Here is a 72089-nt window from a genome sequence, read left to right on the forward strand (position 1 = left end):
TCAAAATTGGGCATTGAGGTCTCCTTCTAAGCAGATTTCATCATATCTAGAGTTGTTATTGTTTGCCCTAACCAAGGTTTCAATATCAAATTTTTCCTCGAAATTTTTATTTTTTTAAAGGGTCGAAATAAAATTTAAGTTTCAAATGGAAATAGGTAGAATTTCCATAATATCCATCAAAATTTATGAAATTTCATCAAAATTTTCATGAAAATTTTCATCAAAATATCCACATCAAATCCTTAACAATTTGTTTAAAAAATCTATACTGGAAATTTTGGAATTATCTATGAAAATTTTTAAATTTTTTATAAAAAAATTCAAAAATATTATTGATGTTTAGTAAATTATTTTACCAAATTATCTTTAGTGATATTTTTTTTTTAAGCTTTTGATTGTCTTTAAGGATTTAATGATATAAATAAAACGGAGTGAACTGAATTCGATAACCTTGATAAGTTCTATTCATTGATAAAATATATATATATATATATATATATATATTCCTATTGTATATTTTATATAAGATAGATTTATTAGAGTTCCATAATTACAATTTAATAATTGATTATATAAGAATAAAAAATAATATCATAAAATAATAATATGGAAATACAATATTATGTAGAATTGATATTGATAGCATTTAAATTAATAACATTAAGCAAATAAAAATAAAAAAAATGATAGAATAGATTACACTTAACATTAAGGGCAATTATATTTAATACAAGATCCTTATAGTTGACATATTAATAATTACATGAAAAATTATTAAGGAGATATATATTTTAATAATTACTTTTCACATTTCATATCTTAAAAGGAGAATGAGAAATATATCAATAATTTTTAATTATCTAAGAGTTCTATAAGTATTGAGATGATAATTATGAAATATAATATAATCGTAATAATTGTTTTATTTTAATTAATAAATAAATAATTTATCAAATATATATATATATATATATATTTATCTATTTTTATCAATAATAGTTTATTTATAATTATTACCACTTACTATAAATTAATTTGATTGAGAGAAATATAATATCTATTCAATATTTGTACAATTTTTATAATCAATTTGGTAATTGATTGTTTAAATAAACTAGTGTTAAAGTTTCAATAAAAATTTTAATTTTTTAAAATAAATTTCTATCATTTTTTGTGAATTTTTATCGATATTCAATATTTATAATATTTTCATGAAAATTTTTATTTTTTAAACTTTCAATATTTCCACAAATACCAAAATTTTAAACCTTGGCACTAGCCATCCTCCATCTTCCATATTAATTATTTGCCATAGCCTCCAACATATAAATCGGAGTAGTTATTGCCACTCTAGTTGCTACATAGTATAAGGAGAGGTACGTTAGTTTATGCAATTGATTTTAATTGATTTTAGTTATTTTTTATTTATTAATTATCTATTTGCTAGAAAAAATCACTCAATTAACCTTCTCTTCTAGTTTGATTCAATTAATTTGATTTTATTTTTTACATGGGTCTTTTTGGTTTTTGATTTTATTTTATTTTATTTTATTTTATTTTGGCTTGATTATGTTTTGCAACATTGAATGTGAATTTGTTAATTTTGCAAATTTCAAATAAGAATATTTACTACCAATTTATTAGTGTAACTGAAGAAAGAGTTTATGATGGTTATCACATAGAGTGAGAGAAAGGGGAGCACATCAAAATCATTGGTGGGATTTTAGAAAGTTGTTAGAATGGAAAGAGGGGAAATAGATTTCTTTTTTCCTCGTACCATGTGAAAGATTAATTTTTCAATGTAAAATTAGTACTCTTGTAGATGAATTATGGATTATATATATATATATATATTTTTTTTTTTTTTGGTGCGTGTAATTAATTTTTACAATTTTTTTTTATGTAAAATTAGAATTTATAAATTTATTCTAGATTATTTTTGTAAAATTTAGAATTTTTATATTTAATGTACAATTTTATTTTTTTTCATTATTAAAATTTATCTCTTTCATTAATCAATATATATATATATATTCTTTCATTTGTATTAACTCTATAGAATCTCGGTTGCTGGAAACTCTAAAAAATATGGTTGTGTTTTTTTTTTTTTTTTTTTTGTTTTTTGTTTTGTTTTGTTCTGTTTTGTTTTGGGGAATATAGAAAGGAGAAAGAGAAATTATGTCAACTATGTAAAATTTATGTCAATAAATTTATTCTATTTTTACATTATCCTATGGCACGTTTGGTTTATGAAATAAATATAAGAATAGAATATTTATTCTATAGATTTGTTTTTTTCTATATTTGGTAAGTTTTTTAATTTGGCAATACATATTTCATAGAAATAGATATACTAAATTGAAAGAATAGCAATTCCTTTTTAAAACCTTAGAATTCATATTCTTATGTTTTAATCCAGATAAATTTTAAAATATACTTACTATATTTAGATTTACATTAATTATCACATACTAAAAATATATAAATAATATAAAATTTAACTTTTAATTAATTTTTACCAAATTTGAATATTTTTGGAAAAAAATATTTATAAAAGCTAAATCTAAAGAATTCGGAATGAATCAAATCTCCCCAAGTAGTTTTCAAACCTACAACCAGTCAGTTAACAGCCGACCGCTCTACCACTGAGCTACTGAAGAACAACAAGAGATTAGCTCTCATAGAGTTCATTTCTCATTCTCAACCCATGACCAATATGAGCTCAAAGTTTTCTTTGTAACTTCCAGAACTTTTTCGCAGTGGCTCCATTCCATGCCTCATTTCATAGGGAACCCAAAAGTGGCTCTATTTCATTATATTCCATCCATATCTCAATTCCATTCATTTAATATCCCTTTGGTGTTATTGAGATAAGAGATATCGTTTCTAGTCTATCTCTTGCTATTTCTAGATTTTAAGTCAATATTTTTGCCAAACATATAAAAAGTGATTATCATTCATTTTTCCATTTTCTATTCCTATTAATAACTATTCATATTTTTAAAGGAATGATTATTCTATATATAAACATAGCCTTAATTTTCTTCTAATTAAAATGTATAAATTTATTTTCTTTTTTACATTATCTAAATTTTTAACCTTTTTTTTTATCTTAATCAAACAATTAGAAGCTTACGATTTTTTTTAGATAAAAAAATAAAAATAAAACATAAAAAGTTACAAATTTATATACATATTTTAAGTGTAAATATATATTTCCATTTATACAGATTATTGATTTGTCATAATTTTTTTAGGCATATCTCATTATTTGTTATTGATATGAACCTAGGTCGACTCGTGCCTAAACCCAAATTATATTAGTCCAGATCGAGAAATTAAGTTCAAATTCTTATGGTCACCTCAACCCTTAATCAACTTGTGATTAGAAACCTTGGTATATGGTGAAGATACCATAATAGGTGATAGATGTCCTAGTGATAAGTCAAACTAAAACACTCACTCTCTAATGGTGTTTTAGGTGTTCAAAGAGAACAAAGAGAATTATTTCTCACAAGTAATTTTCTGTAAAATATGTAGGCTGATTTTTCATTAAAAATAAGCCTTTAAATAGGCTTTGAATGAATAAAATAAAACCCTAAAAGGGTTAGAAAATTTCAGCCAACATAGAATCAAATTAGAAAATTGCCTAATTTCACACCATTTCCTAATCTAATTTGTATTAATTAATTCCATAATTTTGAAAAAAGAATTAATTAATTTACAATTAAAATAATAAAATTCTAACTTTCCTAAGTTAATTTTTTCAGCAAATAAACAAATAAAAACCAAAATAAAAGATAGTTTCCTAAAACAAAAAGTCAAAATCAAATTGGGAAACTAGTTGACTAGTTTGACTACTAAGTTAACTTTGACCATTTTCCAGCTTGTAAAGGCTCCAAATCAGATCCAATGTGCCATGTAGGATGCCAAATAGGATTAATTATGTTCCCCACATATTTCCCTTGATTGGAACAAAGAGAAAATGCCAAATTACCAAAATACAGCAAAGCCAGTGGCAAATACAGCAATTTCGGCCCAAAATTTCTTCCATGCGCAAATGGCCTTCTTAGATGCTTTTGCTTCTACCTTGACTTGGTTCCATCACCTCTTAGTCATATCAGTTGAGTTCAAGAAGTGTTGAACCCATTCCTTACTGCCTAGAGTCCTTAATTGCACTAAAACAACTATCCAAGTCTGTATCGACCTCCACCACTTGGATGCTTAAAACGGGCTTTGAATCTTTGGGTATAGACAAGGCCTTTTGAGAATTGATAACTCCTTATATGAAGACAGCCAGGTTTTTCTTAAATCTTTTAGTTTGAGCCCTAGTGATTGGTCCGGTCTTCAACTTTATCGAATTTGTACCCTATCGGATTGTTGGTTGTGCGGGTACGGGTGGATTCTCATAAGTTATTTTTCTTTTAATCAAACAAATTTAGGGTATGTGTAACTATTAATTTCTTTAATAAAAGTTAACGGTTTATTTCAAAAAGAAAAAAAAATGAAGTTGTAACAAATCAATTTTATCTGCTTTGAATGAAAGTGAGATGATACTAAATTTAAAGAATAAGAATTTGATTCATGATCTGGTACAATGATCTACAATACAAATAAAGCTATTAAGTGTAAGTAAATAAATTCAGGATAAACATAGATTTAAAGTAAACATGCATTCAATTGAAGCTATGGAAATATTAAGAATAAAAAACAAATCAAATTGAATTCTTCCTTCAATTGTTATTTCTTTGCTTTTCATGTACTTCCTGACACGTATTTGTAAGCCAAGCATTTCTACTATTTTTTAAAAATTAGAAACATAAAATGTTCAGGTGCCTTATACCGACTATAACATATGAAATCTAGATCAGTTAGGTATATTTAGTACGTTTTCGACTTTTTAAAAAAAAAAATAAATAAATTACTTTGTTTCAAATAATAATAACAATAATAATAAGTTTACCTGAAAGACAACTTTTTAAGTTAATGCACCCAAAACTAATGAATATAAATTCAAGTACTAAGGATACATTTTGTTTATAAATTAAATGGTGAAATAAAATATTTATTTCTAAAATTGTGGTACTCCTTTATTTTTGTTCGATTTTTAAAATTCCGTTTAATTATTCCTACAAAATCTTAATTGTTCAAAATAAAAAGTTACTACTTTTTTTAAAAACTTCAAAATCTGTTCCCTATAACAAATAAAGAAAAACCTTACTTCATGTTTTTTTTTTTTTTACACTTCGCTTTTCTTTTATGCTTAACATTATTAATTTTTTCTTCCACCATATTTTTACTTTCTTTTTTCTTATTGCTATCAAACCAAAGGATAAGAAAAGCTATTCAATTCTATTCTTTTTTATCTTAGAAATTATTAATCCTTAACTCTTAGGGATAACCATTTTTCTAACTAAACGTACCCTAAATGTTAATTTGATTATTCATCCAATCTAACAAGGAGTTTACAAGATGCCAATAATACTTTTCGAGGACAAAAAATAATGGATAATTAGTTTCATTTTTTCTATATGAAAGGAAGTGCCCGCTATTTCACATCGCAAGGGAGAATAAATATACAATTTGTTTTAACTGCAATCTAAGGAATTAGTGTTTCACTTTGAAACAATTGTTGCATATTTGAACTAGATCGTGTTGCTTTTTATGCGATCCAATATTGAAAATTATTTTATTCCCAAGACCTTAGCTTTCTATAACAACTCATGAGTAAGGTTACTTGAATGCAAAACCTTAGCACTTCAACAACACAAAAAAGTATCATTTGTTAAAATTTTAATGACACGTTAAGATAGTTAAGTATATAGACATTTCATTGTTTAGTTATCAACCTCAACATGATATGGAAAATCAAATTGTATATATTATATCTAGCTAATTATGATATCAAGGTCCACTACACAAATAAATTCTTGCATGCAAGTCTACTTATCAGACAACAATCATCTACAGAAGAAATAAGTTTCTCTTACTAAAGAGATTGAATACAATTTACTCAAAAACTATTGAATAATGTCTATTAGCTACTAGTTTGTTTAAGTCATCTTGCATGGACAAAAAGAAAAAGATAAACATAAACGAATTCTAAACATACAATACCAGTAGTTGTTGGACCGTTTATGCATAATGGTATATATACCATGTATAATTTATTCTGGAAAGCATGTGTGATGATATTATGCTATCTGTAAATTTGCGTTAGTTCAAACACTTTTACAAAATGAGTGCACTTGGCGTAACATATACTCTATAATAAAGAAATGATGAATCTTTTTTAGTTATGTTCTTAGTTCTAGGAATATAGTTTAACAAAAAATTTATTAAGATTTGTAAATTCTAAACAATATTTTGTACTAACCTTTACAACGAGGAATAATTATGTAATTTCATATTTTTTATCTAATGATATAAATATGACTGATCATGTCTATGCTAATGCATGGTTTCTTATTTTTTTAAATATTCTTTTTATCTTTCTATTTCAAAAACAATGTTCCTGTCCAACAACTATATTTTAAACCAATATAATATGAAATCATTTTAAAACCGTAAAGATATTTCAAATTGAAATATAACATTTTATAAAATAAGAGTTAAATTATCATTTCTTTTGAAAGCTTAAGCTAATAGAAGATAGATTGTCTTATTTATTTATTTATTTATTTTTTAATACTATCTTTTCACTTGTATACTGAGCTTTTTTGGGCTAATTTTGGATACTTGAATGTCTGATTTTTTAAAATTTTTTTTTTTTTTTAAAATTTTGGATGGGGATAAACTGTATCCCCTTCCTTTTAGGTTTAGAAAAATTAAAAATAACCCTCTTAATTTTGGAAAATTGCAAGCACCTCCCTTACCGTTTAATTTCGTCCAACAAGATACTTTCTACAAATGAAAATACAATAATGCCCTTACCATTTTTTTTTTTTTAAAAAATCTATATGGAACCCACGTATATAATAATTATTTTATGTTTTTGTTCTTATGTGCTCAATTCATGCATTAATGTGTTAAAATCTCAACACCGAACAAACCAATTATGCTTTGAGAAAATCCCATTTCCACATGTGAATGGAAATTTTATAACACCCATCTCAAATTAGTGATCCCCCACACAGATTTTTGATTGCAAAAAATAAAAAATAAAATAAAAAAATAAATTTACAAAAAATAGAAAATCTATAATTCTAGGTTGAATTGATGATATTCAGAAATTTGAACATTATGCAAGTTCATCATCAATATCACAATTAAACAATCGTTGATTTTGTTTTAACACACGAGAAAAATAAAAATGAGGAGAGATGAGATCCCCAAACATTGTGTCTATAAATAATTTTTGCATTTGTGTATAGGTTTACTTTGGAAATGTCTTTGTTCTTGAATCCATGACATCTAAAGCAAACGATAGGAACAGTGACCTCTTATTATTCTTACCCTTCATCTTCTGTATAAGAGCAGACCCACAAAACCCAGAAAAAGAAAATGAGAACTAAGCAAGTCCAAGAGATAGAATAAAGATATGGTGGTAATTGATGGGTTTCAAGCTTGGATTTTGTGCTTGGCCCGTTGGGTGGCAAAGATGGTCAGCCTCTCACATCAAGGGTGTTCATAGAACCCATGCCTGGCTTGGCAATTTAGGGAGAGGGTTTGGAGTGTGTGATTTTAAGTTGCATTTTTTTTTTTTTATCTTTTATTTACATGAACTTTTAAATATCAACAAGAGCAATATTTTTTTTTTCTTTTTTCCTCTAAGGATTTAACCCCAAAAAAAAAAATTTATTTTATATATATGTAATAAATTTATAAATTTTTTATCCAATATTTTTTGTTTAGTTTACACTTTTATTTTTAATTCAATTTTTTTTTAATTTCGAATATATTAATTTTTGTTTCTTTATTAGTTGTATTAAATAATTATGCTTGTTAGCAATTATACATAAAAGTTAAGGAAGAATAAAAACATATATAGATAAAAAAAATTAATAGAAAAAAACTCTAATATAAAGAGAAGTAAATAAGAAAAAAAATATAATAAAATTATAAAAAGTAAGATATATAGCAATGATACTCTAGGTATGCATCTTAAAAACAGTTTTTAAGCATTGAATGGACAATTATACACTTATATTGTTATATTTAACAGTCAAAATAATCTCATCATTTTCAAAATTATATATATATATATATATATATTAAATATGAGAGATGGTGGATAAAATACTTCCAATTTTCAATAATCGATCATGCTACATCGCATAGTGGTCAATCATTCCGGTTTCGGTCGGTTCAAGGGCCCCAGATTTTTCAATTGGCTATAAATGGTCAAATCTGAAAAATAAAAAAAAATTAAAAAAAGGGTGTTCGCTTTCGGTGCTTTGCGGGAGTGGGGTTGAACTTGGAACCCTAGGCAGAAGGAGCTCTTTCGGTCTGCCACAAAACCAACTGAAAGAGCTCCGCCCAAACAAGGTTTTTGTCTTTTCGCTGTCCCAAAAAAGAAAAAAGAAAATTCTTGAAACTTCTACTATGTCCGGCCTCCACCGGTCTTCAAGTGCTTCGCTCAAGAATGGCCTTCCTCCTCAAGAACTCCTTGACGATCTCTGCAGGTTTTACTTCTAACCATGCTTCTACTATCATTCGCTCTCTTACTAGTATCGTTTGGTTTGTGAGAAAGTGTGGGAAAATATATTACTAAACATTAGGGTATTTTTTTTAGGATGAGTTCTGGGGAAATTGGACTTAAAATTGACAACATTTTTATGCTGGGAATTTGGAGTTTGTGTCGGATTTTGAGTTTTGAGAGAACTTAGTAGAGGAGAGGGGAAAAAAAAAAAAATTAAAATTTTGCATCTTCTAACATTAGGTTTATTATTATTATTGTTATTGGCTATCTGAGAGTTGCAATAGAGTGTAGAACGCTGATTAAATTGTATAATATGGTGGAGTAGTTCTATGGGGAAATGAAGTTTCAGCAGGCTAGTTGATTGGGTAAAAATTGCATGAATCACCTTGAATTACTTTGGGAAGATGGAAACTTTCAAGACATTTTCATGTGGTGCCCAATTCCAATGTAGCAAGGACGATCTTTAAGACTCATCGAATCTTTGTTTCATATTTTGTCAGCTTCTGTGAAATGGGAATCTAGGATCAACTTAAATATGACTTATGCGTTTCATATTAAAATAAAAAAATTAAAGAAAAAATTATTACAAAAAAAAAGTATCATTTTCTTGTAATCCGGACAAGCGTGCTTTGATGATGCCGTGGGTTTGCAAAATTTATTGATAACATAGTAGGTTATGTTGTTCCTTTTGTCCAGGCCTGGATCTGATTTCAGATCCATGAGTTTTGGCACATGGACTGCACTTTTCTAAATAAGTTGATGACATAAATAGATAAAAATTTCCTATACATCGGTAACTCAAAAACAGGAAACTGGGAGATTTTTTTATTCCTTATGAATTGCATATAAGATGATTGGAAATTTTTAGAATCTGGTTAATGTTTTGTTTTCTCTTAATTTTTCTCTTATTTGTGTAATTATTTCTTTAACATGAAATAGGAGATCAAATTGATGGTTGTTTGTTCTTCCTTCCCTTTGTTCTATTTCTTGAAATTTGTTTTTACTGTTTTCATGGATTACATTTGTATGCAGTCGGTTTGTTTTAAATGTGCCAAAAGAAGACCTACAGTCCTTCGAGAGGATTTTATTTCTTGTGGAGTACGCACATTGGTTTTATGAAGACAACTCGGTGGAGAACAATCCATCACTGAAGTCATTTACTCTAAAGGAGTTCACTTCTTTACGTATCCTATGTCGTATCTTCCCAATCCCATCTTGGTTGTCCATTTTCCTTTATATATAATCATGGAGACAGTTTATATATATTTAATCTCTCTCTCTCTCTCTCTCTCTCTCTCTCTCTCTCTCTCTCGATGGAAGACATCTATTTGTATTTTGGCATCATATGTTATGTTGTGTGGAAATGAGCCAGCTGACTGTTTATAGTTCCTTGCTTATTTCTTATTTGTTTTAATTGTTGCATAGAAGTGATTTAATCTGTTTGGTGTTCCAATGTTCATCCTTCACCTTTATTCTTTAGCTGGAAATTAAAATGCACACCTGCTACATTACGTGATTAATGAAAAATTCTTTCCTTGATAGAAGTGTCTTAGAAGCCTGATATCTTGATTGGACTTTTTAGTTTTGCTTCCAATATACCATATGAAATGCTGTTCCATCATAAGAATTTAAATATGTGCATCTGTTATTGAATGCACCATTGTTGATATACTATGATCGGGTAATCATATTGCAATTGTGGTGGTCTCAATTCGTCTGACACCCTAATCTGTCTTATTTATAAGTTGAAAAGAAATTGGATGGTTGATAAATATTTTGTTAACTATGACAACAAAATTTGGACTCATCATACCTTACTGGACTTAATTTCTCCAGAGCTGTAACAGTACATGGTATGTTGGTAATTGAATACTGCATGTTTTCGTATATTTATTTCATTTCTCAAAGAATTTTAAGAAATGAGAGCTGCTACATCTTAATAAATAACTTCTTAACTTAAGCCAATAGTTGACACATTGACAATAAAACATGGACACTTACACAGATGAGATACATAATTGGACACCTATGTTTATAGCCTGATTTAGTTTAAAATATATGTACATGCAACATTTTTAGGATGTCAATATGGAGTTAAAATTGATGTTTTTCCATGCTTCTCATCCTTTCGTTTGTTTGTCCCCATTGCAATATATCCTTGTTTCCTTTAATGTAATCAGTTTTTAACAGTTGTGATGTTCTAAAGCCATATGTAGCCCACATAGATGACATATTTAAGGACTTCACATCCTACAAGGTCAGAGTTCCTGTTACTGGGGCAATCATTTTGGATGAGACCTATGAACGGGTGAGATTGTGAACGAAGTTAAGATATTAGATTTTGATTCTTCTTTTTGCTAAGAAATATCTTATGGAAGATATTCCTTTCAATTCATAAGCAATTTGATCTGCCTGCATTTGTCAGTTAAATTTGGCAACTAATTGATGGTTTAATCGTGCTAGCATGATATTTCGCCCAAAAAAAAAAAGAAAAAAAAGAAGAAGAAAAGTTATGATAGCTTGATCTTGTAGTTGAGTGAACATGTATGTTAGTTTAATCCAAGCTACCAGTTAACTATCACAACTTTCTTGGTGCATTTAGGATGTTCTTGGCCTCATAATGTCTATCCATGATTCATCGTCAGCATTAGTAGTTAACTCCTCTGCATAATGTTCCCAAAAAATAATTCAAAATGTAGTATTTGGTGATTTTTTTTTTCTTTTGTTTAAACAGAATTGCCTATAGAGAAAGGAATTGGAAATCACTAAAAATAATAGGTAGAAAGTGGATTCTTTTGGCAATTTCTTAATGAAAAAAGAAATGTTCTTAAAAATTCTCACGGGAACTCATAACTGCAGTTTCATAAATTATGTATTCCTATCTTTTTATAAATGGATGTCTATAAATATGTACAAGACACAGCTGCATAAGTTAATGTTTGTAATTTCTTTTTTGAACATCTTTATGCCTTCATTACTTTTCTTGTGCTGGTCTTGCAACCATGTTACTTAATGCAAGTGGATGTAAGTTTTTAATCATGTAATACCTTATGGCAGTTTTTAGATGTTAGATGTTGTAGTAAATATCATATTCGTCTTATCAAATGTAAATGTGATGCTCTTTTTTAGACATGCTAATCTGCATTTGATTTTTGGTTTGTCCAATTGATAGTGCTTGCTAGTGAAGGGATGGAAAGGGTCAAGTTGGAGTTTTCCGCGCGGGAAAAAGAACAAAGATGAGGAAGACCATACGTGTGCCATCAGAGAAGTAAGATTTGTTTGTACAGAGTATTTCATTTTCTTTTTTTGTCTGATTCTCATATGTCCTAATATTTGTGATGACTTCAAATTGTGGACAGTATATTTCCAATGTTGTATTTGCATTCGTATGACAGACAACCATGTTCTTTTTCTTGTAAGAATGATCCTCTCCACCTTCATGATGAACTTAAGATGTAGATCTGAACCAGTTAATTGGATGGTTATATAAATAGTTTTATTACCTTAGTTTATATTTGATTGCAAGAAGAATGTACAACTTACCAAGCAAATGCAATGTTGGTTGCAAGAGAATGTTCAAGTTACCAAGCAAATGCAATGGAATTGAAACCTTTAAATTCCTAGGCAGGTGACTGTATGCAATTGGACCTATATATCCAGCCTTGCATTTTTGCGTTCATGTTCAATACAAGATATGTTCTTTTTTCTTGTAAGAATGATCCTTTTCACTTTTGTTGGACATGAAAGAAATGTAGAATATGGTTAATTTACCTGCAATGCTATCTATCAGGAAGGTAATAATCTCTTTATATAATTATTTTCCCTATTATGTATTGAAAAAACACAAGTTGATGATAATATTGATTACTGCAACTGTGGTAGAGTTGGTGGAAGCTCGTCAAGATAACAAAAATAAAGTCATGGCCTCATTTGGATGTTTCTTTTCAAATGTTTTTTGTTTGCCTTAATATTCATCAAAATTGAGCAAAGTTGTTGGATGGCAATTAATATTACCTGATGAAAGTGAAAAATTTTCCCTTTTGATTAGAGAGGATGCAAATTGTTTATACTTTATTGATAACCTAGGCTTCTTCTCTCAAGTGTAACCTAGGCTTCTTCTTTCAAGTGTAACCAACCTTTTATTTCTGTTTTGTGAAGACAGGTCCTGGAGGAAACAGGATTTGATGTTACAAAGCTTCTTAACAAAGATGAATACATTGAACTTGTATTTGGACAGCAGAGAGTGAGGCTCTATATAATCGCAGGTGTGAAGGATGATACTGCCTTTGCACCACTCACCAAAAAAGAGATCAGTGTATGTGATCCTATTTTGTTTTGTTTATTTATTTATTTTTTATAAGTTCATTTATTTAGTTTGTTCTTTTTAGAACTTTTTATTTCTTGTTATGATGTATTATTATCTCTGAATCAACAGACAATTCTTTGAATTGCTTGTTTTTCTGCTTTATGATCTATTAGGAAGATATGTCTTTATCATTGCTGGGCAGAATGTTAAACCCCTGTTTGTGACACTGAAAGCTAAATGCTGAGAACTGGCATTTTGTAATGTTTGCAGGAAATTGCATGGCATCGGCTAGATGATCTTCAGGCAGCAAGTGGTGATGTAATATCTCGTGGGATCACTGGCCTCAAACTTTACATGGTGGCCCCCTTTATGGCGTAAGTTTTTTTAAGCATAAGTGTTAATAATTCATTGAAGTGCTACAATGCTTGTGGTTGATGTTTAATTCGATTGTTATCTTCATGCAGAACATTAAGAGCATGGATTTCATCACATCCTCCTTCAATGGCTCCTAGACATGATTTGCCTCTCAAAGGTGAGGACCTTTCAGCTTTAAGTTCTGTTGGGCAAGTAATGTTAGGTTTATATTAAAGTTGTGGGATGGAAGAGTGGCTATGTTAGAAGACTAGAGCAACCAAATTACATTAATAGTTTGAATGGCATGGCAATGGATATCTTGGCATTGTCATCTTTTTAAAGTGTCCTAGAATGATACCATATGCAGTTATAAAAGTTGCGGAGAAAAGCTCTGTCTTGGTGAACAAATATGTTTTTTTTATCTTTGAGCAGGTTCACATGCGAATCTGTTATCTACTTAAAAAACAGGAAGATAACATATTTTTGGTGGAAAGTCCTGTAGAATTCTGAGCCCCATTTCACCCCTCTTGGATTGTCAAAAGCAATGTTTTTGTTATGCCTTACTGAAAATTGGAAAATAACAAAAGAGTTTCTCTTCTTGAGTGTACCGGCTACCAGCTAAGGATAGTATTTGATTGATTTAGTCCTGATTTGTATAGCTAAATGACCTGAAAAGGGCTGAGTATATAATCTAAACGGTGAGCAAGTCTGTGTATCTGTTCTGGTTATTGAATAATTATGTTGACATTGATTGCATTTGTTATATCTCAAATTTAAGAGACCAAGAGCTAATTTTGCTCTCTCTTGTGAACAAGGTGGTGTGCAGAGGAATTGATGTTGTCTGTTTATGTACTGTTTATTAATGTCTAACACCTTCCAACTGTAAATAATTGTACATGTCTAGAATTAGAGCTCTCTATTTGATTGCTGAATGTTCTGTTGTGCATTCTCATAACAATAGAAAATTTTCTATTTATCGTTGTTTATGCCTAGGTTTTGTTCCGATCTTGTTTGCTGCTAATGAGCTTTGTTTTCATTTTGCCAGGGATGTCCGTGTGGAAAGCAAAAACCAGTTCAACAGGGACTAACACAATGATAACGGAGAGCCAGTCGAATAAACCTGAACCTGATGTTCTCGTTGATGTGGGACCCGGCAAGAGCTTCAGAAACTTTAGGTTTGATACCGCATCGGTATTACAGGCAATGGATGCTGGTTTTTCTGCTTGAATGCAAATACTTAGGTTGCTTCTTTGTAAAGTGTCCATGTTCAAATACTGGGTTGGTTAGCCCCATCTCACTTGTATTACTAATTGGCATTGCATAACTTTGTTGCTGTATCTCTTGTATATGGTGTAAGAATTCAGGTTTGGGTTTTATGTATATTCTGTACAGAAGCCCTCTTGTTGCAGACATACACATCTGTTTGTTCGTTCATATCACGTAGTTGTCAGACGGACTTGGAAAAGTACCATCGTTACGAGTCTCAATATCTTGTGCTAATCTTAGTTAGTGCAGTTGGGATGGCACAGTTGGAAGAACATTTAGAGAAATGGGTTCAAACCATGCCAGATCCGGTAGGGCAGTAGGACTTGGATAGACAAGAGTTCTTGATTAAAAAAATGTAGAAATTTGGATATGTTGATCTTCCGTCAGATGGGGACGTTTTGTTGCTTTTAGTTTCGTCTTTCTGTAAGAAAAGGCATTGGACCGTTATAATAAATAGAATGTTCACCAAGGCTTTGTTTATGAAATAGCAGTCCCTTTCTGTGTTTCGTTTTGCCCTTTCAAGTTTCAATAATTTGTGTTCATCATATGTGTTTTATTGTTTGCTGGTTTTATTTTTATTCCGGCTTAGCATTGTAACTCTTGAGTCCCAAAAATGTTTTGCGCCATTAAAGTTCGATGTTTTATCTCTTGTTTGGTAACGTTTTGATTGATTTTATTTTTCAAATTCTCTCTCCCAAATCAAGGGGGGGGGGGGGGGGGGGGGGGGGGGTGGGGGGGGAAACGAAAAAAAAAAAAAATCATATATATACGTCTGAAATGACCAAAAAATAAAAAATAAAAAACAGTTATATGAATGAAATGAGAGCAAAGGCATTGAATGATGAGATTGGGCGTTTAGTAGCAAATTTCAGGCACATCCAAGTGACAAAATGAAGTCTGGCCCCATTTGATTTGAAGGGTATTTGAGTAATTTTGTTACTTTTAGGTGTATTACTATATGTAGTCCCACAAATAATAATAATAATAATAATAATAATAGTAATGATAATAATAATAATAATAATAATAATAATAATAATCATAGCCATGGCCTCACTAACTCACGCTACTCATCACTAATTTGTGCTACTGGCTGGGTATTGCATTTTAAGATTTATATTTTCTAAAACTTTTGGATATACTATTCCCAATACCAACATCCTGCTTAGGATTTTTTTTTTTTCTTACCAAAAAACCAAAAGAAAAAAAAAAGAAAAAGAAAAATGCATCGTGCTCGCTAGAATTATCAGAAAAAAAGAAAAATCCTCAGGGAGCCATGACCCCCTCAACTATCGCTACTCATTATCCCTGCTTGAAATACATCGAACAACTTGAGATTGCATTTTAGATTTTATAATCTATATATACATATATCTATATATATATATATATATATGGCTTTTTAGAGGGTATCCCTGCTTGAAATACATCGGACAACTGGGGATTGCATTTTAAGATTTTATATTTTATATATATATATAAATTTTTAGAGGGTTGATTAAATTTTTTTTTTTTTTTGTTGATTAAGTAGTACAATTTTTCGAAAATAGCATAAAATAATAATCTACATACTGTTTACTCATTGGAAGGGAAAAAAAAAATTAAATGGAAAAAGTAATAAAGTAGTTGTGGATGTGGTAGTCTTGTACAACTTTTTGTTTTTATTTTATACTTTTTTTTTTTTTTAAACTCAACCACTGAAGCTAAATAGTAAAAATTAATACGCTTAAAATTAATTGGGGAATCATTTACATATGACGTATAATATAAAAAAATTGGAGAGTTCTATAAATGAGCATGAAAGGGGTAATATATGTAAATTAGACAATCATTAGGAATAAATTACAAATATGCTAATTACCTATATTGCCCCTACTGATTCTTAGGCAGAAAACAAGTTTCCTAATTTCGTTCCCACCCATACTCTTTTCTCTTACCACTCTCTTCTATAAAATACCAACTGCCATATTTACTTCCGATCAACTGTGATCACTTTTTTTTTTTTGGTTCAATTTTTTTAACTTTCTCACTTTCACTTGTTTTTTCGTTTTCTTGGCAACCAAACAGGACTGTTTGATCATCAAGTTATTGATTTACACATTGTTTTTCTTTGTCTTGAATAATCCACTCTCATATTTTCTTCCGATCGACTGCGATCACTTGTTTACTTGTTTTTTTTTTAACTTTCTCGCTTTCACTTTTTCTTTCGTTTTCTTGACAACCAAACAAGAAAAAGAAAAAAACTGATCGATCAACAAGTTACTGATTCTCTATCTTGAAAAACCAAAAAAAAAAAAAAGAAAAAAAAGATGGAGATCAAACGAGCATAAATCAGGTGTTGGGAAAAATTACCATGAATATATGTAAATACATGTGGACAATTTAATATAAACTAAATAAAATAAAGTTAAATAAAAAATAATAATTAAAGCATTTTAAAACCTATAGGTCCTTGAATTGATCTGCTTTCTAGAAGGTTGATCGAGGGCTGTGTGATACTACAGTGTCCTTAAGACATTTTACACCCACCGATACAGGAGTTTTGTGGTGAACGTCTCTCAGGATACAACGGTTACAAAACCTTTTAGATTCAGCACCCTCGAAGTTTTTCTCTTCGAACTATTTGTGTACCTTCACTTTACCACTGTTACTATTTTCTCTCTGGTTTTTTTTTTTTTTTTTTCCTGTTAAACTCAAAAACCTTTTTTTTCTCTATATTTTCTGAAAAAACTGCTAGAACGTTGAAAAAAACGTGTGCCACACTAACTCTTAACACACAAAAACTCTTTTCCTTAAAACTCTCAACTTCCCACGTTTGAAAATATTTCTTTTATTTTATTCAAAAATATTGTTTTTCCAAATAGGTAGAGAAACAAAACCAAAGCCCAAAAACCTTTTAAGGCCCAAATAATTCATATTTTGGTTTTTTGGTCCAAAATCTAACAATCCCCCACATGAATAATTTGACTAAATAAAGCATGACTCTGATGGTAAAGCTTTGCAGTTGGAACCTGCATAGGATAGGTAGATGTTACTCTTTGAACCTTCCCTTATGAGACTACATCTTCTTTACTGATTTATAGTGGATGCGATATCTTTGAACCATTTCGTCCTTTGTGTAAATAACATCATAGCCCACACATGATTCCTTCTTGGTACACTTCAGTTCTCACTGTTGTGTTCATTTTGGCCCTGAACACCTCTCTGGTTCTGCGAGAGTTTTTAAAGAATTGCGCCCTTAACAATTCTCTTTTGAAGCGACCACTCTTCTTTCTCACATAGGTGATTCCTATTTCTTATGTAATCATCATACTTATGCATAGATTACCAAACACATACTTATAGGAATCATTAAAAGCATGCTTTTATGCTTAACCTCTTTCTATCACTATTTTATCATAGGAATGGACAGAGGATTAACCACCCACAGTGATTTATACCAGTCTTTACAATTGTGTTGTCCCATTAAACCTAGATCTTGGGATCTCCAATCAACTAGGTTGGGTTTCCATCATATCGACTTTACTCACGGGCTTTAATCCCATTTTCGTCGATGATTTCTCAACTAGTTCTCTATTTAACCCTTTGGTTAGCGGATCCGCAATGTTATTTTTTGACTTCACATAGTCTATTGAGATAACTCCAGTTGAGATTAGTTGTCTAATGGAATTGTGTTTACGACGAATGTGTCTAGACTTTCCATTATACATAATATTTTGTGCCCTGCCAATCGCATATTGACTATCATAATGTAAACTTATTGCTGTCATAGGTTTAGGCCACCTAGGAATGTCCTTTAAAAATTGGCGTAACCATTCTGCCTCTTCACCACATTTATCTAATGCGATAAACTCAGATTCCATCGTGGATGGTGCTATCACAGTTTGTTTTGATGACTTCCATGTCACGGCTGCACCCACTAATGTGAATACATAGCCACTAGTGGACTTTAAGTCCTTAATATTTGATATCCAATTTGCATCACTATATCCTTCTAATACAGCAGGATACCTTGTATAGTGCAGACTGTATTCACGAGTATATCGCAAGTATCTTAGTACTTTGATGATCCTTTTCCAATGATCTTCATTTGGATTACTCGTGTATCTACTCAGTTTACTTATTGCTAGGCTAAGTCTGATATGGTACAACTCATCAAGTACATCAAACTTCCAATTACCCTAGCATATTCCACTTGAGATACACCTTCTCCTTTATTTTTGGATAAGTGTAAACTCAAATCTATGGGTGTTCTGGCTATACTAGTATCATTATTACTAAATTTAGCCAGTATTTTATCTACATAGTGAGTTTGACTAAGAATGATCCCATTCGAAGTCCTCGTGATTTTCATACCTAAAATCACATCAGCAAGCCCCATATCTTTCATGTGAAATTTGGAATTTAACATGGCTTTTGTAGTTCGGACCATATTGTCGTCACTACCTACTATGAGTATGTCATCTACATACAAACATAGAATGACATATCCATTCTGTGTATCTTTTACATAGATACATTTATCACATTCATTTATTTTAAATCCATCTTTTAGCATGGCATCATCAAATTTTTGATACCATTGCTTTGGAGCTTGTTTAAGTCCATATAAGGACTTTACCAATCTACAGACTTTCTTTTTTTGGCCTGGAGCAGTGAAACCCTCAGGTTGCTCCAAATAGATCTCTTCATCTAGGTCTCCATTAAGAAATGCTGTTTTCACATCCATTTTATGTACTGTAAGATCCCGCAATGCAGCAATCACCAATACCATCCTTATGGAATTTATCCTCATTACTGGATAATAAGTGTCAAAATAATCAAGGCCTTCTTTTTGCTTGTATTCCTTAATTACAAGCCTCGCCTTGTATTTATCTATTTAGCCGTCAGCTTTCATCTTCCTTTTAAAGATCTATTTGTAACCCAAAGATATACAACTTGGAGGAATATCTACCAACTCCCAAGTGTGATTTTGCAGGATGGAATCAATTTCACTTTTAACGGCTTCCTTCCATAAATTCCCTTCAGGAGAATTTATAACCTCTTGGAAGTTTTGAGGTTCACTTTCCAGCATATAAGTAAGAAAATCTGGATCGTAGGATTTTTCGGTTCTTACTCTTTTGCTACGTCTGATCTCAACCTTAGTCTCATCATCATTCGCTTGTTCTTGATCACTATCATTATTTTCATCACTGATAGTATCGTAAGTTCGTTTAGACGAACTCAGTCCTTCTTCTACTTTATACAGAAAAATATGTTCAAAAAATAATGCATTTCTCGATTCCATTATTGTGTTCTTGTGAATATCAAATATTTCTGACCTATGCATAAGAAACTGATACTCACTACTATTCTGTGCATGTCCTATGAAAATGCAATCAATAGTTTTAGGACCTATCTTCATCTTCTTAGGTGTAGGTACCACTACTTTAACTAGACACCTCCACATTCATAAATATTTGTAGGAGGGTTGTCTTCCCTTCCACAATTCATAGGGCGTCTTTACATGATTTTTCCGGGGCACCTTATTTAAAAGATCATTCACCGACAAAATGACTTTCCCCCACAAGTTCTGAGGTACTCCAGAACTTATCAGCATTGCATTCATCATTTCTTTTAAAGTTCTATTTTTTCGTTCAACCACACCATTTTATTGTGGCGAATATGGTGGAGTAACTTCATGTATTATACCTTGTTGAGCACAATACTCTCCAAATGGAGTTACATATTCCCCACCACGATCACTTCTGATCACTTTAACCTTTTTGTAAAGTTGATTCTCAACTTCCATTTTATAGAGAATAAATTTCTCTATAGCCTCATCCTTGCTCTTTAGCAGGTATACATAGCAATATTTCGTGTTATCATCAATAAAAGTAAAAAAATACTTATTACCACCTCTTGTCAGTGCGAATTTTAAATCACATACATCACTATGTATTAAATCCAAAGGTTCATTATTTCTATCAATTGTTTGATATGATGACCTCATTGATTTTGCTTCCACACAAGTTTCACACTTATGACTGCAATCAATTTCAAACGTGGGAATATGATTTAAGTTAATTAACCTCCGTAGAGAATTAAAATTAACATGTCCTAGTCTAGCATGCCACAAAATGGAAGACTCAAGCAAGTAAACAGAAGAAGTACTAACTTTATTAATTTCTTTAGGCTTTACAGTTATTACATTGAGTTTAAATAAACAATTGACTACATAGCCCTTTCCCATAAACATCCCAAATTTGGACAAAATAACTTATCTGACTCAAACACTAAGCGAAAACCATGTTTGCTCAGCAGCGATCCAGATACCAGATTCTTGCGAATGTTTGGAACATAAAATACATTATTCAGAGTCAGCTCTTTTCCCGAGGTCATCTTCAGGATTACTTTGCCCTCACCATGGATTTCTGAGGTAGTGGAGTTACCCATGAACAACTTCTCCCCATTCTTTTTTTGTTCGAAGGAAGTGAACACGCTCCTATCTAAACATACATGGCGAGTCGCACCAGTATCTATCCACCATTCTCTGGGATTGGATCCCACCAAGTTCACCTCAGATATCACACCACTAATGTCAATCTCATCAACCTCTCTAATGATGTCCTCCATCACCTATGCCTGGTTCCTCTTCCTCTTTGGCAGCCTACATTCTGTTGCTTTGTGACTCATCTTGTCACAGTTAAAGCACCTACCTTGAAACTTGGCCTTTTTGGAGATTCCTCCTTTAGGCCCCAACTTGAAAGCTTTTCCAATATTCTTCTTATTCTTGGAGCTCTAACCATGCTCCACAACATTGGCCTTCAATCTGGCCTTCGAAGCTCTCTTATCAGACTTTTTGTTGTCATCTTCAGTGCGAAGCTTGCCAATAAGAGCCTCCATATCCATCTCTTTTCTTTTGTGCTTCAGATAATTCCTGAAGTCACTCCAGCTTGGAGGTAGCTTTTCAATCATACAAGCCACTTGTAAGGCTTCATTCATGATCATCCCTTCAGCAAGCATTTCTTGAATCAGCACCTGCAACTCATGTATTTGATTCATTAATGGCTTCGTAACTACCATCATGTAGTCTAAGAATCGGCCTGTAATAAACTTTCCTGAACACGCATTCTCAGTCTTATACTTCCGGTCCAATGTTTCCCACAACTCTTTAGCTGACTTGGTGCCACAGTATACACCATACAGAGCATCAAATAGGCCATTCAGAACATAATTCCGACATAAGTAATCGGAATTATTCCATGCATCCACCGCCATGAGTGTCTCCCTATCACTCTCTTCATTACTGAGTGGTGCATCTTCAGTCAGGTACTTTGCAAATCCTAGGGTGGTCAAGTAAAATAATATCTTCTGCTGCCACCTCTTGAAGTTTGCTCCATTAAACTTCTCAGGTTTTTCTGCATGACTAGCAGAGGGGGGCATCTGAATCCCAGAAGTTTGAGTGGGTACAGTCCTATTGTCTCCACTTGCCATTTCTGTAACATCACAAAACAGAAATCAATTAGTTGTTATTTTCTATTTTAACAAACTAATTATAAGCAATTTCCAAAAGGAAAACACATAAAAATGTGATTTTTTGGATTTGTGTATACACCACAAATTTACTGTATACACCCAAAATACTGTTCATGGTATTGTTCACCACCACGTGTCACGGCGATGTGTCCCCTGCAGACGTGGCATACCGCAACATCATCACTTTGTTGACATGGTGCCCTGACACATCATTGCATGCTGACATGGCTCCACATCATCATCTCTCTGATGCGGCAACTGCCAAGTCATCTCCTTGCTGACGTGGATTGCCCGACACGTGTCGCCGTGTGAGTCCGCCATGTGCCATTCTCAGAGTCTAACACATGTCACCTGTTCAGGTCGACACGTGACTCCACTCGTCTCGCGACACGTCGCTTCACGCTTTGTCGACACATGGCCTCGTGACTGTGAAACACGTGGTGTCCCCATGGTGCACCATCTCGCCTTGCTACTGTGCGAGACTTGTCAGCATTTATCTAGACACGTTGCACTCTCTCATAGCGACACGTGTCTAAGCCCATTTTGCATTTGGGTCTTGTCTTTTGGGCTGGGTCTGAATCGCGCTTGGATCTTGGGTTGAACAGTAGCCTGTTCTAACCCTGGGCTGGGCTTTAAAATTAGGTTAGGCCCAATAAATTTAAAAATTGGCCCAATATTTCAAAACCCCGCCCAAACCCATTCTCTCTTCTTCTTCAACCGAGTCAATTTCTACCCGTTTTTCTGGTAAACGGGTCAAACGAGTCCAGTTGCATTTTTTCACCTTTTTTTCACTTTTCCAGTAACCAAAAAATTGCCGAAAAAATACCAAAAGGTTTAGAAATTTTTGGCCAATTCAATTTTGGGAAAAATTTTATTTTAAACAAAAATTTTAATAACTGCCCACAAATTTATAAACCTCACGGGTTTGATAAATTTTTTTTTTCTCACACCCAAATGAACAATTATAAGTAAAACATCAAAGATTAGAGATTGAATAAACTAACATTAACACAAAGCTCAAGCAACCATTCTCTTCACACTCACGGATAAAGAAAATATATATATTTTTTTTCTTTTTGAACCCACTCGTGAAGCACACATTGAAATATATAATATATATATATATATATATGTATATATAAACATATATATGTAGTATATACACAATAATCAATACCATAATAAATGATTAAATCTCCACATATATATACATATATAAAATGCGTAAAACGTCTTAAGATTGTTGGGAAAAATTACCATGAATATATGTAAATACATGTGGACAATTTAATATAAACTAAATAAAATAAAAAATAATAATTAAAGCATTTTAGAACCTGTAGGTCCTTGAATTGATTTGCTTTCTAGAAGGTTGACCGAGGGCTGTGTGATACCATAGTGTCTTTAAGATGTTTTATGCCCACCGATGCAGGAGTTTTGTAGCGAACGTCTCCCAGCATACAACGACTGCAAAAGCTTTCAGATTCAGCACCCCCAAAGCTTTTCTCTTCGAACTATTTGTGTACCTTCACTTTACCACTATCACTCTTTTCTCTCTGGTTTTTTTTTTTTCCCGTTAAACTCAAAAACCCTTTTTTCTCTGTACTTTCTGAAAAAACTGCTAGAACGTTGAAAAGAATGTGTGCCACACTAACTCTCAACACACCAAAACTCTTTTCCTTAAAACTCTCAACTTCCCATGTTTGAAAATATTTCTTTTATTTTATTCAAAAATATTGTTTTTCCAAAAAGGTAGAGAAACAAAACCAAAGCCCAAAAACCTTTTAAGGCCCATATCATTCATATTTTGATAATATCGTGTTTTCTAACTGGCCGAGACTACTCGTCGTCGCTTCGGAACCACGAGCGCTGTCAACGTTTTTCAGTAGTGCCATGCCGTTATCGAAAACCACTTGATTCAAGAATCTCAACAGCCACCACTACAACTGACAGTGATGGTACTGCTTCTCGTCTAAAGAAGCTCCAAGAACAAGAAACTAAGGACGAGCTTGATCTTTCCTTATGGTTTTCACCTAATAACAAGAAGAGAAAAATTATCTCAATCGATAACCATCCAAAATGCAGAAAATTAGTCTTTGATTCCGATTCTGCGGTGGCTCTTAAACTTTGGAGAATGAGGAAGCACAGCAAACAATACATAGAGGAAGAAGAGCGTTTGGGCATGACTACGAAGCTGAGTCTCTACGATCCATGGAGGATGAAGGACAAAAAGGTTGATATTGGAAACTATATTTATCGGGAACCACCAAAGACAACGACAAGCCATTCAATTACTTCTCTAAAGAAACTCCAAGAACAACAAACAATCCCAATTTCAATTGATGAGGATGAGCTCGATCTTTCCCTTTGGTTTTCAACCAACAACAATAAGAAGAGAAAAATTACCACAGTGGAAAACCAATACCATTCCAGTTCTCTTCCGAAACGCAAGAAATTTTCCTCTGATTCTGATTACGGCGTGGCTCTTAACATTTGGAGAATGAAGAACTACAGCAAACAAGACATGGCGGAAGAAGAAAGATTGGGCGTGACGACGAAGCTAAGCATTTACGATCCATGGAGGATGAGGAAGGATCTGATGTCGAGGGATATCGGATACCTCAGCAGGTTGACGTTGAAATCGCATTGGACGGAGAAGTACTTCTTGCCCCACTTGGATATCAAACAGGTGGAGAGACGATGGTGTCACCGTTAAGGTTTTCGATTCTGACACCCATTCCAAACATGATTTGGCTTTCAAACTGTTAGAAATCGTCGAATAGCTACATCTTGAAGAGAGGATGGGTTAAGGAATTTGTGAAAAGGAGGAATCTCAAGACAGGTGATCAGATTGGAATGTTGTGCCATGTGCCGTTAATGGATGCTCCTTCACAGTCCATGCTCAAAATCTACTTTTTCGTACTTAAACGGGCTCAATCAAAACAAGATTGATTATTGAACAGAAATTTTACATATTGATTTTTGTATTCTGCTAGCTCCTGACCTCCTGTATTTAACACGTTCAAACTAAGTTTTAGCTATTTGTTTTTTTTTGTTCATCAGATGTACAGAAGTTAATTAATTCACATATAGACATTTTGGAATACTATCTATGGTCTCTTTAAATAATATTGTAAGTTATTTAATCTTTTTGTTCTTGAAAAATGATCATAATGTGCACGATTTTTGTGATTAAAATTAATTTTCCATATAATTTCATTATCTTAAACGATCAAAAACCAAAAAGGTTAACCATGGGGAAGAACTCTTCGAATTTTAATAAATTTGATTTTTTATTTTTACATTTTCTATTTATAATTCCATATATATATATATATATATATATGTAACGTTTGCAACGTTTTTTTTTTTTTTTTTTTGAATGATTTTGAATTAGTGGGCTTTAATTGGGCCATTTATGCTTGCTTTACTGATTTCCATTTTTGGGTTTTTGGAATAAGGAAAAAGGGAAAAATAAGGAAAAAGGGGTTGATGTTTTTGGATTTTTATTGAATTTTTCTCTCCCACGGTAACTCATTTTTGGAAAATATAGAAAAATTAGTTTTCTGCATATTTTGGTTAGTGAGTGTGGTAAATATTAGGTACTCTGAAAGTCGAGGAAAATCCAGGCGGTGCTTTATCTGAGATTTCGAATCCGTTGTATCCTAGGAGACTGCCGTCGGAAAACACCCACACCGATAGGACAAAAATTGTCTTAAGGAAACTATGGTACCACACAGACCTCGGACCATTTTTCAACTAGCTGATTAAAGCTAAGGACATTCAGGTTCTCAATTTTATTTTATTAAACTTTGTAAATTTTTATTTACATATGTAGATCCACTTGTATATACACATATATTATATTCCCATAATATGTTACTTACAATATGTGTGTGTGTGTGTGTGTGTGTGTGTTACATAAAAGCATAAAGCATTTTTTCATTTGTTTAACCTTTTCTTTTTGTTCCTACTTAAATATAACATCTCTATTCACAAAATGATATAAAACATGGATCTTATTGACCCAATTTTAGAATTTATACTTCATGAATTATTTTGTACAACAACAAAAATGAAATAAAAAAAATTAAGGACTAATTACTAAATATATATTTGGTAACACAGGACAACAAAAATTTAATCATTTGTACTGGACAAAAATAAATAAAAATAAATAAAAACCGCTTAAAACAGGCTGTTAAGGTTTGGTATAAACCTGGCAATTCGTGTTCATGGGTTGTGTTTGTGTCAACCCGTTTAATAATCGTGTCAAAAATATCTAACCCAAATACTACCCATTTATTAATCGTGTCAAGTACCTAAAACACTAACCCGACCTATTTATAAACACGTTAATACGACACGATCCGTTTAACATGATTACTTTAACGGGTCGTGTTGACCTATTAACTTGTTAGCCTGAAATTGATCCATTAACTTGAAAACCAACCTAATAACCCGAAAATTAACCTATTAACCCGAAAACTAACCTTTTTTTTTTTTTTGTTAAAGATTTATTTTTTATCTTTAAAAAATTAATAATAGAAAATTGTTTTTATAAAGTTTTTAATTTATAATATTTTTTTAGTTATTAAATATTATATTATAGATAAAATTATAATTTAAAATTAAATTTAAATGGGTTGTAATAGGTATATAATCGTGTCGGCTTGAAATTGATACGTTTAATAAATGAGTCATAACGGGTCAAGAGTTAAACGGGTCAACTCGAAAATGACACGATTAATAATCGTGTTAAATGGGTTGATCTGATTATGACTCGAATCCATTTATAATAAACTCAAACCCATGTATTTCATGTCGTTTTTGAATCGTATCGCTGTGTCATGATCCAAATTTCCACCTTTAGTTTGGTATATTTGTTTCCCCAACCCTGCATCAGGAAAAGTGCGAAAGTGCGAAAATGAGGAGGAATCTCAAGGTTTGGTATATATAAATATTGGAATTCTATGGTCTTTAATGAATATTACAAGATTGTTCTTATTGTTTCTTGAATAATGGTAACAAAAAATGTACATGGTTTTTGTGAATGATTTGTTATTTAATTTTTCTAATCTTAAACAATAAAAGACTAAAAGGTTAACCAGCGGAAACCGGGAAAGAACTCTTTTGAATTTTTATAAACTTGATGATTTTTTTTTTTTTGGGGTATTAGTTTCCTAGTCACAGTATTTTGAATATGTTTATAAAAAAAAAAATGTTACGGTTTGAATACTTACTTGCACAATAGGGTTTCCTAAATCCAAGCTTGCGGTAATTAAAGTAGGAGATTTGCGAAATCTAAAAGTTACCATTTGATTAAGCACTTGAGACAAAGGGGAAGGTTTCCTAAATAAAAATCTTTAATTTCAAACTAATTAAAATATTTTATGTTCAATAAAAATTTATACAACTTGCTCTTCTCTCTCTCTCTCTCTCTCTCTCTCTCTCTCTTTTCCCCTGTGTATCTTACGTTTTAAAACTAGAATTCTTTTTGGAGCATTGCTTTGATCATGAAGTAACATGTATTTCTTGAATGACAATCTAGCAAGATTGATTTTTATTTGTTTTCATTTGTTTTAAAAAATAGTTGGCCTGAAATCATCCTCAAGAGCAACCAAGGCATTGCTACTAAGGGTGTTCACCGCGATCAATCTTAGAAACTTTTGTCTCTCGTTGATTCCACTACGACTGTCACTCAAAGGAACCATGACAATTTAGTTGACATAGTTGAGAAGATAAATTAGTTGACAAATTTGCCACGCCCAACATATTTTTTGGACAAAATATTTAATGGAGGAATTTATGACAATTTAGTTGGGCGTGGCATATTTAGTTGAGGAATTTTATTTATTTTTTGGACAAAAAATTTAATTGAGGAATTTTTGAAGTTGCAATTATAAAATCCATAAGACAAAATGAAGTGTTTAATAAAGAATAATTTTTTTTTCTTTTTTTTGATAGAATGAGATTAAAAAGCTTGATTTGAAGGGTATTGGAGTAAATTTAGAAAATTCTTATATACACTACTCTCTGTCCCAACATCCTGCCCAGCAGAGCCATGGCCCTATGCTAACTGTCAAATCATACTAATTTGGGTAACTGCGTATTGCATATGTAAGGTTCGTATGCATATATATACATATAAAAAGGGTTGGTTAAATTTATAAAAGTGAAATAATGGCAAAAAAATTATTTTTGTTTTTTTGATAAACAAAAAACAAATTATATGAATAAAAGAGGTTAAAGACATTAACAGATGATATTAAGATAGTGGACAAATGAATTTTGCATCTTAACATTTAGCTGCAAAGTACATGCACGTGTCGATGTGTTAAAATGAAATGAAATGATGCTATATTTAAAAGGTTGTACTGAAGGGTATTTGAGTAATTTTAAATAATATAGTTATGCTACACCCAATGCCAAACATTCTGACCATCAGAGCCACTGGTCCTATGAATGTCAACGGGACATGGTGGGGTCGATTTTTAAAATTCCATCCTCATCTTCGAGAGAAAATTTTCATTCTATTTCCACGGTTTTTTTCGTTTCTTTAAAGGCGGGGCGGGACGGGAATTCTTCAATCGGGAACAAGATGATTTTCCTCGTTTATTTATTTATTTTTATAATTGATATAATTTTTTTGAAAAATTTATATAAAAAATTTTTTTTTGGTGAATAAAATATAAATAAAGTGACTAAAATGTAATAAAAATACAATATAATACATCAAGGTTCAAATTTACAATTATAATAAAATACATCCTTAAAAAATACAATAGTCCAAATATATAAAATATAAAAAAAGAATAAGTAAATATAAATGGGCCGGATTCGGATCGGGTTCTTTATCCCCGGGTCCATGCCCGTCCCCAATTCGGACTTTAACGATCTATCCCAAGCCCATCTCGCAATCTCGATTTTTGGGGGAAAAACCGCCCCGTTAGGTGTGGCACACTGTAGTTTTCGGAGTGTGTGGGGCAAATTGTCATTCCTAATGGGCCCATTAACTCTTGCTGGTCATAACCCCTGTTTGGAATCAAGATTTTAAATCTTAAAATTTTTATCAAAATTTTTATTTTTTTAACATATCAAAATAAAATTTAGATTTTAAATATATAGAATTTCTATAATATTCATTGAAAATTTTGAAATTTTACTGAAATTTTTATAGAAATTTTCATCAAAATATCCACATTAAATTCTTAACAATTTGGTTTAAAAGTCTATAATATTTATTGAAATTTTTAAAATTTTCATAAAATTTTTGAAAATATCTATGAAATTTAAAAATTTTTTTATTAAAAAATTCAAGAATATTATTAATGTTTAGTAATTATTTTACCAAATTAATTTTAGTAATAATTCTTTTAACCTTTTGATTGACTTTTAACTATTTAATAATATAAATAAAATAAAGTGAATTGAATTCAATAACCTTGATATGTTCTATTCATTGATAATATATATATATATATACTTGCTATATATTTTGTATAAGATGATTCATTAGAGTCCCATAATTACAATTTAATAATTGATTATATAAAAATAAAAAATATTAATATAGAAATACAATATTATGTATAATTGTTATTAATAACATTAAGCAAATGAAAATAAAAAGATAATATAATATATTATATTAAACATTAAGGACAACTATATTTAATACAAGATACTTATGGTTGACATATTAATAATTATATGAAAAATTATTAAGAAGTTATATTTTTTAATAATTATTTTTGATATTTCACATATCAAAATGAGAATGAGAAAGAGAACAATAATTTTTAATTATCTAAGAGTTCTATAAGTATAAAAATAGTATTTATGAAATATAATGTAATTATAATAATTGTTTTATCTTAATTAACAAATAATTTATCAAATATATACTTTTTTGTGTATATTTTTATGAATAATAGTTTATTTATGATTGTTATATCTTATTATAAATTAAATTAATTAAGAGAAATATAATATCTATTTAATATTTTTACAATTTTTATAATCAATTTAATAATTTATTGTTTAAATAAACTAATGATAAAATTTTAATAAACATTTTCATTTTTAAAACAAATTTCTATCTTTTTTTAATTAATTTTTACCAATATTCGATATTTTTCGATATTTTCATGATATTTTCTGATATTTCCATGGAGATTTTTATATTTTAAACCTTTGACATTTCCATCAATACCAAAATTTTGAATCTTACTTAGAATCATGGTTTAAAATATCCGAAATTTTTATTTTTTTAAGGGGTCAAAATAAAATTTAGGTTTCAAATGGAGTTGATAGAATTTCCATAATATCCATTGAAATTTCTGAAATTTCATCAAAATTTTTATGGAAATTTCCATAAAAATATCCACATCAAATCCTTAATAATTTTGTTAAAAAATCTTCAACTTCAACGGAAATTTTTGAAATTTCCACTGATATTTCAAAAATATCCATGAAATCTTTTAATTTTTTTTTAAATAATTCATAAATATTATTGATATTTAGTAAAACAATTTATCAAATTAACTTCATTGATAATTTTTTTTATCCTTTAATTGCCTTTTAAACATTTAGTGATATAAGTAAAATAAAATGAATTCAATTGAACAACATTAATAAGTTCTACTTATTGAATATCGATAAAGCAAAAATACTAATATTGTAGATTATATTTTTGAACTTGAAAAATTTTATTGCCGAGAATATCTGTTTTACAAATGCGGGTAAATAGATGATGAAACCTATACATGGAGATGTTATAACAAAAAAAGAATTCGATTTCTATAAATTTTTGGTCAATAATGGTTGGAAGTCATTTTCATTACCCTTATTCAAGGGATATTTATGGAATATCATCAAGTAGCAGCTCATGGATACCATCTCAAACTCAACCATCAGATAATAGTAGTTATGCACATAGTCAACCAATAATGCAAGATCCATATGGTTGACATAGTAATAGTTATATGCAAAATTATCAAGGAGATACATTTTTTTATAATTATTTCTTACATTTAAAATCTTAAAAGCAAAATGAGGAAGAAACCAATGATTTTCAATCACCCAAAAGTTCTATGTGGTATTAAGATAATATTTATGAACGACAATGTAATTGTAATAATCGTATTATATATTTTATTTAATAAATAATTTTATCATATATGTATTTTTTGATATATTTTTATATAATAATAATTTATCTATGGTCATTAATACTTATTATAAATCAATTGACTAAAAAGAATATAACATCCATTCAATATTTTAGCAAATTTTATAATCAATTTGATAATTAATGGATTAAATAAGATAATTTTAAAGTTTCAATAAAAATTTCGATCATTTTTATTATTTTTTTATCGATATTCGATAATTTCATGGAAATTTTCGTATTTTTGACCCTTGCTTAGAGTACGCTAATTTATAAATTTTTTTTTATTATTTTTTTTTGGTGAAAACATGTGCCATTGATGGCTGCTTCTCCACAGTCCACTCTCAAAATCTAGTTTTGTGTTCTTAAACGGGTTGAAGACAAATAAGAAATTACCTGATCCACAAACAAATTCAGATTTTTTTTTTTGAGAAATTAATATTGAACAAAAATTTTAGCTATTCGCTTTTGTTCATGAGATGTATAGTAATTAATTAATTGACATATAAATTTTGGAATTCTTTGGTCTCTAATGAATATTATATATAGGTTTGTTCTTGTTGTTTCTTGAATAATGATTCATAAAATGTAATGGTTTTGTGATTTATTTGTCATTTAATTTTTCTAGTCTCGTACTATCAAAAACTAAAAAGTGTTAACCATGAGGAACCAGTAAAGAACTCTTTGGATCTCAATAAATTTAATTTCTGTTTTTATTCCTAATTTCCTAGTTGTACCGTTTAAATATGTTCATTAAAAAGAAAAAAATTACCATTTGAATACTTACTTGCACAAAGAGGTTTCCTAAATCTGATATTGTGGTAATTAAAGTCGGAGATTTGCAAAATCTAAATGTTACCGTTTGATCAATACCTGAGACAAAGGGAAGTTAATTGCCTAAATAATAATATTTAATTTCTAGCCAATTAAATGTTTTTTGTTCAATCAAGGTCATACTACTCTCTCTCTCTCTCTCTCTCTCTCTCTCTCTCTCTCTCTCTCCTTAGTTTTTTTGGTTTTAAAAATAAACTTTTTTTGGAGCATTGCTTAGATCATCAAGAAATGTCATGCATTTATTGAATAATAACTCAGTAACAAAACTGTTGATTTTTTTATTTGTTCTGTTTTTAGAAAAGTAGTTGGCCAAAAATGCCCTAAAGAGCAACAATGGCATTACTACTAATGGTGTATAGGCGGCAACCAGTCTCAGAAACTACTCTCTGACGTCGATTCCACTACAACTGTCACTCTTAAAGGGTCTATGACTATTAAGAATATATAGCTGAAAAGAGAATCGTTTGGGCGTGGCAAATGCAATTGAGGACTTTTTTTAAAATTATTTTTTTATTTTTTAAAATTTGGACAAAAAATTTAGTTGAGAAATTTGTGTCTTGGCATTAATTAGTTGCAATTATCCTTAAAAAAAATAATAATAATAATTGCATTTAAAAGCCATGCAAGTGGACCATATGACGAAATGAAGTGCTTTTATTTTATTTTATTTTTTTATTTTTGTAAATGAAAGAAGTGTTTATTAAAGAATAAAAAGGCTTTTATTTTTATTTTTATTTTATGGAATAAGATTAACAAGCTTATAGATTTGAAAGGTATTTGAGTAAATTTATAAAAATCCTTATATCCAGCCCAGAAGAGCCATGGCCATAAACTAACTGTCAAAGGTCATTACATGAAACACTTTAATTTGAGGAACTGGGTATTGCATATTTTAAGATTTTATATGTACATATATAAACGATTGTTATATATATATATATATATATATATGTTAGTTTTCATAAAGAAGTAAAATTTTTTTTTTTCAAAATTAGCAGAAAAATAAATCTATGCAGTGTTTGAGTGGGTGGATTGGAAATAGAAAGTAGAGTTGTCCGATCAAATAGGAAAGCTTAGAATTATGTATCAACTATTGAGCAGTAGCTTTATTGGCTTCCATACATGAGAGATTAAAAAGATCAGCAGCTCCTTGAAATTTTTAGAGCAAATCTGATATTGCTGCTTTCACATATATAATGCTAGAAAATTCATTATCTGATTAACTCAAAGCTGATAATAACTTTGCCATCACTGTTTTTGAGCTCTAGCTACGCGAATCATAGAGATTAAGGGGCAAAAATAAAAAAATAAAAGAGTAATTTTTTTTTTGTTTTTTTTAAAGATAATCCAGACAAACATGCAAAAATGAAAGTTAATATAAATTAATTACAAAAATGTAGTTCTAGTTATACTATAAAACGTATTCTAGAATAATTTAACATTTATGTATAATCAACTAATCTGTCTACAATGGAACTTTCAAAATTGTTTCAAACTAACCTACACTATCTTCATGGAGTCTCAATCTACTAAACTGCATGATTTCACTCTCGCAAGTCATTACTTGAAAAACTAATTTATGGAATTGGGTATTGCATTTTAAAATTTTCTACATATATAAATTTTGAGAAGGTTGGTATAATATAATATATTTGTTTATCTATTTTTTTGATACAATATTTTCAAAATTAGCAATAAATAATATTGTATACCTTGTTTATGTAGTGGAGGAAAAAAAAAAATGTTAGACGGAACAATAAAATAATTGAGGAAGAGTTAGACAGTCTTTTAGGAAATCTTATTCTTATTTTGTAATTTTTTTTTTTTAAAATTTTCTATCAATGGGTGTGGATATTACATATGAAAATGTGGAAATTGTTCGGGAGGATTTTTCTTTTATTTTATAATTGAAAGCACAAAATTACGCTAAAAATTATTTATTTATATGGTAAATTAATTCGGGAATCATTTACAAGTATACTAGTACCTATATAATATATATATATATATATGTATATATACGCACTGAAAGGTAGAGAAATTGAACAAAGAGTTGGAGAGTTAAATAAAAATAAGCACCGAAGGGCTATGCAAATTAGAAAACCATAAGGAATTTAATTAAAAATATACAGCAATGGAGGGTAAAACTGGAAATACGCAAACATAAAATTAACGCCACCCTGCTGCCCATATTGCCCCTCCTGATTCTTCGGCAAAAGAAGTTTCCAAAATCGTTTCAGTTCTCTTCAATAAATAAATACCCACCCTCTTATGTTCTTCTAATCAACTGGTATCGCTACTCTAGCTTTCTCGCTTTCACTATTTTCTTTCTCTTTCGGTTTCTTGGCAAACAATCAAGAAAAGTAGAAAACTGATCGATCAACAAGAAGCGATTTTCTTGGTTTCAAAAAAAGATGGAGAATCGACTTCGAAATCAAGAAGAAAAGTGTGCCGATGAGTCGAGCCATTATCAGATATCACCACCTGAGTCAAGCCGCTGTTCAACCAGCATAACAACCCTAATTCTTTCAACTGAGGATCTCAATCTTTCATTATGGTTTTCAACCAACAACAACAACAAGAGAAAACTCACAACACAAAACCATCCCACTCTTCCGAAACGCAAGAAATTTGTGTCTGATTCCGATTACGCCATGGCTCTTAACCTTTGGAGAATGAGGAACTACAGCAAACAAGACATGGCGGAAGAAGATAGCTTGGGTGTAACGACGAAGCTGAGCGTTTACGATCCGTGGAGGATGACGAAGGATCTGATGTCGAGCGATGTCGGACACCTCAGCAGGTTGATGTTGAAATCGCATTGGGCGGAGAAGTACTTCTTGCCTCACTTGGACATCAAACAGGTAGAGAGCGATGATGGTGTCACCATTAAGGTCTTCGATTCCGACACCCATTCCGAACATGATTTGGCTTTCAAACTGTGGAAATCGTCGAATAGCTACGTTTTGAAGAAAGGGTGGGTTAAGGAATTTGTGAAGAGGAGGAATCTCAAGACAGGTGATCAGATTGGAATGTTCTGCCATGTGCCATTAATGGATGATCCTCAGTCCATGCTCAAAATCTACTTTTGCGTTCTTAAACGGGCTCAATCCAAACAAAATTGAATTTTTTTTTTTTTTTTTTGGGGGGGAAGTTATAATATTGAACAGGAATATATATTGATTAATTTTGTTGTCTACTATCTCTGCTTTTATTACGTTAAATCAATCTAATAAGTTTTAGCTATTAGTTTTTGTTCATGAGGCATATATTGAAGTTGATTCATCAATGTCTATTTCCTTTTTTTTTTTTTTTTTTTTAAATAAATTCTATTTTTCTTTGATTGATTAACATCGATAATAGTTATTTACCCACTGTTTATTTATACTTTATAAATTATTTTACACCATGAAAAATATAATAAAAAAAGTTACTCGTTAGAAAATATATTTTTGGTAATAGAAGTCACCAAAATAGTTGTACTAAAAAAACATATTTAAATGGGTAGCTTCCGGCAATTAGAAAAATTATGCGGACCCGAAATTTGTATTCCCGGATCCTAATTATTTTTTAATTTACTGTTTTAATACTTACTGGGTTTCCTAAATTGAACTGGCACCATTAAATTAAGTCGGAAATTTGTAAAATCTAAATTTTACCGTTTAATTAATTAAGTACTTGAGATAAAAGGAAGGTTTCCTAAACAGTCATCTTTAATTCAATAAATTCATACAACTAGCTTGTTCTCTCTATTTTGTTTTCCTATTTTTTTTATCTCTCGGTTTTTTACTATTTCAAAATATAAGCATATTTTTGGAGCATTGCTTTGAACAAGAATTTAATATCATCTAATTTTTGAATAACAATTCAGTAACTAAATTAGTTACCCCAAAAAAAAAAGTAACATAATTTATTTATTTATTTATTTTTATTTATTTTTTTTGTGGGAGAAAAATAGCTACGATGGTCACAGACTGTCACTGTCACTCAACCTTTCAAGATTATGGAACTACAACAGCGAGTGAAGAAGACACAGCTGAGAAGAGAAGTGTCTAGGAGTACATGGCGAATTTTGATAGGGAATTTGTGTCTTAGCATTAATTAGTTGCAAAGTCCATGCAATATGTCTAGTAACGTGTGGTGTTAAATCGTATTCATGTCATGTTGTCTCGTATTTGTATAAAATTAAATTAATCCAAATACGATTCGTTAAGTTTTTGTGTGAAACTAGATAAAATTAAACCCATTCAATAAATTATCATGCAATCCATCATCTAAACCGTTAACCCATTAATGATAAACATAAATTTGAAAATTTAAATTTCATTTAACTTTGAAATAATAAAATAATATTTTTTTTAAAAATTACAAAAATTCTTGTTTGTTATTAGATTTAAAAAAAAATTAAACTAAAAAAATAAATTAATATATGTTTAATAATAAATTAAGTAATTTTAATACTATAAAACTTATGTAATTATCAAAATACTCCTTTTTAATGGATCTAATGAGTTTATCGTATTTATCGTGTTTCACCAGTAAAAATCCGTTAATTTATTAGATCATATTGGATGATACTGATATGGACCCAATATGATATCGTCAATCCAAACCGTAAATTATCTTATGGGTTTGTATCGTGTTATTGTGATGTGTGAGATTTTGCTAAATCTACCATACAGTTAGCCATGTATAACAAAATCAAGTAGTTTTTAAATAAAATGTTTTTTTTTTGTAATTTCTTTTTATTTTTGGTTTTTTAATGAAATAATAATTTAAAAAAATTGATCTAAAGGATAGTTGAGTAATTTTATAAAGTTAACTATTTTTTTTTTAAATTAAAAAAGTTATTTTATTACCAAATTTTGAATCTAATATTTAAAAATTAATAGTCATTGCCAACTTAATTATTCCAAAGTAACTAATTATAATTTAACACATGCTATATGTCTAATGACTATACTGAAAATCTAGATTAAGAAGTTGAAGTGCTCCAACCTAATAGTTGTGGATTTTAATTTTTTATATAAAAAAAGTTATTTATTTCAAATTTGGTTTTTTTTTTTAATATATTTAAAAATGCGGATGCAGTAGCCTGCTATGAATTATTTCTTTTACTTAGCAATGAAAAAAGTAAAAATACGCTTACACCAAAGATTTTCCTAGATCGAGCTAGAATTTTGATTAAAAAAATAAATAAATAAAAGTAAAGAAGAAGAAGAGATCACACAGTAGTCATTGACATTTGCCATTTGGACTATACCAATTTTTTTTTTTTTTTTTTGCCTTCTAAAGAATTTTTTTTGCATTCACCTTCAATTTTAAATTTCCAAAAACAGGCAATTAAATACCAGCAGTCATCAATAGGGCGTTGAATTTTTATTTTTTATTTTTTTGGAAACTTAAAAATTATGCATGTGACGTTTGTATAAACATGTTATCATTTGTTCTTGCTTACTTATTTAATTCTATACACTAGGATGATATAGAGTACTTACGTAGATTTTAAGTTTAAAATATGCATTATGTTGGTAATTAAATGGTTCACCAAAAAGAAAATATTATTGATTCAATGATCTTAAATGATTAGAATAATAATAATAATAATAATATTGAAGCCTCTATTATGCTTAGACTTGCAAGGCTTAAACATACATTGCACCTTTTAAAAAATTCTAATAATAATAATATTTACAAAACGCCTTGGATTATTTACAAAACGCCGGCCGCTTTGTCAAACCTCGCCCCTTTTAAGACCTTGGTATTTACAATTTCATTCATCAAAATGCTTTTGAAATTTTCATATTTTGCTCTCGGGAATAAGAAATATGAAAATATTGTGTGTATTCTTTAGGTTACAAAGTGTTTTTTATCTTGTTTATTATTATCTTTTTGTCTTCAATGTTCCTTCTAAAGTGGGAAAAAGACAAATTATTGTAAATTATGTATACAAGAGCTGCCATTTATACAGGAGAGGGTTGAAGGTTCCTCTGTCAGAATGTCAATAAATTTGCAAGTTGTTATTATTTATTTTTGAATTAATTTCATATGCATTCCTGAAGTTTGACATAATTACAAAATCCTCGTTCAAGATTTCATGATAATCATCTCAAATCCTACCATGAGTTAGACAAATTAAAAGGGATTCATAAATTAAGTAGGCTTCTGATTATTATATATGTAAATGTGGATTTCATGCACGCAAGAATGTTCAGATTCCCCCCCCCCCTCCCCCCCCCCCAAAAAAAAAAAAAAAAAAAAAAAAAAAGAATGTTCAGATTTGTTAGTTTACATTAATGACTTGTTTTGTTGTAGTTTGGATATTGTTTATTGGCCTTCAAAGAACAAACATGTTGAAATTGTTCAAGTTTGTGAAGGAAAACATTGAAGTTATTTTGAAAATTAGCAACTGTGGGTGAATTTTTTTTTTTTTTGTAATTATGTCATAAATTTTGAATTATGGTGATGATCATGAATTTATATATATATATATATATATATATATATAGAGGGGAATAATTGAAATGCAGATGAAATTGTATACACTTCATGTAATCATGTGATGAGAGTGCGAATAGAGCAAAGAAAATATGGACGAAGGACAGCTTGGAATTATTATACTTAATTTTGTTTTCTTTTAAGACTCTATAATATTATAGCTAATAAGCTAAATGAGGCATTTTCTACCTTCTATACTTTTGAATTATTATTTTCTTTTCTAGATAATTAATTCCAAAAAGCATTAAATAATAATATTAATTTAGTGGACAAATGAATTTGGGCAGTGGTCCAGCACATGTCCATTTGTCAAATAAAGTATTCTTAATTAATAAAGTTAGATATTTTCAAATTGTTTACTAAATCTTTTATCAAATGGTATGGTAAATAATGTGATATTTATAATTGGTTTGTTTTTGTATTTCACTTATATATTTTAGATTTCTATTACATTTGTATATATATATATATATATAAGCCTATGAATATTTCAACTTCTAAAATATAACCACTTCATTCATCATGTCATTTGGAAAATATATTTGATGAGCAATTTAATGTCTCTAGCACTATTAATTTTTAATGACAATCACCTCAATAGAAAAATTACTACTCCCTTAAATAATAATCTTAAGTTCGAGTATTAGAAGTATTGCTCGAAGAAACAATAGTTTTATCGCTAGTTGTTTCTACACGGAGCTTGCAATTATTTCTTGAAATTCACTGGCACCATGCATGCATTGTGTTTTAATTTTCTATATATATTTTAAAAAGTTTCTGTAGAATTTTGTACTTTTTTTTATATATAAAGAATGACTAATTTTTCCATATTATATTGGGATGAAAATGATTTACATAAATTTTTTTCCAAATATTATAATATATTGTAAACTAGAGAGAGGAGGATTTTAGCTAGGATATATAGTAAGCTAGAGCAAGGAAGATTTTACTTCGGCCTAGAGATGTATTCACATTCATAAAAAACCAAGCCTAACAAATCTAGCTTACTTTATTCTTGGTTATTTAGGAATAAAATCGGTAAATAATATATAGTAATATTAATTTACAATATTTATTTTTATTTTGATATTTTATTACTAAAAATTAAATAAGTAAAAACAAATCCTTTAATGATATTTTACTAAATTATCACATTGTTTGTAAACATTAGATTTTTGTTTAAAAAAATTAATTTTTTTTTTTGCATTTTTTTTACCTCATTTAATATTGCATTAAATTAATATCATATATCATAAAATAAATTAAATAAAAACTCTATTTTACATACATATATAATATATACACACACATATAATATATATATATATATATACACGAACCCTTGAAACTTTGTTTTACACACATAATATATATATATATATATATGAATGATCACGTTCAATGTCAAAATTTTATTTTTTAATTTTTGAATTGCATGAGATTAAACTTATATTCCATATCAATATAGTTAATTTTTGTTATATAGGACTGAATCCATATTTTGATAATTTTTTGAATTTAAAATTATAAATTTACTATAAAAGAAAATATTAGGTCAAAACGTGAGTTTGGCTCCGCAAACCAATATAGACGTAGAATTCAGCAAAAAAAGTATTAGAAACCTAAATGAACATCAGAACTATGGTGATGTACTTAGAAAACGATTAGGAAATAATACACACACACACACATATATATATATATATATATATACAAACGATTAGGAAATAATACACACACACACACACACACACATATATATATATATATATATATGTATATATATGTATATATATGTATATATATACCTAATCACATTTTGAATCCTAGATAGGAAGTGTTTCTAATTCGATTTAGAATCTCCCACAACGTTCTCTTCATTAAATAAACTCCTTCGCCTCTCTATTTTCTCTCTCCATATCAAGCGATACTCAATTAACTGGTATCAGTTTTTAGGCGCTCTTTTGTTTCATTCACTCTCAGTACTATTTTCTTTTTCCCTATTTTGTTTCTTGGTAACCAATCAGTAAAAAGAAAAAAAAAAAAAGAAAATCTCGGGTTTCCTAAACAAGTAAACATCGTTTTTTTCTCGGCTTTCAAACGATGGAGACTACTCATGAAACTCCAACCAAGGGAGGAAACAAAAGCTCCTCATGTTTTCTAACCGGAAACCAACCACGCCCCTTACGGTTTTACTGTTTCCCAATACTTCCAGGCTATGATGAGAATCAGAGTCACCAGATTGCAGAGAGACGTCGTCGTTGTTCGAGTCCATCCACGGTGGCCGCTAATCTTAAGAGAATGAGGAACTACAGCGAAGAAGACATAGCCGAAGAGAAGCGTTTGGGAGTGATGACGAGGCCGAGTCTCATGAGCGGTCACACAGATCATTACACTTATTCTTCTAATCTTCCGAAACGCCGGAAACCAGTCTCCGACAACGCGGTGGCAATTAAGCTTAGGAAGATGAGAAAATACAGCAAAGAAGACATAGCGGAAGAGAAGCGTTTGGGTGTCACGACGAGGCTGAGTCTCTACGACGATCCGTGGAAGATGAAGAAGAGGTTGACGATGAGCGATCTGGGAGGCAATTCCAGGCTGATGCTGGAATTAAAGTGGGCTAGAAACTACTTCTTGCCCTACTTGGATATCAAACAGGTGGAGAGCGAGCCTGGTGTCCGTGTTAGGGTTGTTGATTTCGATACGGGTACCAAACACCAGCTGAGATTCAAGCTGTGGAAATCTTCTCATTGTTACGTTCTTAAAGGAGGGTGGGTTAAAGATTTCGTGAGGAGGAAGAAGCTCAACAAAGATGATGAGATTGGAATGATTTGTGTTCGTCCTTTCTTGGGTGCTCGATGTTCCACCTTGACATTATATTTGCGTGTTCTTCAACGTGCTGCTCTTCCCAAAACTTAAACAAGTGAAATCTGCTGATAAATTTGATAGGGAGAGATTTTTTTATTTTTTTTATTTTTAATTTTTATTTTGGAGAAAATTTTATATTGATCAACTTATTATTATTATTATTATTATTATTTTTGCTAGACGTGCATTAACATGTCTCAATTCAAAGTTAGATGTTTCTTTTTAATTGTTCTCTTGAGACATGGAAATTGTTAGATTATTAATTTAATGATGAACAAAATTTATAAATCCAAAAATTCAAATTGAAATAGATCTAAAATTAAAGATCTTAATTGAAAATAAAAACGAAAATGGAGGTCTAATTTGAAACAAAATGAAAGATATATATATATATATATATATATACACACACACACACATAGAAGGCTTCGGCCAAAAGAAAAAAAAAAAAAAAAAAAAGGGAATAGAAAAAGAAAGTTATGGCACTTAATTGAAAAAATTAAAATTTGAGGCACAAAATTGGGACGAATTAATTAGAAGGCACAAAAGTATAGTTAACCCAAGTAGGTTTGGAAAAGGAAAAAGAACAAAAAACAGAAAACAATACAGGCAAACCAGCTAAAAAGGCATCCTTATTTTCAATTTTCAGGGGGAGAGAGAGAGAGAGAGAGAGAGAGAGAGAGAGAGAGAGAAACCAAAAAATCAACATTTTTACTCAAATAGCACCCAGGTATACGAAACTCACAGCCCAAACATTAAGGTGCTTATTAGGCCAAATGTCAAACAACTCAATGCCAAAATTATATATATGTAAATTTGTTATCCAATTCCTTTTTATTTTTGTCCCTTTTTCTAAAAATTGCCCAAATTCTTGTAATTGATGTGCACGCATGGGAAAATAAGAGAAAAAGGTATCACATGACCACATTCCCGGGGCTGGTTCTCATCACTGTCAGTTTTATATGTACTCCCCTACCCACACATATCATCAATCAATTTTTTAACATGAATTTTGATACACGATACGATTTAATCAAAGCATTAATATCATTCACCAACAAACTTATCGAGAAATAAGTAAATAAATAATTTGAAGTATCAATAACAATGTGGCAGTGTTTGGGCCGCCAAATAAAGGAGATTGAAGAAGAGAATTGATTAATATTATCCCTATCAGATGTTTGGTGCTATATATTCTAAAAGATAAGGTAATTCGGAATCACTTTTTAATCACCCATTCAATAGGATTTCTAAACTCATTCTCTTGGGTGGGATTTCTATACATACGTAGTTGTTCTCTTGAGAATATTTGTCAAGATATTGTTTTGATCTAAAATTTCATTAGTTTTTATCCATTTTGAAAGAAAAACTAAAATTGAAAATCTTAATTGAAAAAAATTTAAAAAATTAAAAAATTAAAAATTGAGGCACCTAATTAATTAAAAAAAATTTAGGAAATTTGCGAACTATAAAGTTTCTGTTTGCTTAATTACTTGAGACTAAGAGAGGGTTCCCTAAATAAACTAGGATCTTTATTTCCAGCCAAGAAATACTGAAATTACATCATTACCCCTCTACTGTACTAATATTGCAAAAATACCATTGTATTTTTATGAAGTTGCAGAAACACACTCACATTTCATTTTTGGTATCATACCACTCAATTTACATATTCAACACTAAACTATCACATTTCCATAGATGTAATTTATTATTACTATAGTTGACATTAGAGTTAAGAGCGGCTCAGCAACGATATACAATGTCGAGGCATTTATGTAATTTCACTAAATACAAAAATAAAATAGAAGATGGGGCGTTAGTGTAAATATCCATTTTCACTCATATCCTTTTATCCCACAGTAATCCTCATGATGTCATTATATCACTCTCTTGTTCTTAGCCCCAATAAAAAAAAAATAAAAATAAAAAATAACTAGAAATCTCTCGTCATTTGGCAGCAATTTCTGAACTAATTAATAAATTCCAATTTGAGATGGTTTTTTCTACAACATTTGTCCGTCACTAAAATAGCAAAGGACAATCTATGAACATCAATATTTTTATCCACTCCTAGCCAAAATAGAAAAAGAAATTAAAAATAATAAAAAAATTTAAAAAAAAAAAAGAAAAAAAAAAAGAAAGAGAAAAAAGAGAGTGATTTTGCCAACCAACCAATAGCTTCCCAGATTTAGGCCAGCAAGGAATTGACCACCCAACATAATCTACGAAAGAAAGGGCTTTCCACTATGGGTGCATTCAAACAATTGGGGAATGACACCACCAAAAGTTAAATCTGTTCCCTAACCTAAACATAACTACAAGGCTCCAAGACTGCAGGCCACTTAGGCCAGAGACAAACACAATTTGTATTTTTAACCATATAGTACACAGCCAGCCTAATCAAAACAACAAATATTTCAGGCAGGTTAATTCACATAATGCCCTGTTTTCCGTCTATGCCGGCTAAAATCAGATACAAACCTGAAAGAGAGGCTACAGCCCTCAATCTTGCACTGGTATGGTCGCTCTCCGGTGTGCACACGTATATGCTCGGTTCTTGCCCATGCCCACTTGAATGACATGGAGCAACCTTTCCATGGGCACTTGAGTGGCCTCTCATCATCATGCACACGATGGTGAATCATTGCATATTTATGGGAGCTAAACCTTTTCCCACACCCTTCATGTGGGCAACGATTGCGTTTGTGAATTGTTAGCTCTGCCTTTGTGTCAAAACTCATGCGACAGCCTTCTAGATCACACTTGTGAAATTTCCTTGAGTTTTGTTTCTTATCCTTAGCAGCAACTGGAGCACTTGAAGATTTCTTCTCCTTTGTTGCTAGCTTCTCCTTGACTTCTTCATGGTAGTCAATCCCACTTCTACTGGAAGCATCCTTTGCAATCCTTGGTCGCAGCCCTTCACATGGACTTCTAATGAAACTACTGCAACTGGACTTGTTTTCTCTTAGCTGCTCCATTTCCCTTTTTCGTTTCTTTCCCATAATTGACTTAGGATCTGCAGTGTTGCATTTGATGTTAGCCAGCTTCCTATCATCTTGTGATGAACAAACTTCACTAGCATTGCACAAGTCTCCCATATCCGAGTTCTCTCTTTCACTTCTAGAATATTTTTGGGTTGAGACAGTTGGTGGTGATACAGTTTCCTCTCCACTATTATCAGTTGTAGCATGGTCTTTCCTCTGTTCATTATCAGAAGTCAAATTGCCCTTCAGATTATCTTTAGCACATGTACTTTGATCTTCAAATTCTTCAACAGAGACAGGAGTGGGCCCATTTTCTGTTTGTATGACAAGGTTAAAGACAGGTTCCAACTCTCTAGTTGCAATTGTCATATTTTCTACAGAGTCTGGAGGCTTACCATCAATGAAGTATTCTATACCAGAGCTTCCCCTAGAAACTTGAGGATGGTCCTTGGCTGAGATAAAAGGAGGATTTGCCTCCATTTGTGGTTGCTCTGAAAAGCTTGACTCAAGTTCCTCCTCACTTATGACTGCAGTAGGGAAGTTTTGTTGATCTTCCCTGTTTGAATCAGGTTCCTCATCCCTTCTAACTGCAGCACAGGTCTCTGTTAGAATTTTAGAAGCTCCTTCTGTTGAGGCAGGAGTGTTCTCTCTGGGACCTTCGTAACATTCTTTTGAGACTAAAGTAGGGTAATTTATCAGTTCAGAGTTACATGACACTGGTTCCTTATTATTACTTCTGTTGGTAGCATTTAATTCTTGCTGAACTCCATTATCTGAAATGATGCAATCATAGACTTCATTATTAGCTCCCTCAAAAGTTCCCTCGGGAGAGTTTACAACATTGGAGCTTTTTATCTTAGCCAAATCAGGTACATCGTTCATCAAAATATCCGCATTCGCCTGGATGTCAGACTGCCCTTCAGAAGCTAGACTACAAGCCCCATCAGCTGTACTTAATTGAGCCACAATCTGCTTCTCTTGGTGAATCTCAAAGCTTTTATCAGTGGTTGCATGAACAAACGGATTAGTAGATTTTTTCTCACTAGATCCTTCACTAGCCCCCATTTTGACTGGGATCTCAGAACTATCAAATTCTGCTAAATTACAATCTTTGCCATCCAAATTCAATTTTTCCAAATTGCAATTCTTGATTTGTAACTCTACACTACCAACAAAAATGCCCAAGCTCTCATCCCTTGTTGCTTCTAACATCTGGATTTCATTATGCTTTTCAGAGTTCCCACTGCTTGAGGAATTCCCCATGTTACTGAAGTTATCCTCAGTTGCCAATTTACTATGCTTGTGAAGATCTTCCCTCATAGCAGGACTTCTGCAAACCCCACTTTCTCGTGTAGAACCATCTAGTTTTTTCTTGAACTTCTTCCTTGAATATTGAATGAGTTTTACTTCTTTCTTAATGGTGTCCTGTGATCTTTCCCCTACCACTAGATCCTTTTTTATTTCATTTCTCTCACATGGTTTATTGCTTCTTTGAATTGTATTGCCCTCACAATGCTTGCGATGCATTGGATGATTGCTCTTTTTTGAGCGAGATCTTCTCAACTGCCATTTGATGGTTGAGAAATCTGACATTTGAATCTTTTCAGAGAACAAACCACCCAACTTTAATGCATGCTGAACTTGCTCAGAGGGTGAGTTCTTTCTGATCTTGACACAGTTCCGTAGGTTGATCCCCAATTTTGAGGTCCAGTCTTCTCTGCATTCATCATGTTCTTCATCATCAATTGCAAGATCTATCAAGTTCAGCTCATCCTTCGATGCAATATCTAATGGAACCTCTTTATAACTAAATGGGCTACCAATTTCCTCCGCAATAGCAGCAGCATTTGCCTTTATTTTCTGATAGTCTACAAAATCCATAAAACAATCAGATATCTGCAAGTGAAAGGTTAATTATTGTAGTTCTCAAAAAGCATGTTCATACATATGAAATAGAAAAATGGGAGACAACATTCAACACTTTTGCCATATATAACGAGAATTAATACTAATATGTTTCATTCTTATTGTATTCCATTTACCAAAATTGATACACTAACAGTCTAAGAAAGGGAATAAGATGAAAAATAATCAGAAACTAGTTAAAACTGAAATAATAGGCGATCTTACCAGAATGGCATATCACAAGTATCCTTGCTCCACCTCTAGACTGCAACAGCTCCACAATTTCAACAGCATGCTCCAGGCAGAAGCTGCGCGGTCTCAGAAACTTATTAGAAGTGTCCCAACCATTGCCAAAGTTGACTACTGAAGGTAGAACCGCAGTAGATGGGGAATTCAAAATCGGGAGAAGATTTCCTGAAAAAACAAATAATTAAACTAAATTTACTCAGGGCCAATACAACCCAAATAAAAGATGGTCCTCATTCAAATTATGTTCTGCTATCTGCTAATAAACAACAAACGATTGACAAAATGAGAATACTTTCCATTATCTTTGATCTTATATCACACTAAACTTTGCAAAAATTGAAAACCACTGGTCCAAAACCCTTTTGAGAGAATGATTTTTCCCTATCTGAAAGTTGAAACTTAACCCAACTCATCGTTGCAGCATGAAGATACAAACCAAATTTGAAGCAATTAGTTACCATTCTTTCTACTAGGTAGCATGTAAGACATTTAGCTGATTCTGAGATACTAAATCAGAAATAACAGAAATGCATTTGGTCAACAGGAAGTTGCAAAAATTAATTACAGATGCTTTACAATTGAGATAATGACGACTAAACATGATCTGAAATATGAAAAACTAAAGGAAAAAATTAGTATAAATGAACTGCAAAAATTATGTCACATAGCTCTTGTTACCACAAGTTTCTTCCCACAAATTTCTTCCTGCATATGGGTTGAAGAATACTACCATACTACCAAATGATTGAAAAATTGAAGTATATAATTTGAAAACATTTCAAAGGGCTGTAAGACATTCTTCATTTCATTCCCATACTACAAGAGGCACTATAGAATAGTGAAACAAATCACATGTTTCAACTTCAGCTGGTACAATAACCAAATTGAAAATATAACATCTTTTTAGATGTTCCATGCTGAAGGTTAGAGTTAGGTATTACCATTTATTTTAAAACAACGAATTCATGGAATAAGAAATATTTATCCCAAGTATTTTTACTTCTTATCAAGGATAGCAGTGTTATGTGTATCAATTACCTGTAACAGAGGCATCACCAGAGGAATGGAGGTCTGGAGAGGAACATGAATTCATAGATACTGATACGTGGGGGCATTCTTGAACCAAAAGTTGATCATTAGGCAGAAGTTCCAGTGATGCTTTCTCAGATGGTTGTACCACAGACATAAATGGAAAACCAAGGATTCCACAAGCCACACATGCCAATGTCCCTGAATCAACTTGAAAATCACATGACAAATCATCGCCATCCAAATATAGGTCATTCAGATTCTCCATATACAAGCTCATCTCATCTAAAAGATGATTCTGATTATTGTTATCCTTTGCAGGATGAATATGAGATATATTCTCTGTTAGTGTTGGATCAACAGTAGCACCTACACTGGGCAACGATGGCTCTTTACTTGGATATGGCAGTAAATCAGGGTTCCATAGTACCGCACGGTAGCTTGAATCTTTTCCCAGAAGAAAATTTAAAGTATCGTTTTCATTCAAAATATCTTCAATAAAAGCCTTCTTCACTAATAACTCTCTTTCTTCCTTCTGGCGATCTCTCAGACGAGAACTCCGTACACCAGGTAGTAAGGATCTTGGCACTCTGGCATCAAAATGATTCCAACAAATCAAACATGAGAAACAGTTAGCAGTAAGGCATTAGGTGTTACAGTGCTGGGGGAACGATTGACATCTTTACCAAGAAAATAAGCAAAACTACACAACACAAAATGGAAACTGATAAAACACATGAATCCGGTGAGATTGTACTGGTTACTATAAATTAAAATTCATAAGCTTATTACTTAAGTATATCAATCTTGGTTTTCCAGTAATGCATTCAAAATTCAAGCCTTGAACAAGAGGAATTAAAAAAGGAGATACATATCTTTCTTAAGTCGCAACAAGAACACAAAAACAAATAGAGAGACAGAGAGAGTGATAGAAAGAGAGCAATATTGGTATAGAGAGGATTCAAGCTCAAACAACACTAGTAGACTAAAATCTTTTACTCTCCATAACATGAAGCTTCTTGTGTGACCCATATCTTGCCAAATTAATGGCAGGTTGGAAAGGACTAGATATCCTTGCCTTGCATGCAATGACCAATCATTTTTACATGGTTGGATAAGGATACCATTGAAACATAACCCATTTGTCACATCCTCACACAGAGAAATAATTTAGTATGCTGCGAAGGTAAGGCATCTCCGAATATTCCTATCAAGTTAATAGTTGACAGGACATGAAATTAATTAATCAATTAAACAAAACTTTGACAACTTGAACCACAAATAACGAAGAATGTAGAACTAGAGCAATGCTACACATAAACACATGTAATACACACTCAGACAACATATGATTACAGTTATTAATAAAAAGTACATAAGTAGGCAATCTTTAATAAAGGTTAGCAGACGAGTTTTTATGCTTGAAACATCAGCATTTATAAATGTCCAAATCTTGCCATTACAAATGAAAGATTTAGGTCTTTCACATTCAATTTGAGTGATAAACTTCATGAAAATTATAATTATATACATTTTCAAAGAGTAAGTTTCTAAAGCAACTGGAATTTTTAGTCACTTTTCTGCTCAATACTCATGGTCAAAAGAAGATTTGAACTTACAGACTAACCTTGACACAAATGACATGGTCAAAAGGTATAGCAGCTGCTGATGGGAAAGCATGGGAAGATAATTCATAGCAGCTCGACGCACAGCAGCCTCTTTAGCCACTTTAAGCCATTGTGGTGTTCCAAAATTAGCAGCTTCCCCACAATTAAAACCTAGGTTCCCAAAAAAAAAGGAAAAAAGAAAAGAAAAAAGGGTTATAATAATCCATTTAATAATTAAGATTGGAGAAAATATAGATTCATGGCCAACCCTAGATATAGCAACACATGATGAACAAGAAATATAAATTAGTGACGACTACGAGAAAAATAAGCATTTACCAGAAATAAACATTTCACAGACACCAGCAGGAAATACCATACCATGTTAATAGAGGACCGTTAAACCATTAATATATGGCAGCATAAACCAAAATAATTATCCTGGCCTAAATAAATAACTATTCAACATCTAACTCTCAATAAAGTTGTGACCGACACTCATGAACTTTGTTCTTGAACATGTTACTTATAATTACGTTAATATAAAATTATAGGGACTTTAATGTATGTTGAAAATGAAATGAAGCAAAAACAGGCTACTTGCATTGCTTTTCACTCAAATAATTTTTACTTAATCTGTGCCGATAGCTTCTGAGTTTGGAAAAAAGAAGGAAATAACCCACATAGAAACTTAACCTTCTAATAACCTTGACCAAATGCTTTCACGTGGAATCTTAACAATGGCTCCAGAATCATGAATGAAACCCAACAAAATCATTATAAAAGTGTCTCATTTTCCATATGCTTCATGCCTTAACACAATCTGAATCAATTAATGGAAGAAAATAAGTGCTTTTGGTTTGGGTTTAAAAAATGATTTGCTGTTTTCTTAAACTAAAAACAATGCAGACAAACAACATTTCTGGATTTCAAAACCAGTTTTCTAAAACGATAAGAAGCTGCAACACAAACCATCTTTTTCATAATCTCATCTATATGTTCATCAATTTTTTCCCTCTCTTTCCTCTAATATACAATAACTATTCTATACCAAGTCTAAAAATTCTATACCATACATATTCTCTAAATTTACAAAGCCTGACTCAAAACTCAACTGACCCTATCAAGGTAAAATGAAAAAACCGTCTGATCATATAATCTCGATTTTGGAGTCTACAAATTCTAATCCACAGCTTGAATGGTAACGACCCACCTCAACATATATGGAAGTAATGTCATTTACTTGAGTTGAAGTAACTAATGTCTCGGTTACATATCTAGATATTACAGTGGATAACATATCTCTACAAGGAAGGGCAAATGTAACATAATTATGCATCAATCCCAAGCCCTATTTTTTCAACATTCATACCAATCCACTGTCATATTCTTCAATAACATAAGGAAGAAACTAATACAAAAAACAATCACCCCTCTTCATAATTCATTTGCCACGGGCAGCCTACATTTGCAATCTTCCTAATGATACATCTTGTTCTAAGGAGAACGAACTTAACCCAAAAATTCCACATTGTTTCCTTTAGTATACTTGCACTTGCAACTTCTCATAAATATTATAAAAAAAGATTTAAAAATAAATAAATAAAACTAAATTTAAAATAAATAAATAAAAAACCTTTGCTAATTACTTGATGCAACCTGCATGCTAATCTGATTCTCTAAAAAAAAAATAATAATAATAATAAAAGAAAAACGAAAGTAACTAACAGAAATATGGTTGACAACTTTAACACTGGATTATGTTCAATAACCTTGCTCTAAATTTTCCAGGTTGCTTTCCTATGGCACCAGATTGCCTCTGTGTAAAAATTACTAGTTACATGCAAGATAACCTGGTAAAAAATTTCATAACTTCTTGAATATTTCTTGTGTTAAATTTTCAAATTGCAATCAGATGTGCAAGCACAAAACAGTTGCTGAAAACAAAATTGAATCCTTCAGCTCCCCTCTCCCCCTTTCATAACAGATATAACATTTTATTACCTTCATGCAGGCCGCCCAGTTGTATGGATTTAGTTTCTAATAAACATGCATATCTTCATATAACAAATGACATATACAATGCCTTTCAAAAAAACGTAAGAAAAGATAATCAAGGCAGAACCATCTAGTAGCATTCTTTGAAAAAACCTGCATATACACAATCTGTAAATCAATTACCGTGGCTGAATCCTACATGGTAAGCCCTTGGAAAAGTCACAACAAATTCACCAGGGTTCTGTATTAACCTAAAGGAGAAACCAAAACAAATATAAGAACTTCAAGAGCAAACCACAGGAAGACCAAGCCAAAGTCAGTTCCACAAACAAAACACTGACGATTTTTTTAACATGACTATTTCATTTTTTTTCTTTATTTTATTTGTATACTCTTTTTTTTTTTATAATGCTAATGGGCCAAAGAGGCTCAGAAAGAAAGGCACTCACCTGCAACATGGTATTCCTGATGCAACAACTACCTCAGGTGACATTAGGGTTGTCTTCTCGCCCAATAGTGTGAGTGCAGCTGCCAATAAGACAAACTGGACCTGTGTTACAATGATTCTACAGAAATAACAGTATCCAACTAGGCTCAGTTTAGAATGAACTAGTTTTCTTCATACAAAAATTTAGATAATAGATTAAAAAAAAAAAGCGGGCAATATGAAGTAGTCAGGCTAAGATTAAGCCTCATGCATCATTAGAGTTTTAAGAACATAACCATATCAAGAACAAAGTTTCATAAGAACATACCCAATTCTATGAAGATCAAATAAGAAAGAAAAATTTAACCATCTTCACATGTAAATATTCATCCAAAATGAAAGAGTCTATTGTGTAGTACCAAATTATTGTGGCTTCACTATCGCAAATTAGATACACATCCCCTTCCATATCGGTGGCTGGCCCATTTGCAAGACCCTGTATTTAGTTTCAGGGTTACTTTCGTGGGGGCCTTAAATAAATCCTACAACTCCAATTTACGGAGTCAAGCACTATAATTTCTACTCTGAATCAGCAATCAGGGATAAGGACAACTTCTTAAAAATTAAAATTTATTTCCATATATATATATATATATATAAAGTATAGAAGAAAATAAATACCAATAGAAAACACAGCACATTGTAATTCTAAAAATATTTGAAAATCAGCATTTTTTTTTTTTTTTTTGGGGTCAAAATTGAAAAGAAAATAAGAGAAAAGGAAAAGAGAAATACAGACATCAAATGATCATCTTCACTCTAATAACGCTCAAAATGAGGAAGAATGATAAGAAAATGAGGATAAAAAACGATTCAACAGACAAATACTAGATAAATAACCTCTTCAAAGCCAAAAGTAAGGTACCAACAAGGGTAAGTGCTACATTCAGAGAGAACATGTGAACAGCAAATGCTTCAAATCTTAATTAAAAGGGAAAACAAGTTTCTTCAGCTGGGATTGCTAATTCTTTGACAGCAAAGTCAAATATTTATCAAGGGAAAATGTCTATCTCAACAAGTGGTCATGCAAATAATCTACTTTTCTAGCAGAGACAACGGAAAGCTGTTACTGCAGAAAAGTAGATTTCTTTCCATCAATAACAATACAAGGGAATTTTACTCTTCTCTTAAATTTTGCTTACTATGAGTGGAATAAATAAATAAACAAACCACATTGAACATTGGAGTAAAGGGTAGAGTATTGCTTAAAGCCTCATAAGCCTTTATTAAATTATCAACCATAAACTAACATACCTAGGCGGTCAATGTTAACACCATATGCTTCAGAACGAACAATTTCCTCAAACGCAAATGCATAATCTCCAGGAACGGCATACCAAGTCTTTGGAGATCCAGTGTGAAGATAATTCATGCTATGAAGCTCATGATCTTCAACATGCCATGCAAACCAACTGAACAACATGCCAATATAGACCATAGGAGAAGTTACACCAGGGATATCATCTGGCATGAACCGAGTAAGTGACCCAGATGAACGGGCAATTACTTGCAAGTTCCAAGGACTGTTTGAAAGCTTCCAGCCCGCAGTACCTTCCTTCTCAAAACAACAACTTTGACTCTTTTGCCTAGATGAGCGTGATGTTTCATCTGACGACAATACTGATATTGCAGTAGATGATTTAGATGCATCTAAACATTGTTCTGAATCATTCTCAGGGTTAGGGGAAACATCTTTAACATCACCAGTAATAGAATTCTCTATGCTATTCCTATTGCTAACAATTTCATTTTTCTTGCGATTAGAGCTTTCTCTACTTCTCTGGTAAAAGTTTCTCTGCCTCCTACGTCTACGAATATAGCGGAAATGGCCCTCAGGCTCTCCAAAAGCAGAGCCAGGAACATCATTTGCATACTCTATATATATAGGCTTCTCAGAAGCTGCTTTCCAAAACATTGCCTCTATAACCAATGGTGAAACCTCCTTAACCATACCCAAGTGGCTCTTAGCAAAAGCCCTGGACTTTGATTCAAACTGCTCCAAAGTATAGATCTCCCCACTTTGCCAGACTTGCTTATGAACCCCTAAAGGGGTACTTTGAACAACCCCTTTCGTTCTTTTCACAGTCTGACCCAGTTCTTGGTGCCTCGTAGTAAACACCGCCCGAACCTCCCCATCACTATCACCATCACCATCAAATGAACCCATTTTCGACGAAGAACAAAAATTCGGAGAATTCACATCGGCACCCAAATCAGGGCACTTGGCCAGCGACTTGTTTAGGTTGCCAAAAACGTATCTTTTCGAGGGCTTCGGCAATGGCGGTATGACCTTGCAAATACCAAAAGCGCTAGCTTCCTTCTCGATTTTCGATATATAAGCAATTGGGTCAGCGAATTCGGTATCGGTAGGTCGAAACTCCGGTGCCAATGGCAACCCTTCTAGCCAATTGGGTATTTCAACGTTACCCATTTCGAATAGCAGAAATTCACAGCGACAGCATAACTGATTGAAAATTAAATAAGCTAAATGGTTCTCAATCGTACAGCATTGTTCAGTGAATTCGGAAGCGAGGTTGAGGAAGAGACCAAGCTATTAAAACCCTAAAAATGGCGGATTTTGGTGGAATTTCGATTGGGTTTACGCATTTCTGAATGGAAAATAAAAACAAAGCGTAGAAATTGAACGGCGTAGAAGAATTGCAAATGGAAAATCGAGAATGGGAAGGAGGAATAGAACCTGTAAATTTTCGAGGGAACAGTGAATGATTGGCCTTCAAAAACACCACAAGGTAGAGAGAGAGAGAGAGAGAGAGAGAGAGAGGCGTCTGTCTAGGTTTGAAGTGACATTTCTGAACGAGCGCAATATAAAAATTTCTTATATGCAACGGCTAATGTACGCCGCATACACGTAGCGCACACTCTGGAAGTTTATCTTTTGGGCACCGTAAGATTTGGGCATTTGGCTTTGAAATATGATGGCTGCCAAGCTGACGTCTTACATGGCTTAGGCTAAACCTAGGAGCGCACGTTAGCGTCGGCTTTGCTTTAGCTCAAGCGGTGGCAAAATGGTAAGAAAGGGACATTTAAGGTGTATAGAATTGATACCCAAAAAAAGTGCTATCCATACCCGAGATTCAACTATCCAAATGATAGCGATTGTGGGACCACCGTAAGATTTTATTTAAATATCATAAAATGTGATGGAGCTGATTGGTCATATACTTTTTTCCGTTTTTGGCAAAAAAAAAAGGAAATATAATTAAAGTCAAAGATTTTTGCCTAAATATATTGCTTTACATAAAAAAAATTGTATGAGCCCTACTTTCCTTACGGTAGGTTTGGAATATTGTATTACAGTATATTAAAATTTGGTATTGTACTAATTTTTCTCGATATATTGTTTGGTGATCAGTTAATACCCTTCAAAAAAATTTATACGCCTTGTATACGATGTCTTAAATATACACTTGAAATATCTGGTATCATCTAATATATGCTTGTTAAAAAATCTTCAATAATAAAATGATATGAACTCGTACGATAATTTATGGATTTAGATTAACAATATCGTATCGGATCCATATTAATGTCATCCAATAACACTTAATAAATTAACGGATTTTAACGAATAAAACACGATAATATATGATAAACTCATTAAATTTATTAAAAAATTATATTTTTATAATTATACATATTTTATAATATTAAAATTATTTAATTTATTGTTAAACATATATTAATTTGTTACTTTTTAGTTTAATTTTTAAAAAATCTAAAAGTAAACAAGTCTTTTTGTAAGATTTTTCAAAAAAATATTATTTTATTATCTGAAAGTCAAATTAAATTTAAATTTTTAAATTGGTATATATTTTTAGTGGTTTAATGGGTCGGCTAATGGGTTACACGATAATTTAATGAATGGTTTCAAATTTATTTATTTCCACACAAAAACCTAACGTGTCGTATTTGGATTAACTGAATTTCACATGAACACAAACATGAATACAAACACAATTCAATATGATACGTTGTCAGGTCTAGCCTCTACTGGTCTCCCTAAATGAAAGAATGCTCTCAAACTCATTTGCATAAGTAATGCTCTATCTGTTTTTTTTTTTTTTTTCTATTTTTTAATCTTTCAATTTTTTTAATCTTTCTACTATCTTCTTTTCTCTCTTCTCTATTCAAAATTTTCAATATTTTTTCATTTTTTTATTTCTTCAACTTTATCATTCTACTTGATGTCTTGAACAGATTCATTTGCCTTAGCTATCTCTAACCCTCTACGAAGAAAGCATCGATTTCTCATCCATGTGGGTCCACCTAAGCTTTTTTTTTTCTTTCTTCAACTTGATATTTTGGTTTTGTTTCTTTCTTTTATCTTACTTTTCCATTTCTTTTTTCTTTTTCTTTTTTTGTTTCCCTGGCCTTCAATAGTTCTACTATCAATATTTTCTTTCTTTAACAGATATCTTTTTCTATTTTCACCAAATCTTTGTGTTTCTCATTTTATTTTTTTGGGTATTATAATTTTAAGAAATTTTTCCCCTTTATGTTTATGGCACTCATGGATGTGCATATGTGCTCAAGTAATTGTTAGAAATTGAATAATTGGTAACACTCTATTAGAGATTCAATAATGGTTAGAGTTACCAATTTGTTCTGTTAATTTAGTGGTGATAGGCACATTACAGTATCACATGTTGTTTTTAATGTAATTACATAAGCAAAATAATGGATACCAATCTATTTTGTTTTCTATAGCTAGGTCCAGTATATCATTAATTGACATAAAAATGTTTGCTGATTTGGTGCTCCTTTTTTTTTTTTTTTTTTTTTTTGAAATTACTTGAATGATCCCCACCATGCCAGCATTGATAATGCAAATATATACTTAAGGCAAACATATTTTAATTGCTTGAAATAAATATTTGTTGCAACTTGCAAGCTTCAAAGAAATTTGCATTATGCACTGAATATGTTTCCATCTTTTTAATCATCGATAACATACCTACGTCATGCTTTTGATATTTATGTCCTTTTGTATAGGCAGTATATGTTTCCACCCAACTTTTGGTTTAAAGGCTACTATATTTGTTGTCCAATTGTTCATGGACATTGTGGTATATTTAATTTTTTTTGTTGTGGTGGATTAGTCATTGAACCTTTTTTCTCTAAAAAGGTCTATTGTTTGACTTTTAAATCCTAGAGACAGAAAATGTTGTATACATAGATCATTATTGTAGATATGTTCCTCATGAGTAGTTGACTATTTCCTACTTCATGTTTTTTAATTGAGTTTGCTTATCTATTTCATTGTTTAATTTGTTCATGTTCTTGTCTAATTGATATTTAAGTAAATCACTTGTGAAAATGTGTTAAACTGTAGATAATTTATCTATGATTTTCCATAAGTTTTACATAAGCAAATTATTGATTCGGATAACACATGCACAATTTAGAAGTGAATGGAGGAAAGGATTTGATTGTGGGCCTTAGAACAAAATATTTATACCTTGCAACAGAAATACCATGTCATCTATGCTGATAAAGCTAACCCTCCATGGGTCGTGATCGCTTTATTACTTTCTTTCCTTTTGTCTTTCTTGTAGTTAGATAATATTGTTTTCAATATATATATATATATATATATATATTTGTAGCTACATAATATTGTAGAATCTTTTAGTTTTTGTTAGAATTATTATATTAAAATATAATATACATAAAATAGCAATGGTAGAGGGCATTCAAATAAAATAAATTACAAAAAATAATCTAGAAAACTTGTAAACTAACATACAAGCTATAATATGGTTTGAACAATAGGAAATAATAATAATACTAAAAGGATATTAATAAAAGAAATATTAATATAAAAAAAGAGAGATAGTAATTGGATGTAGGAATTTATTTTAGGATCCGAAGCCTGTGTTCCACACAGTTTGAAGCATAGCCTGCTTGTTGCCACAGCCCTAACCCAGCACCCCAACAAGCTTAGCCTACTTACTGCCTAGACAAAAAAATGTAAGGTAGCCCATATTAAAAGGATCTATCCCATCAACCAAGTACCCAAGCCCAGTAACTCCTTCAACCCTGCTACCCACTAGCCTCTCCTTCAACCCCGCTACCAACTGGCCTAGCACTCAAACTTCTTCTTCAACCTTAACCCGATCTTTATCAAAATGGGTCATGCAATCTCATTCCAACCCAATCAAATCTCATAATTTGAACGGCTGTTTCCATTGGGATTGGTCCCATGTTCTTCATCTAGTCATGGGCTATCTAAATTTGGTCCAGTTTAGCCCAAAATAAAATAAAATCATAAAATAAAATTTCAAAAACACCATAGCTTCCTGTATAATGCTCAGGATAACATGATTCAGTTTAGCACCTTATACACCTTGCTAAATGATGATTCAGTCTAAGTTTGTCAAAATTATTATATAAAATATAATATACATAAAGTAACAAGGGTAATGGTATTCAAATAAAATAAATTACAAAAAGTCCAAAAATAAATTATAAAGACTAATATGGAAAACTTGTAAAATAACATACAAGCTTATAATATGGTTCGGCCAATTGGATAGATAATAATAATAATAATAAAATACATTAATAAAAGAAATATTAATATAATAAACCTGAGAGATTGTAATTGGACATAAGAATTGATCTTAGGATCCGAGGCCTTAGCTCCATACATTTTCTTAAGATAGATTTGTTTTTCACTGGTGCTAGTAAATTCAGATGCGTTTGTTTCCCAAAATACAACGGATTATAGAAGCTTCAAATGCAGCATCTTTGAGCTTCTCTCTATGAATTTAAAATTGTCTTCCCTCTACCACATTGAATGATCCTAAACAAATCTATAAACAATTTCAAAAGGATTTGAGAAGAGAGCTACAGAGCTCCTTCTCCTATAATCCTCAAGTTTTTTCATTTTCTCACATCCCAAGGTTATATATATATGTGTGTATAAGCATTAACCAATAGAAAATTTAAATATGCAACTAAATAAATCAATTTAATTGGATCATTACAAAATCAAATTCATTCAAATTTCTAACTCATAGATTAAAAACCTATTAAAAAAGCCAATTAATATAGGTACTACAATATTAAAGTTTTTGATATATTTAACAAGCCATTAGTATGGTTGTTACAATAAATTAATTTGGTTTAATAACAGAATCTTTTCAATCTTTTCAACTGTTTTCACATAGGATTTGACACTTTTTTATGATTTTATTTCTCAAACAATAATTTATTTATAATTTTAACTATTTTTATATGAATATAAATGAAATACTACTAATTTTTTCTTTGTACTTAAATATGATATGTTTTTAACTAATAATCTTAAAATAAATACATTAAAAGGAATAATACTAATATAAATGTAATTATTTCAATTTAAAAGTTTAATTAAAAATAGTACATTACAATACAATGTTTGCACCAAACATGGTATTGTTATAAGCTCGAATAGCTTACAATTGTTTTGAATTTGGTTCGATTTTAGCTTGTTCAAATTTCATTGGAAAAAGGAAAGAAAAGTCAATTTTGAACAAACAAAGCTCAAAAGTCATTTTAGAACAATAAACAAGTTCATGAATAACTCGAATTTGTTAATTATGGGCACGTTTGATAAAAATAATGACCATCCCTAATAAAATAGAAAATGTAATATATATGATATACATACAAGATATCCCAACTAGGTTGACATCTCCTATAAGTATAGAGCTAGCTTAGCAATATTATTAATAAAAAAATAAAAGACATACAAATGAAAGAATATCCATAAAGAAACAAAAACCTTTCAAAAGAAACCAGGATTTGGCCTCCTTAAAACCTTTGAAGGAAAAATCCTTGTGGGGAAAACCAACAAAGGAAAAAGAGTACCACAGTCCAAAAAACCATAAAAAAGAATAACAACCACAAAATTAGTAAGACCTATAATTTATATCCCCTAATATATCATTGCAATAATAAAAATTACAATAAGCTAGTAAATGAAACCTCAAACCAGGCTCATCTAATGAAATTGTAGCATTAGAGAAAGCATTTGCTATATAATTACCCCCCCTATAAACATGAGCACTGTAAAAGAAATAGTTGATATAAAAGTCACCCATCTAGCTCTAATAGACTAAGGCACATCCAATGAGCAATTTGTCAAAACTTTGAGAAATTCTAGATGCACTATAGTCTTATTATAAATTTATATTTTTACCATCATTAAAAATTACTATTAAAGATATTCACTAATTAAACATATTTATGTCCATAAGCATAAGATTGAATATTTCAAATGTGTTTAGAAGTATGTGATTAAAAATTTTAAATATATTTAAACGTATGTGATCGAAAGTTTTTAGATATAAACGTCTCAAATATGTTTACAATATACTATTGAACATCTCAAATGCATTTAGAAGTATGCGACTGAATGTCTATAGAAACAAATATCTTAAATATGCTAAGAAGTATTCAACTGAACATCTTAATTGTGTTCAAATGTATATTACTGAACATCTTTATAGATATTTATAAGTTTGAGATTGAATATTCCAACAAATACATTTTTTCATTGCATCAAAGTGTTCTAACTAGAAAGAAAATTTTATGAAATTTTCATGACTATAGTTTCATCCAAAAGCATTATATAGAGTTTTTATGGAGTGGTATTTGATTTATAAATTATTTGTGGAAAAAATGTATTTTTTGGCTTAGTTAAGACTACATAAATGATAGGTATTCTAGGTATTAGATATACTATATAAAGATATTTATTTAAATGGTAGTGTATAAAGAACAATACGGTATAGAGTTCTTTTAAAATTATGAAAAGAACTTCTCCAAAACTTTTACTGCATAGAAAGAATCCACTTCTAACCAAATGAAATTCCAACCAAACTGCTCTACAAAATCCATAGCATAAATAATGGCTTACAATTCAACTTCAAAGGCATAACAATTACCTAAAGACACAACAAAACACCATTTTACAAAACATTGATAAGTGCAAAAAAACACCACAACACCATCTGGACCTAGACAACCATTAGTAGCACCATCCATATTGATCTTAGTCCAACCCAACTTAGAAGGAAACTAAGGAAATTGAACAGATCTTAGAAGCCTTTTTAATCAAGCCAACAACACCATACTATGCAACACAATACTAATCATAAAGAGAATTACGCATAGCATTGTTTTGTAGGTAATTAGCTTCTTTAATAATAGACCTACTAAAATTAAAAGAACTTGCAAAAGGAATTAAAGAATCTTCATATTTGTAAAGTTTTGAACATTACCAATAGTGCCAGAAAAAATTAAGATTTCCTAAAAATAAAGCTAACACTATCCCATATACCTCCAGCATAAAGACAAGAAAGAAAAACATGAAAAATAGAATCCACATTTTGCAAGCAAATAGAGCGTCTTGAAGGTAAAGCAAAATTGACCTACATAAAATTCTCATCCATACAAAAACATTGAAAATTATAACCATATGCTATGCAACTAGAATATCTTAGCGAAAAATAAATATAAGATTTGCACCAATTAACCATCTATCTTGAAAGAGCTCCACAAAGACTAAAAACAAAATTTACCGAATCAACATTAAACATTGGAGCATTGCCAAAACATTAAAAAAAAAAAAAAGCATGTCATATGCATAAAGAAGATGAGTTAGGGCAACTACACCTTTTGGAGAATAAATAGTATGAAGCCAGCCAGTGTCCACCAGATTTGTCAAAAATTTGCTTAGAAAATCTTCTGCCAAACCAAATAGAATTGGAAATAAATGATCTCCATGTTTGACTCCCTTAGAACATCTAAAATAACCAATAGGAGAACCATTAATAAGAATAGAAATCCTTTGTAGAATTAAAAATGGCTTGAATCCAATTTCAAAACTTTAAAGAAAAACCAGACTCTTTAAGCAGCGTAATGATAAAAGGCCATAGTAAAGTATCAAAAGCTTTATGAATATCTACCTTCATGGCAAGGTTACCACCAAAACAAGATTTATGCATTGCAATAACACGATCTAAAGTAGCAACTATACATCCTTAATTTGTCTACCCTTCACAAGACCAAATTGATTAAGTGAAATATTTTGACCAACAACGCAACCCAGTATCTTAGAAATGATCTTGGTGAAAATTTTGAAGATAAAGTTTCCAAGCATAATGGGTCTAAATTGATCAACATATATATCCTCCGAAATCTTAGGCAAAAGCACCATAAAATTAGATTTAACACCTAGAGAAAGGATACATAAAGAAAAGAAATAATTGACAACAGTAACCATATCCGTTCCCATAATGTCTTAGCAAGTTTGAAAGAATTTACCTACAATTCCATTTGGACCTAAAGGCTATTAGGATACAAAGAAAAAACTACTAATCTAATTGCATCAAACAAAGAATAAGCAGTGAGATAATAATTATCCATATCACAAACAAGCCTTAGAGTTATACCTTTAACAGGAGAGAAATCCAAATCTGGTGGACCATCTTCATTACAAAGCTAATAATCTATAATATGGCTTTGAATAGCCTTTACACCAACCAAAATTTGCTCATTAATTTTTAAAGTAGCAATGGAACTTTGAGTCTTCCCTTTCTATAATACACCATGAAAGAAAGTAGTATTTCTATCTCCATCACTAAGCCATTTAATACGACATTAATTTTTTAATTGACATTCTTGTATTTCCAAAAGCTTGTTAAATTCAGCCATTTAATATTAATCTTTTAACTAACATTCTTGCATTTCCAAAAGCTTGTTAAATTCAGTCTAAGCCTCCACTTCTTGTTTAAAATGATATTTTGAAAGGCCAAGAGAAGAAATAGAGTGTTGAATCTCCTGAAGATTTGATCTGGCCTTAGAAATTTTCATTGAAAGATCCTTAAAGGCTTTAGAACTACAAGCTTTAAGCCTTTCTTTACATTCCGAAGCTTAGCCATGAGCATGAACATTAGACTACCATGCAAAATAGATGTATCCCAAGTAGATTGGAAGAATTATGAACCCACGTTGACTTGATAAAAAATGTAAGGATTGCAATCAACAGTATGAGACAGGACCACCACCAAAGGAATATGATTCCAACAATGTCTGGGAAGAGGCAAACAAATAATTGATTTCCAACTATCAATAGTAAGTTCAAACACAATGCTTTATCCAAACAACTTTGAATAAAACTTTTCTGCCCAATCCAAGCCTAAGAGAAGAAAAAGTTTTGAATTTCCAAGTGACAAAGCCTAGCATTATGCAAAACAGCCCTGAATTCCTCACAGGCAGTCCTTTGTAAAAGAGTGCCAATTTTTTTCTTTCACGAGCATTGAAAATTGAATTGAAATCACCAACTACAAACCAAGAATGATTAATGCTATCTGTAATAATGCCTAGAGAATGCCAAAGCTACCACCACAGAGTATAGAACAAACTAGTATCTGCCAAAGTTAAAACTTGAACAAACCATTACAACATAATTCAATGGTAACCTGCTAACTATCATCCAATATAACTCATTCAAAGACAACACTACCATAAATTAAAACCCAAATAGAAGGAAGCCCATGTAAATAACGTTTAAAGTAACTAAGTTCAATCTTAAAGAAAGCCAAAAAGAATTTGAAATAGAGTAAAAATCAACCATCTGTTAAGAAAGACATACGACATTAGGTCTATGGATTGAACAAATATTACGGATAGCTCTTTGTGTTTAGACCTCCAATACGATGACAATTCCAATAAATAAATTTCATTAAGAAGAAGGAGATTTATTTGCCTTAGTAATAGTCTTTGAACAAGCAAAGATTATACATTTTTTTGCTCCTCCAAAGCAATCTACTTTGAGATCTTTTTTGGAAGATGTCCCACTTTCCTTTTAACAATAAGCCATTTGTTGGATTCAGCATGCTCCGTGACATCTGAGGCATTAGCAATTTCAACCAACTCTAATTGAGTAGTAACATTCAAAGAAGTATAGGAACAATTCGTAGGCAGGGGAACCAAAAGATTAGAAAAGGCTTTATGTACTGTATCTAAAGTTGCCACAAGTAAAGTGGTAACAGAACTTGAAACAACATCAAGATTATCTTTTTCAACTATCTGTTCATCAAAATTGAAATTATCCTCCTTAGCATCATTTATTGCATTGGCCCAGGATTTTGGTAAATTTTCATGAGGAGTAACATTAAGTTAAGACATAAAAGCAACCTTAAAACCCAAAAAAGAGTTCTGAGAATTCACCTCACATTGATTAGAACCATGTCTCATCGTCCATTCCATAAAAGTTGCCATCATTATTTGCCAAAACTTGAAAAGAATTCAACCGATCTTAAACATTTTCTGTAGCATTAGAAGGTTGAGCAGTTTTAGATTGTTTCGTAACAAAAGTTTGTTTCTGGGGTTTCTCCAAAAGATCCAACTTACCAACTTGAAATTCCTTCCACATAGCCTTACAATGAGCAACCAAATGCCCAAGAAAGTGACAATTTGAATAAAAATATAAATAAGTCTCGAAATAAAGATTGATCTCCAAGCATTCCTCATCAGTTTCAACATTAAATTTCTAAATATTAATCAAAACTCTAGCATAATGACCAACCTTCCTCTCAATGGTACTTTTATCAATCTTTAAATGAACTCATATACCTTTAGGAAAGTCTGTAAGGATGCCAATATTCTCACTTAAGTTACAAAAGTGGACCAAAATCTAAGCAATTATGGTCTTTTGATTCCCCATATTAAAGTTTTTAACCAAACATTGTAGACAAACCAAATCTTGCTTGAGATTGATAAAACCTTTCATCCAAACTTGCTGTTAATCAGCCTTCGAGTATAGCAACACATGGAAGTATCCCATTCCAAGTGAAATCAAATTCCATTTATCTAATTTTTAGTAAGTTTGAAACTTATCCTTCAATTCATCAATTTTCCAAGGTTTCTCACCTTTAAACCGAACAACTCTAGTGATTAAAGAGAATTGACAAAGTCTCAACCTTTCTAAATATGCCTCTTTATTCACATGAATTGAAACTATATTACCCTTCCTTATCGGAAATGTAGATGAATCTAATGCAAGGATAGAAAATGAGTTTGCATCAACAACATCAATAAAAGACTTAGTAGTGCCCTTGTTACCAACCAAATCCTTTAGCGCTTCAAAAACCTGGTGCAATAGAACCTCCTTCTCCATTGCTAGATTTGCAATCAAAGTTACATGAAGCTGTGTATCATCTGATGTAATAACGAATGCATTATCCTTCTTAATTTTCATCTGAGGCTCATTATTGTCAATACAAGAAGGTTTTGAGTAACGCAAGTTCGTGATCTCTAAAACATCCAAACCGTCAAATGTTTGAGAGATGCTCTTAACTGTCATAACCATGATTGAAAGAGATGAATTGAAAAACAAAAACCCGATCAAAGGATCAAGGTTGGTACCTTAGTAGACATTCTATTGCCAATCAATCATTATCATTCTTGATAAAATAGGAAAAATTATTCATGGAATTAAAAAAAATGTATAAAAGAATAGTCAATACTACTTATATTCTTAATAATAATAATATTGAATTAGAATCACATTTAGTCTTCTTTTTTTTTAAATTCTTTTTCCTAAAAATTATCAAATTTAGTAAAAATTAATTAAAAATTTTAATTTATATTTATTTAGATAAATTTTTTATATAATAATCTATGTAAATCTAAATTTATCAAACTTTGGTGTGTATAGTTTTGAAGTTTATCTATATTAGAATACATGAATAGCTAAAGGTTCTTTAAAGGAATAGCTATTCCAATGTTATTTATTTCTATGTAATAGATATTCTTAAATTTAAAAATGTACCAAATGTAGGAAAAGTTATATCTATAGAAGAGCTATTATTTTCCTATATGTATTCCATAAACCAAATGTTTTCCTCATGTATTTATATAAAAAAATATATTAAAAATTTAAACATATAAAATATTTATAATGCAAAAAACAATATTTGTTATATTTTAAATTTATAAACTTTTTAAAAATAAAATTAATTTTATAATAAAATAAATGAAATTTATTAATTTTTGATCTTAACATTTTTATTTAAAGAAAATAAATGTTCACCATTTTAAGTTCTTATAGTGAAATGAATTGAGTTGAGTTAAGCTTGAGCTTTTCATTATTGAGTCATAACAAGCTTCATCACTTTATTTCAAAATTTTGTTCAATTGAGCCAAATTTGAGCACTTATCATATCATGCAAGCCAAGCTTGAAAATGCTAATAATTAGCTCGATTCGACTCATTTACACCCTTATTTTTACTATAATATTATTTTCAAAATTTTTACTATTACGAAGATAGATAAATTTGCGCAATATCATTCAACATTGTATGCTTTTAGAAAAATCTTTTTGTTTTATTAATATTGATGTATGATTTTTTTTATTAATGTATCTCAATAAAGTAAATTCCTAGGTTATTATTTATTATGAAAATGGATAAAATATTATAAATTTATAATGTTTTATTGATTAGTGCTAAACAACACATTTTCGGCCAAGTTGAGATGCTGTTTGTACAAGCTCGTTTTAGGTGCTTTTGATTCTGCCTTGTCATGATTCCATGGCCTCTTGTGATATCCATTGAATTCATGAAGTGTTGGAACCATTTGTTGCTGTCCGGAGTCCATATTTGCACTAAAATAGCTACCTGGGTCCATAACGGCTTCCACCACTTGGAAGCTTAAAAAATACTTTGTATCTTTGAATATTGTCAAGCCCTTTTGAGAATGAATTACTCCCTCTATAAATGCAGTTAGGTTGTCCTTAAATCGCTTGGCTTGAGCTCTAGTGATTGGTCCAGTCTTCATCCGTATCGGATCGGCACTGCAACGGGTAATCGGTTGTGCGGGCATGGGAGAATTCTCATCATGTGTGTTCCTGGCACTACTTGGAGGATCAATGGTGATGGTAACATGTTTTCTTTTCAAGAAAGTACTTTTAATGGATATGCACAAGCTTGAAATAAGTTTATTTATGCAATTATTATTCTTACTTCACGTCCATATAACGTATGGAAGAACCATGGTGAGTTCCTTTATGGTATTTACTTGGGAATGAAAATTGATATCGGATGTTTAATTAGGAAGTAAATCATTCAAGCAATTAAAAGGAAACCTTTGGTTGTTTCTTCTACATCCTTGCCTTTTAATGGGATTATATTGTCAAGCTATGGTAAAGTTTACCAAGAACATGACATACAAGGAGCCAAGGATACTCATCACAAATGAGTCTATCAACAAATTTTCAAATTAGATAAGTTGTAAACCACGAGCTTCCAATTTAGGCATTAAGATGCCCAAAGATTTGTAGAACACATTCCTTACTCCTCAAGTGGTCCATAGTATTAGTTACATGCATAATACCAATTCTCATCATTCTTAAAATGATGAAATTGGTCATTCCCATTTTCAAGATAAAGTACATCCTCACTGCTCTCTTTTTGACTGCAAAGTATGATTAAAACAATGAAAGGGCAAATAGTCATTTAGGAGATTTTTTATTTAGCTTGAATGCAAGGATTCATGATATTCATGAGAGGCAAGTTATAGATTCAAATTATGAAGCCAAATATCAATGTATCTTAAGCTCAAGAATGGATGAATTGTCATTTAATTTCAAAGCTACCTTGAGCTTCGTGTCCTATCCTCCTTATCCGGATCGTTTGCTCCATCCATTTCAAGATGCTACCTAATGAAACTTAAAAGCCAATGAAAGTTTTGACCCTATGGATGATGACCAAGATACAAGCCATCACATCAAAATGAAGATAACAAAGATGGCTAGGTGGAGTAAGGAGCATCTCACCCCTAAGTAAACTTTCTTTTATCCTAGAACTCTTTTTCTTGTGCTATGAACATTGAGGACAATGTTTAAATCAAGTATGGGCAAAGAATTGCTTTTAATTGTCTTGTGCTGTTGGTATTCATTTCCATAGCATTTTGGCCTATAATTGCATGATGATTTTGATCATTATGAAGTTGGCTTTAGTTGTTGACATGTTAAGTTTGGTTGCTTGTATCTCTAGTTTTTTGAAGTTTCCGAGAAACTAAAATTGTTGATAGTATGTTTGAAGTTGTTGTTTGGTGGTTTGGTTCAAATTTTTGCAATTTTTTATATTTCTATGCTTGTTTGGTTTAGCTTTTCTGTTTAACAAAATTTTTGCTTTTGAAAAATTTAGAAAATCGCAAAAGAGAAATTTTTTAGAAAATTACAAAAATATATTTCCTTTGTATTTTTCTTTAGAAATAAATGATAAAGAAAAAAGAAAGAAAGAAAGAAAGAAAGAAATATTCAAAAGTCAAGAAAAAATTTTGCATTTGGTTTTGAAGGGGTTTTTAAAATTCAAAAAGAAGTTTGTTTATTGTTTAAGTTTTTAAAATCAAAAAACATATTTTTTTTTGTTTTAAAGTACTTTTTATTTTTGTTTTGGTTTTTTTGTAAGTACTTTTATTCAAAAAGAAGTACTTTTGATTGATTGATGATAAGATTGGAGGATACTGATAATTCTTGTGGAAGTAAATTTGTTGTATCTTGACTTCTATACTTTAATACATTTACTTGTTATTGTTTAAATTCATTTTTTAGCATAAAATCAATTTGGAACGATTTAGAGTTAATTTCTAGATAAGGTTTGCATGAAGCAAGTGGTACATTATTCTGTATAATGCTAGAACTTGCATGACAATAGTTTGAGGCAAAATCCTAAATGAATACTTTACTTGGGAAATGATTTAGGCCATTATTGTTGAAGCATTTGAGCCTTTCAAGCTATTCTATAACATCTTCTTATTGCTAATACACATTTTACTTATTTAGGTTGCACTTAGGTTGTATGATTAGATCCTTTATTTGGTAATCGTAAATCCCTTACCCTTATAAGCCTTTAATGTAGATTTTTATGAAGTTAGCATGTTTGCTTTTTATTTTTCAGACTTAGGTATTCTGAAGCTGTATTTTGTCAAAGTCATGGAATAAACAATCCAATGGGCTTTGGTCTAGGTTTTATGCCAAGTTGAAGACCCATAACCCAATTAGTTGACCCAATTATATATCCAAAAGCCCAATTACTTGGCGGCTAAGTAATTGATAATTATTTTCTATTTTTGTATTTATTTTAATTAGTAGATATCAAGTGACATTACTAATTTACAGAAGTTGATTATTTCAAAGATATTACTATGATTATTTATTTTGTAATTTAGAAATTATAAAATTAGGAATAAACCTTAGATCTATTTAAGGGTTTGCATTTAATGGTAAAAGAAAATCATTCTAAGTCACCCATCCTAAAGTTCTTTTCAAACCCTAAAGCAGAAAATGCCCTAATTATTAAGAGAGTATATATTTTACATATGACCAATTTTTGTTCCACATCCATACGATATGGGATTGGATACCAGATAGCATTTAAAAATAAAGTAGTCTGCTAATGCCTTACACCGAACCACACTTACCTTGGCAGCAACATACTGGTTCACCTTTGGTTATTGCAATCTGTCTTAGTGTGTTGATCACCGATCTTCTCTTTTCTTGCCTTGTATTCTTCAAGCCCCCCCTGGCCGCCCAATCTACTCGTTGGGGCACTTTTGGTTGGGAATAAGCTCTAAGACCATCTGCAGTGCCCTATTCTATCTATTTATTGTAAGACATATGAGCTTTGAAGGATGTAAGGCAAAAAATGGCAAAATTAATGAACATTGTATTGGGGGTTTTATGATGACTAAGGGTGAGCCAGCATGATGCCGCCAAGGTATGTATGTGTTGGTGCAAGGCATTGCCAAGCTAGCTTACTGGCAAAGATCACCTAGTGTCTATTCCCACATCACTCAACTATGAAAACATGATGGATCAAATGTAAAGTATACACTCTCTTAACAATCAAGGCCTTTTCAGAACAATTAACTTCAAAGTTTAAAACAACAATGAAATTAAGTGTGCTCTATTGGGAAACAGTCCTAGGATGGTTGATATCTTGGGAATTCTGAACAAAACCTCATATTGTCTGGAGTAAAGCAGAACAAAACCCCATACCATTTGGAGTGAAGCAGAATTAGGGCCAGGTAACAATCAGCCTCTAGACACCATTAGAGTGCTAGTTTAATCTTTTTAATTTTTAAATCTTTGTAGTCTACAAAAACTGTCTAATATTGTGAGTAATTTTTATAAACATAGCTTTCTTATCCACTATTTAATTGGTATTTCTTTTACAATATTTGATTTTCTTTTTTAATGATAATTGTTTTCTTTAATTTTAATTGTAATCTTAAATTTAAAGTTATAAAATTAAGTGCTACTTATACACTATTGAGTTGTATTTCTTTTACAATATTTTATTTTCTTTTTAATGATAATGTTTTCTTTGATTTGAACTGTAATCTTAAATTTAAAGTTCTAAAATTAAATGCTACTTACAACACAATCTTATTAATATAATAATTAAATCTCTAAGATAAATTAATTAAAAATAAACTCGTCCTTGTGTTTGGATACTTGGTTAATTACCATAATCATTTTATATTTCGTATGCTTGTGCATGGAAATCTCACAACAATGGTAGAGATTATGATGATTTCACGCATGAAAAATCAACCATTTAATGGACATAAGTTTTCCTCCTCTTTTTCCTATTTTTTGAATTACAAAAACAAAAATAGAAAATCCTATTAACTAACAAAATTCTTTGGCTCTTATAATATAGGAAGGCTATCTATTTTCCAATAATAAATAATAAATACAAAAATAGATAAAAATATCTAGTTACTTGACCACCAAATAAACAGGCTTTTGACTTAAAATCCTATAAAAATTCATGTTAATTCATTCCTTGAATTAAATGTGCAGTTTCCTATCCAATTCTAAGCTTTGGCTACATACTACATGGTCCCTGAGCCCATGGATTCTTTAGTACAAACTTCAATTAAAAACAACTTTAAATCCCCCAAGTCTTAAAACATGGCATTGCAGTATGACTTCAATTCATCTTTTAGACTATCAAACCTGCCTTTTTTTTTTTCTTTTTTTTTTTAACATAAACCGCTAAAAAAGTTATCACTTTGAATAATCTTTCTATCCATATATAATAATAAGCATTCCAATATCGTTAATGCATTCAAATTTCATTTCTCCTTACGGACTGTGGATTTGTAAAAACTGTACATATGCTTTGAGTTCGATTTAAAATTGGTACTGATTCACTGATCCAAATGTAATGAAATTTTAAATATATTATCTTGAAGGTCTTAAGAAAATTCCTCAACTAAGATCACTCAAAAATTCCACTGGTAGCTCTAGATACGATCAAAAAAGTGTTTGCTGTGCAGAAATTTAGCATCTTTAATACAATAAAGACATAAATATTCAAAATTCAAAATAATTCTTCAAGCTTATGAAAATCACTTATGGAATAAACATTCTTCAACTGGCTCCATTGAAGCTCCATAAATTATAGTTCTCTATATTTCTTTTAGAAAGATTTAAAAAAACATGAAGATCCCATCTTTTAGTCTTTTTACTTAAAAATGAGAAATTAAGGAAATAAATAAAATTTAATTCCAATTAAATGTAAATTACTAAGAAAATTGAAAATAAAAAGTATGAATATAGGCTAAAAAATTTAAATATTTAATGCTCACCACTTATAATTTATGCTCCAATAAATTTGATAATTGACTAAACTCTTTGGTTAGTATATCTAATTTGTTAATTCAAATATTGCTCCACTAAAAATTGGAATTGCACTTTTGAACTATATGATTAATTATTAAAAGAAAATTTTGAATAGCCTATTGATTTAATAATTACATATATATCAATTCTCAATATATAGTTCATAATTAGAGCTAGGTCTAATAAGCACTATGCTCTCTAATTATTTCTTTATCCTTGAATTTCAATAATTCTCTAATAAACAATTAATCTTTTACCTAGCATTGATAAGGATAATTTGATTATAGAAAAATTGTAAGGAAGAAATTTCCCAATTTCCTTGACAATTAAAGCACAAGCCCATGGCTCCCATAGTTACATATTTTCTTGTTTGGAAAGAAGTATGATGAGATTCCACCGGCACAAACATCTCCTTGCTGAGGTGCTAATCCTGTACAGCTGAATACGGGACTAATTACTAGGGCACAATCTAAGAGGTTTAAGGACAATCTTATTAGTTTCATATAAGGAGTAATTAATTCTCAAGAAGGCATGATAATGCCAAAAGATTCTAAGCTCGTACTGAGCATCCAGGTTTTGAAGGCAGAAATGGATCTGGGAAGCTGTTTTGATACATTTTAGGACTTCAGGTAGCAAAGAGCGAGTTTGTTTGCTTGTG

At 30.9% G+C, this 72089-nt stretch overlaps 4 protein-coding genes across 5 annotated transcripts; 3 read left to right on the forward strand and 1 right to left on the reverse strand.

Annotated features, from left to right (window-relative positions):
• Window positions 1-8346: 8346 nt before the first annotated feature.
• On the forward strand, window positions 8347-15052 carry LOC107421455 (mRNA-decapping enzyme subunit 2). The gene is made up of 8 exons (XM_048469903.2): window positions 8347-8624; window positions 9674-9825; window positions 10822-10949; window positions 11814-11909; window positions 12804-12956; window positions 13218-13321; window positions 13412-13479; window positions 14347-15052. The coding sequence occupies exons 1-8, from the start codon at window positions 8545-8547 to the stop codon at window positions 14526-14528; spliced, it is 963 nt and encodes a 320-aa protein (XP_048325860.1). The 5' UTR covers window positions 8347-8544; the 3' UTR covers window positions 14529-15052.
• A 19453-nt stretch (window positions 15053-34505) lies between these two features.
• LOC107421453 (B3 domain-containing protein At2g33720) lies at window positions 34506-35216 on the forward strand. Its single transcript, XM_016030701.4, has one exon. The coding sequence runs from the start codon at window positions 34506-34508 to the stop codon at window positions 35214-35216; it is 711 nt and encodes a 236-aa protein (XP_015886187.3).
• A 5476-nt stretch (window positions 35217-40692) lies between these two features.
• On the forward strand, window positions 40693-41508 carry LOC125421564 (putative B3 domain-containing protein At1g78640). The gene has a single exon (XM_048470773.2). The coding sequence runs from the start codon at window positions 40693-40695 to the stop codon at window positions 41506-41508; it is 816 nt and encodes a 271-aa protein (XP_048326730.2).
• A 2127-nt stretch (window positions 41509-43635) lies between these two features.
• On the reverse strand, window positions 43636-54528 carry LOC107421452 (lysine-specific demethylase ELF6). Of its 2 annotated transcripts, XM_048469628.2 has the most exons (8): window positions 52974-54528; window positions 51682-51760; window positions 51416-51483; window positions 49255-49405; window positions 47637-48217; window positions 46575-46763; window positions 44840-46312; window positions 43636-44758 (listed from the first exon to the last, which is right to left on the reverse strand). In XM_048469628.2, the coding sequence occupies exons 1-8, from the start codon at window positions 54148-54150 to the stop codon at window positions 43887-43889; spliced, it is 4590 nt and encodes a 1529-aa protein (XP_048325585.1). In that variant the 5' UTR covers window positions 54151-54528; the 3' UTR covers window positions 43636-43886. The 2 variants fall into 2 exon arrangements, with proteins under 2 accessions (XP_048325585.1, XP_048325584.1); XM_048469627.2 differs by having other exon boundaries at window positions 43636-46312.
• Window positions 54529-72089: the final 17561 nt, after the last annotated feature.

The sequence above is a fragment of the Ziziphus jujuba genome, chromosome 8 (assembly GCF_031755915.1).
Source record: "Ziziphus jujuba cultivar Dongzao chromosome 8, ASM3175591v1".
In the NCBI taxonomy this organism is placed as follows: Eukaryota; Viridiplantae; Streptophyta; class Magnoliopsida; order Rosales; family Rhamnaceae; genus Ziziphus; species Ziziphus jujuba.

What these genes read in the sequence shown, in the direction of transcription:
- LOC125421564 (XM_048470773.2), top strand. Translation starts at nt 40,693, where the DNA reads ATGGAGACTACTCATGAAACTCCAACCAAGGGAGGAAACAAAAGCTCC.
- LOC107421453 (XM_016030701.4), top strand. Translation starts at nt 34,506, where the DNA reads ATGGAGAATCGACTTCGAAATCAAGAAGAAAAGTGTGCCGATGAGTCG.
- LOC107421452 (XM_048469627.2), bottom strand. Translation starts at nt 54,150, where the DNA reads ATGGGTAACGTTGAAATACCCAATTGGCTAGAAGGGTTGCCATTGGCA. An exon ending in TGGTGATGCCTCTGTTACAG is followed by an intron (nt 46,764 to 47,636) that starts GTAATTGATACA and finishes TTGTTTTTTCAG; the next exon opens with GAAATCTTCTCCCGATTTTG. An exon ending in ACTTGTGATATGCCATTCTG is followed by an intron (nt 46,313 to 46,574) that starts GTAAGATCGCCT and finishes TGGATTTTGTAG; the next exon opens with ACTATCAGAAAATAAAGGCA.
- LOC107421455 (XM_048469903.2), top strand. Translation starts at nt 8,545, where the DNA reads ATGTCCGGCCTCCACCGGTCTTCAAGTGCTTCGCTCAAGAATGGCCTT. An exon ending in CTCCTTGACGATCTCTGCAG is followed by an intron (nt 8,625 to 9,673) that starts GTTTTACTTCTA and finishes ATTTGTATGCAG; the next exon opens with TCGGTTTGTTTTAAATGTGC. An exon ending in AAAGGAGTTCACTTCTTTAC is followed by an intron (nt 9,826 to 10,821) that starts GTATCCTATGTC and finishes TAATGTAATCAG; the next exon opens with TTTTTAACAGTTGTGATGTT.